We start from the raw sequence: 72,089 nt of genomic DNA on the forward strand, positions 1-72,089 counted from the left end.
GATGAGGATCATCTTTTATAGTAGTCTGCTCTGGGTTATAACTATAGGATAGGCTATAAGGAGAAAAATGTTTATTCGTGTCTCTCTTTCAAGGTGTTGGGATTTATGTGCTAGACTAGATTCATGCCTTTTTTGAATCCTGGCTTACATCTGAGTTCTGTATCCATGGTCACAAAATGGCTACTGCTGAGGTATGAGTAATAAAGCAATGGCACAGGTTTCTTTTTTCAAGCTTTATCCAGGTGGAGCCTATCAAAATTTTGCTTTATAACTTTCAACTTTGACAAAGAATTGGAGTTTCTGCAATATTTCACCACCTCTAAAGTGTCTACTGTATATGGAAGTGGTTTTAATATTTTTTTGCTCAGAAGTAAACTGAAAACCGACATTTTCAGTCAAAGATGATGTCACGAAGTGCAAGTGCTCTGAGTTGTATCACAAAACAGGTTTCTTTCCTCCTGAATTATTTTCTATGACCACATTTCTGGTTTAATTTGCAGATAAATTTTTGATATGCATAACAAAGAGCAATATCAGCCAGCTGACCTATACATGGACCTGGCACAATTCGGGAAATCAGTTTGGGAATCACTGCCTTGCCTAGACAGAGAAAAAAAATTAGAATTGTGATTTTATACCCCACCTGAGCAGCCCTGGGATGGCATAACCTCAGGACAGCAGGAGAGGCAATAGAGCCCTCCAGAACTCATCTCAAGGCTGCAAGGTCTTTTCTTTCTCCTGGACTCATTTTCATAAGCTTGATAAAGCTGTTAATAGTGATCTTGTGTCAACTGGCCATGGCTCTGTTTTGTCAGAGGAGGCATCCAAAGAACAAGATTTGTTCTTCCCATCTACAGTGACTGCAGAAGGGCCAAGACAATCCAAACTAACAGTGTCAGCTTAATTACAGAGAATATCAGACCTTCAGGTTCCTGAAACCCAACAGTTTTCATCCAGAGAGTTCTGAAGATGGGAAAGATGCTTAGAGAGGGAAAATCCACAGTGCATCACTGATTTTGACAGATCAATGTCAATTCATGTCAGCGAAGAATCTCGATCTTGTTCAGTGCTATCAGTACCAACATGGGCATACAGTAAGGACTGACAATTCAGAACACAAGGCAAACAGAGGGTCTGCTTATCTGCTAGGCAGTGCACACCTTGTAATTTATGCAGTGCAAAGCCCAGTAACAGAGCTGGGGAGCCAAGTACTTCCTGATAACCGCGCCTCCTGGAATTGTGCAGTGCCGCGGATAATAAATCTCAGTGATGGCACAAAGCTAAGCTGGGAAAAAATTAAACCAGCCACTCGGGCAGCTGAACAGCCGTCTCAACTGTGCTGATTCATCCAGAATGATGCACTCCACGGGGTTTTCACCGCCTAAACAGATGTTCCCCTAGTACAGGATGCTTTCCATTTTTGTATTGTTCATGCTGGATTTGTGTGTTGCAGATCAGACCTTCAGCTGCTGTAACCAGACCTGTCTAGTCAAAGGCTGTCAGGACAAGGCTGATGCTCCCAGACCCTGTCTCCTGCTTCCGTCTGCAGTGTGGGCTTCCCAGCTGCTGGGGCTCTGCCAGCTGCATGGCGGCCCCAAGCTGGAGCAGGGCCACGGCGCTGTGCAGCATGTGGCACTGTGTCTCCAGACAAGCTTTGCTGGGAGGCGTGTCCCAGGTGTCAGGAACATTTCCCCAGCTGCTGATACCCACCGCTGGTGACGGTGGGGTTGCACAGCTGATTCCATGTGGCCTTGGTGCCCTGAAAGTCAGTGTAGCCCTGGGGGTGGGACAGCGAGAAACACCCTTTGCAATACATCCATGCAGATATTGCTGCCTAAGCATCTGCTAGTTTTATTATTTTGGCTCTCCAACACCCAAGTTGATCATGCCCAGACAGTCTTTTGCCCTGCTTAGCTCTGCAAAGAAGACATAATCTTTTTTAATTTTTTTTTTTAACAAGTGGGCAAGCGGGGCATGCTGAAACAGAAGAGAATGAAAAGGGAGGGCAACAAAATTACTGGGCAGGTGATATTGCTATGGCTCATTGAATTTATCCTACATAATCTTTAACTTTCTCTTCATCTCATGAGAATGATTTTGTATTTCAAAATTTCACAGAACAGCCTGATATTTTCCCTTCACAGATACTATGTTGGATCATTACTGAGAGGTGGACGGAGTAGAAGAGGATCATGAAGTTTAAATTTTAATGCAAGTGTGAGACTACAATGCCAAGTATGCTGAAATACTAATTCCTGTGTGAGATTACCACTGCAATACAATAAATAGCATTAGTCTTTACTCAGTAGCAATTCCAGATTTCTGTCCATTTAGGAGCAATGGCTTTTAAATCAATAGTATAGTCTCTTCTTGCTTTGGACTGTTCTGCTAGATATTAGAGAGGTCTAGTCTGCTACACTAGAGATTAGAGAGAGTTAGGTCTGTTAGGTCCACCATAGCCCTATACAGAGCATGTGGGCAAATATAACCTTCTGTTAGTGGAAAGTGCCAGGCACAAATTCTGAACAGAATGTGAAAGTGCTGTTCTTAAACTTGGCAAAACATACTGGAAGGTATTATATGTGTGAAGCCAAATGAAGATCTATATGCTTAATTTTGGAAGTCAGCTGAAATGCAAGCTGAAGTCTCACCCCTGAGTTTCAGTGTCGTGAGAAGAAGGATATGCCACCTGTATCATATAGAAGAAAGGCTGAAGTCTACACTGAAGTGACACTATGAATAGTCAGTATTTAGTAGCGGCTATCATACAGTGAGAGATACTGGGATTTTCCCTAGTCTAGATATGGGAGCTAGGAGGACTTAAGAGAGAAGTAAGTGGAGCCTCTTAGAGCACCCTGATCACTGGCAGATGCTGCCTCAGCTGGTTGCCACTGTAGCACTAAATGCAAGCTGTCAGTGTCCTGTCCAGGGGACTGATGTGCCAGCATGGCATTTGTTATGAGGCCAAGGATTTTGCTAATGAGATCAAGGTATGAAGTTACTGTAAGATGAGGATTAGACCATTGACACCTCTGCTTCTGCTTTGACTATTAACCCATAGGGAGGGGAACTGTGGGGGAAATTTCTTGCACACAGTATCAGTGGAAAGTCTCTCTTCCCCCCTACTGCATTAGATACCTTTCTGGCTTCAATGAATCCTGAAACTCAAAGAAAGACTTGACCACAACTGCAAGGACACATCTGCTCTGTACTGGAAGCCAAGGAAAGCCATTAATCATTCAAGATTTGCTGAAGTGTTTATGAACTGAGCACTCCTGAACCAGAACAGACTTTCTAGAGAAAGGTAAGTTTTCTTTTGTTGCCTTCTTTATGGAAGTTTTTTTGCACTAACATCCAATTTATGTAAGTTCTTGATGCTCAGCCTTTCTGTAGCCATCTCCTACAGAAAATGGAACCTCCTCCTACTGTGTAGTGATAACAGTAAGGGTAGCACTTGATGGTACCTACAAGACTGATGAAACGAACAGTGAATAACAGTATCTATGAGTTTCCTTCATGTCCCTTATTGATGTGACTGGCATATAAAATGTTCAAAAGGGATATTGGTCTTTATAAAAGACAGCCTTTTTCTGTGAGAGTTCTTGTAGTCTCCTTTTGGTTTAAAGAAAAACATAGAACTTCTTTATTAGTTGGAGGAGAAAGTAAAAATCATCATAGTCCACTCAAGTGAATATTCTGGAGAACCAAAGTTTCCATGTTATTATAAGAAGATAAGCAATGTCTTTCTGCAGTGTGCAGCAGGACTCTTATTTAACTTACAATAATAGAACTAAAGCTCCTTAGAAGTTATTTTTAGCAGTGGATATTTAACAAGGTTCTTCTTACATAATTATATACCTAAGCTGTCCAACACTGACAGATGCTGACACGTAGGAAATTATATAGTAAAGCCAGTGACCATCTTCCATTAGAAAGGCAATTATAGCTACACGTTCAGAGATTTTTAAACCCAGGATAGGTTATGGTTATCCTCTAGTCCAACCTCCTGTGTGACACATCTACAAATTTTATTGCAGTACCTCATGAATTTTCCTGTCCATAATAAAGGACAGCTTTTAGTCTTTCTGTAACTACTGTGAGATAGACAATTCAGTTCATTGTATTCAATCCTTATGTCCTTCACAGTTTAGAGAAAATATATGCCCCAAACTTGAATTTTGTCCAGCTTTGGCTTCTACCTAGTGGATTTTATTATGCCTTTTACACTAGATATGACACCTACAGTTAAAATTTTCTTTCTCATAGTTGTAATAGTTACTCTACCATCTGGGTGCCTGTGAGCTGTGATCATATTACTTCTTAAACTTCTCTGGGATAAATCAGATTAAACTTCTTTAGTCTCAGTCTGATTTCCAGACCACAGATCATTCTTGTAGCTCTTTTCTGAATCCTTTCCAAATTTTGAATGCGTTTTGTAAAGTCTGGATGCCAGAACTGCATGTGGTATTTCAGCAATATTCTCACTAGAGCTATTCACTGACTCTTTCAAACTCCCCTGCTTATTTATCTAAGGATCAGAATTGCTCTGGAGGGTCATGTTCAACTGATTATCTAATGTGACCATGAAGTTTTTGCAAAGTTAATTGTATCTGAATCGCTGGTTGTAGCTTAAAGTGTGACATAAAGCTTTTGTTGCAAGATGTATGACTCACATTTGGTTCTGAAAATGCAATTAATAGAAATGACAAGGAATTAATCCTTATAACAAAGTTGTTCCCCCATCACTTTTATCATCCTACATCCCTTTGGTGTTGTCTCAAACTTCTACCACGGTTGTTTTGGTTTTGTCTACACTGTTGGTATGTGACAGAAGTAGCCGACATGAAGAATAGAACCCCCTCTAGACTCCAGATGGAACACCTCGCTGAATGAGAGTGATTCTGCTTAAAATACTTCTAGAAACACATTCATTAGACAGCTTTTAAGCCATTTAACACTAATGGATTGTGATGTGGGAGGGAGTTAAACACCTTATAAGATCTAAATATTTTTCCTTTTTGCATCTACTCCTGTCAGCCAAGCTGGCAATCTTCACCAAGACAGTAATCAAGTCCTGCAGGTTTACAAATGTTATTAACGACTGCTGTTTAACATCATCGCTAATTGCCAGTGGAACAGTAACTATCAAGTGAGACTGAATATATCGTCCTGCTTCCTTCTGAATCTAAACCAGAAACATTTGTCAAGTACTTCTCCATTTCCCACATTATGAATGATAATTTTGCTATTCTTTACTAGTATTGGATCTGTCCCATACAATCCAAAACCAGCTCTTCCACCTGAAAATGATGCTTCTCTGGAACTTGTTGAGAGAATGTATCTGTTTCAACTGTAACATTGGCAGAAAACCTTCCTAGTTTGGTAGGGGAATTGCAGGGAAGGAGAAAGCGAGTCCTACTCTGGAGATGCCTGATGTCAACTTCTCAGCTTTCTCCAATTCTGGTGGGAGACTGTCTGTGTGGGGGCTTCCATGGTGGGGTGAGGCGAACAGACATGCTTGTACATCGGTTCACATGATGATTCTAGCACATTGGCTGGATATGTGCCTTCCGATGGGTTTCCTTTCAGAGCAAAGGCCCCAGATGAGGCAGCTCCCCCAGAACTGGCTGAGTGCTTCAGCCTCCGTCCCAAGCCTGCGTCACATGCGAGAGCTGATCGATCTGCCAGTGCTTAGGAGGTTTCCCTGGGAAGTGCATCCCCAGGTTCAAGTCCTTGCTCTGATTTGGAGTGGTTCCCTGGCCGCCAAGCTGCACCGGCCATTTCTCTTTCTTCCAATGAATACTTAAATGAAATCAGCTTCAAATCAGACAGAGCAAGAACTTGAATCTGCAGCTCCCTTTTATCTCCCAGGAACTTCCTAACCACTGGACTGCATACTCTCATTCTCTGTAGCTTGGTTTATATGTAATTATTTACATGAAGTGGAGAGGTTCCAAGGAGATGGGGGCAGAAGTGAGAGAGAGTTAACTAAAGGAGTGTGGGGGGCAGGGAGAAAACCTGGCCATCCCTGGCCTTCTGGTGGAGGAGTCCAAGTTGCCGTCTCTCTCCTGTCTGGCAGTGCTTGGGAGCTGGGAGCCAAGTTTTCCCCTCCAGAGGGGAATCACCGAGGCACTGGCCTATTTGTTGCTTGGCCCCTATTGTCTTTCCTTTCTGGGCCTTACGTGTGAAAGTTTTGGAAATACAGTGGTTTTGTTCTGATATGTAATGAAAACAGATTTAAAAAACTTAAAATAAAAACCCTCTTTCTTATTTCTCCTTCTGAATTATGAAACAAAAATTCTTGTTTCATGGCCAGCCCCGAGTATCAAATCTGAGAGGCAGAACTTGCAGCAGAAAGACCTATGAAGTCTTCTCCCTAATAGACAGAGACTTTCTGGACTATGCTCATGCTTAGGTTGAGGTATATTCTTTCATTCATCCCCTTTAGTCGTGCTGTGGAAACACAGCTTCTATCATTTCAGCCCAGTCCACTTCCACACCTCCATGTTCCCAGCCTTGTGCCCAGTCTCTTGCTGAAGGATAGATCAGAATGTATCACAGAGAGTTGTTTAATGAAACACAAATCAAATCTGGCCCTTCTGTATGTTCACTATGCACCAACCATCTGGTTCAGACATGCACTTTCTATTTGGAAGTGCTACTTTTAGGAATCTCTCTGTAGGTTGTGGGGGACAATTCTGCAGGAGGAGACACAAGATGTGGAAGAGAAACAGCTTGAGGACACCATTCTTCCCATTGATGGGTGTTGGCAGGCCAGGCCTGTGGTGCATATTCACAGCTTTGATGCACTAAGGCAGGTCAGCTCGGCCCAAAGGTGAGCCACCAGCCCCAAAGCCACTGACTGGGATGCTGAGTAAGCACCCATGGTGCAGCACTTTTCACATCACCATTGCAGCTCTTGATGTAGTGAAGTTGGATTTGCACAGTGAAGAAAGAGTTCCTATTGCCAGAAACTTGAAACAGGATATTTGAGGGTCTCTCAAAGCAACACAAACCATCCTATGCAGTGGCTTCACTGACTTTTGGGACTTTTCATTGTAGGTTACAACTTTCATGTTTCACACTGCAGTAACCATTAAGGCTGCAAGTCTATTCCTGTCTCTCTGTATTTTGAAGAATACCAAAGGTTTTCAAAGGTATTCAGAGTGCTGACAGCACTGCTCTACCTTGCCTATAGCAGAGACTGAAACACTGTGCTGAAAAACTTATCATACAGAGGTGCCCAGCAGCAAATATCTGCAATAGGAGCTGCATCAGTTCTTTCGTTTTGATTTTTTCCCCCTGCTTTATTCCCTCCCCAGAGTCTCTACTCTCTTCCCAAATGCATTCTTCTTGCTTATCCTTGTTCTACTAAATTGACTTGTATTAGTCTATTTAACTGAATTTTCAGTACCACACACACCTTTTGAACACTTACTTTAAATATGTCAAAAGATATTTTTCTCACAAAAATACTTCTTTTATTTTACATGGCTGATAAGGGTATAGAAATAAAATTGCTGAGTCAACCTTGACAAGATGAGTTAAACAGAGTTTTGAGTCTACTGTGAAGAAGGTGCACTAAAAAGGAAAAGTTGTAAGATCATGTTTCTTAACTGCAGGGCCATTTTCACTCACTGAAAGAACTAGATGGAGTTTTCAGTTTGCACTAAATAAAGATGGTTACAGTGAACTCACTGTAACTCAGTATCATGGAGTAGGGAGGTTGCCATGGATGACCTACACTGTTAATCTTGAGGGACTCTTTTTCCTTCATAGTTATTGTAGCAATGCCATAAATCTGGCATTGCTTTGAATAAATGCTGGTATAATGCTCTGGGCACAGTAGGTGGTGTGCATGATCCTTGGTGACAGGGGTGATGTTATCATGAAATCCATCTTGTCCAGGCCTGTCTCACATCCCTAAACTTTCAGGACTGGTAGCAGGTTTTGCTTGGAGACAGTTATTTTAGCAGCAACATAGAAGGGTTGCCTTGTGAAAGCTGCCCTTATTCTCAATGTCTCCATGCACCTTCAGTATAGTGAGTGAGTTATGCTGCATCCAATGCAGAACGACTGGAAATCAAACCAAACAACTCAGACTTGGAGGCTGATGATTTGGTTCCAGGCATTGTTTTATTACAGAGGAAGAAGCAAATGAAAATTTCACTTTTGTGCTGAAGGCATCCTGTAGCCTGGTTAGTAGAAACCTTCAGTGCATAAATCAAAGCTTAGCTCAAGCAGAAGGTTAGCTTTGCTATTGAGTTTTAATATTTATAAATGCTTTTTGCAGCTTAAATTATGTCAGCCTCGATATTTATGGAACTGTGGAAGTGCTGAGTCAAAAGCATTCACATTAATAAGGAAGTGCTGGGAACCACTGGGCTGATGCCAGTGTCGACCAGTGTTATTAAGCTAAGAAGTTCTTTGGCATGGCTGAGCTAGGGAAGATATAACCAAATTTATCTCTTGTGGATAGTCATTTGATTCATGGCTTCTGATTCATGTCTTTGTCTTGGACTGAAACTACCAACTTTCTTATCAACCAGCTAAGAAAAATTGATTTTTTTAGAAAGGTTTGACCATATTTTCAAGAAGGGCCACTCATTTATCAGGAATGTATCTTAGTAGCAGCCAGTGCCTTACAGATACGTTACTGGTTTGCATCTTGCTGGACACACCTCCTCTGACTGGTGAGAGTTTAAATAGTGAGATTTATTTCTCTGAGGCCCTGCACAGATTAGTGAAGCACTACAGCTGCACTCTTGTACTAGGGGGTACCTGGTAGAGATTGAGTGGTCACAACTCTGCCTTTTTTCCATGTGGTGCTGCTGTGAAGATTTGGGATCCTGGGCAAGTACAACAGTTAATTTGCTTTGCATGTCCCCAGGTGGTGCACTAAGAGAAAGATGTCTCCCATGTATCTTTGGCATTTCCTCATCAGAAAAACATAAGAATATGAAGAGAAGTGGTTTCACCAGCGTAGCTTTATGTAAAATAAAAATTTTAAACATAAAAAGTGACCCTTTTTCATTGTTGCTGGTGATTAATATGGGATTTCTTCCTTGGCATGGGAGATGTCTATTTACTTATTAGGGTTGCTATAAAGCAGCTGCAGTTTCTGGGTGACAGGCAACTTACTGCTCCCTTTTGGATGCACCTCCATCGTTGCCCACATGTGTTTTTCAGCAGTCACAAAGCTTTGTGGCAGGATGCAGTAGAAGGTATTATTATTGCAATTTTGTAACGCAGCTATGGTCACACATGACTGGGGCAGATGGAAGCTCTCTGAGGTTTTTCTATTAGTGTTTTGAAGGTGGTATACTCCCTAACATACTCTGCATGTCTCAGCCAGAAACATCCAAATAAGAAATTAGGAATATCAGTTTTACCTAAGCTAACTGAACAACCATTTAAAGCAAGTCTTACTGGTCACCACATGGATATGTCTAGAAAACCACTTTCACAAGACGACCCTGAAAGGCTCACTAAAACCTCAGGGGTTTGTGTTTGTTTTCTTTTTCCCCAGTGGTACATAGCATTTGGCTGAAGAGGCTTGAAAACACTGTGGGTTTGGGCCTTCTTTACACTTAATACATCCTCGGGTCCCTCCACCCTGCCAGGAAGTTCCTGGGCAAATAGACTGTGTGTCAGATGAGCAGGGAAAGAGCATAAACTTTATTGTTATAACTTTTAAGCAGAGATTTGTTTGGGAAGGGAGGAAGCCCAGTGTTCTGGGGAGAACAAAAAAGAAGTTTTGGTGAAGTGGTATTTGCCACAATTACCAGGGAAGACTTCTGGGGTTGGATTCAGCTGTTGTGTGGATGGGTGCAAGTACAGGCTAACTGCTGATTACAGCAGAGTCGTGCCAGATGTGTATCAGCCTATGAGAATATGCAGTTTCACTTACAGCTTTTTTATTCCTGCTCATGGCAGGCTGCTTTTTCTCTTCTTTCAGCTTTCTCTTGCTAATGTTTGTGATGAACAGTCGTCTGCTCCTTGTAATTGGAAGGCCATTACAAGCCATGGATGCCATTGTTGCGGTAAACCACTTCCTTCTCATGGCTCTTACGTCCTTGCTTTGTAAGAACCGAAAAAGCTCTGTTTGGCATCTGAGAATAGGATAACATCAAGCTTCTGCATCTGTCCAACTGAGCATCTGCAGGGTTTAGTGTGCAGATGCATTTAACCTGGCCTGGCACATTATCTCTGTCCCTAGAATGGCCTGGGATGCAATTGGATGTCAAATCCCCATACATTACACAGACTCAAGCAGACTACTGCAGTTTGCCACAAGCTTGGATTGTCTACTCACTTTAAAAAGAAATGCTAGGATTTTGCTTTGTGAAACTCATCACACCCCTTACAATGCAAATCATACAACAGAAACATAGAACGGGCTGGGTTGGAAGGGACCTTAAAGATGATCTAGTTCCAACTCCCCTGCCATAGACAGGGACACCTTCCACTAGATGAGGTAGCTCAAAACCCCATTCAACCAGTGTTGCAGTGGCTAAGTCCACTTTACACCGCCCAAGTTACCCTAAAAGTGATCTCTCCCTACAACTCTGTGCTAGAAAGTTCTCCCTTTGTCTAGATTCTGCTGGTCACTGGCCCTCTCCCCCTGCCCATTCCTTCTCCCATTGGCCCTGTTATGTCACTCAACCTTGCCTCTGCCCCCTAGCCCTTAGACTATTGGTTTTGGATGCTCTGCCCGCCTTTGGGAGCTTTCGGGATAAAACTGGCACGGGCGTTCAGTTCTTGGTTCTTCTTGCCTCCGTTCCCTTGGGGGTGTTGCCATTAAACACCTCGGAACTGCACGCAGAGAACCCCTCTTGCCTCTCTGTCTCCAGTTCGTGCACAGACTGTGTGTGTGAGCGGCTGTTCGTGACCACCTGCGAAGGTGAGATTGTGTGCACACGTAGGTGCTGGCAGAGTGTTGCCTAAGCGGTCCACGAGGGACCCAGCAGGGACAAACATGCCCTCCAAACATGTCCACCAAAGCTCTCATTCAATAAACCAGGCCTTGAACACTTCCAGGGGTGTGGCATTCACCACTTCCCTGGACAGCCTGCTCCCGTGCTTGACAACCCTTTTGGCGAAGAAATTTTTCCTAATACCCAAACTGAATCTCCCCCAGTGTGACTTGAGGCCATTTTCTCTTATCCTATTTTCTGTTACTTGGCAGAAGAGACTGAACCTCACGTCACTAAAACCCCCTTTCAGGTCCTTGTAGATGAGCCATGCTGTGAGCTCTGTGCTGACAACCAAACAACCCAGTACACAAATGCATCAGGAGAGCGTCTGTAGGACATCTGCTCTGCTCCTGCCAACTCCCAGAGCACATTAGCTCCCTGGCCCTTCAAAGCATGGGCACAAGCCCTTGAACAGAGTTTGCAGTGACACAGGGACTCACCCAGCAATTATAAGCCCATTTTACTGAGTTGCTCAATAGAGCTTCAAAACATTAAACTGTCTTCTAAAGACTCTTTAAGAGCAGTTATGGGCTGCTCATGTGGTCCACAGATCACAGCACAAAAGCTGTGCTGCTAAGATAATATTTCAGTTCCCCAAAACACAAGTGACGGGGATACATCAACCTGCTGAAGGCTGGTCAAGCCTCAAAGACCATTCGAGTGAAATTAAATGACACTAACGCTTTGCTTTGGTTCTCGGCAGGGTTTATCTCACCTCCCTGATTTGTGGAAGGGTTGCATGAGTAAGGAAATGAGGCTGACATAAATGGAAGATCTGTCCCTGGGTCCCAGTCAGTGTTAACTATGTTGCCCGCACTTGAGTTTCTCCCTTCCGGTTCATCCATCTTGAGTGTCGCCTTAGGCCAGGCAGTGAGGTGTCCCTCTCCTTCATCACATGGCACCCCTGGGGCTCACTCTCTCTTTCTAAATCCTGGGAGAGCTGAATCACACTACTGATTCCCTGTAGAGCATGGAAAAGTGTTCCTGCTAGTGCTAGGCACACAGGGAGAGCCCTGGCAAGACAAGACAGGGCTGCTAGCACTGGAATGGCATTTGTGTGTGTGCACCTTCTGACAAGGGTATATTGTAAGGTGATGAGTGGCCCTTAAGTGAGCAGGACCCTGGACCAGTCATCCGTAGCTAAACCACAACTGATTATAACTTACAGAATGCAGTTTAGAGGTAGCACTTAATTTAATGGCATGTGCTAATTGTTAGTCATGTTGACTTTACAATGCAGGCAACATTTCATTGATGCTCTTAAAAAGAAGGGTAAATAAAAGGCAAGCATAAAGCCCAATGTAGCAAGACTAATTCTGCAGAATGGGTGCTGGCTTTTTCATTTCACCAGTGGAAGTCTCTAAAATAAACAGAACAACCAATTTAAAGCAGATGCATGGAAGAACAATCAGGTTTCGTCTCTGGTTTTAATCTTTTTAAACCACAGTGTTTGGTTCTCAGAGCTCAAAGGAACTGCAGACTGAATCAGAAGTTTGCTATAAGTTAGCAGCTTGGAGGAAGCAGATTTGTGGCTGTATAACAGGGAGAGATGAAACATCCCTGTTTAAATAGCTAAATTATAATAAAATATGCAAGTGATGGAATCTGGAGACAAATGAACATCCAGAGTTCCTGGTTGTGAACTTGTTATCAGCTACAGCTTGGGGACAATAGAGCAAAGCAGTAAATGGCGAGCTCAAGCACTGCTTCTTAAGTGATGAAACAGTAAATTCACAATTTTTTTTGGTAGTTCCTATCCTGTGTGCCACAAAAAATGAAATGTGGAGTAAATCAATGTTGTGTGAAAACAGGGTTTTATTACTGAGGAGTAGTATGATCGCATTTTTACTTCTCTTGGTGATTTTTGGGAGGGACTACATAACAAAGTAGCAGATACAAAAAAAGCCCTCTGGAAAGCCACATGGGTCTGATTTCCCATTTCCCTGCCCACTGTGTCATCATTTACCTCAGAGGCTTTGCATAACTGTGTGTGACTACCCACAGCTTCTGATCTCGTGAGACTGAAGTCATTCTTCAAACAGCAGTCAGCTTTTAAGGACTTGGTGGAGGGGGAAATGATGCTGGGCAGGACAGCTAAGCTAAGACAAAGAAATGTTTTTCAGACAGGGGAGAGAATGCTAGAAATTCTCTGGGGACCGGTCTTGTGACACTGCTGCAGACAAGTTTTCAAAGCTGTGGGTGAGGTGGGTGCCTCTTGCCAGCCTTGCTCAGACAAGCAAAGCAAAGCAATGCAGGGGTGCTTACCTGTGTGTGTTTGCACAGGGTTACCAGGACACTTGCTGATAGCATAAAAAACCCAAAATGGTGCTGGAGGGAAGTTTCGCAAACTTATTGCAACCTCGGTAGGGTCATCTGTTTTGGTTTGGTTTTCTTTCATGCAGCTTGAAGTGAAAACTTAGACATTTCCCCACTGGCAAGTGTGAGCTTCAAAATCTTTAAGACTAAATCACCCTTGGTCCCAGGCTGCATTGCAGAAGGGCTGTGACATCCCATTGCTTGGTGTGAGGGTGACCAACCACCTGTGCTGAGGAGAGCACCATGGGCAGAGGGGAGACAGAGATCAGGCTGTGCCCACAGGTGTTGCCCTCAGCAGCAGTGCCCGTATGGATTTGGAAAGGCAGGTTATTTTACCTCTCTTTGCCATGTTTTGTGTTGCTGATGCGGAATCTCCCAGATACAGGGGGAGATATGAACGAGAGAGGCGATGTTGTGGCTGCAGCAGGCAGGGAGGGATGCAGCTCAGGAGAACATGCCTAATGCAATGATAAGGACTGGAGTGCTTTGTTTTACGGTAGGGTCTAATCCATTACTTAGCAAAAGTGTTTTCTCTCATTTTGCAGTCTTCCTCATGTTTCTGCTTCCTTCTTTGCCTTTTTTTCCCATTATGAGTTATTTATCTTTAAGTAATTTCTCTTAAGGGCCCCTGTAAGTAGGCATTATGTAGCAGTAGAATCTGCAGGCATCTATGGCATGGTGCCTGGTGAACCACCACTAGAGCTCAGAAAAGACATCTACCTTGTCATGTTCACTGAAGGCTTGTATCCTAATGCAAAAGATCCGACTGATCTTTTTTCTCCTTGGATTTACAGTTCCAGACTGTGAGATCACAGGACAGCCTGATATTTGTTAAAATTTCCAAATGTGGAGAGAGTACCTCCCTCCCCCTCTTGCTACTCACATATGTGTAATTAATTTGTGTTCACAGCTTCCCATTCTGATCTCCAGCCATTTTTTACAACGGCCGTCCTCCTCCCCCTTCTCCACTCCTTATGTGTAGCTTCAGCATGCTTTGGTCTATTTCTGTGTAAAAACACTCAAAAACAGCACCAGAAATTATGAAACCACTTAAGCCTTCAGATAAAAAAAAATCCAGAACTGTTTATATTCACAAATGTTACCTATTTAAACAGTTTTTGCAACTATTGCTTCCTCTGGTAGCAAGTTTAATTTAAAAAATTTTGAATTTAATTCCAGAAGGATAAATAGGACAGCAGATATTTACAGAAGAATTGGATTGTTGTTATGAAAAGAGAATTTTCTCCACAGCCTTCCAAATGGGATCTAAACAACATCTTACAAAAGACTAAAACAAAATCTATCAGTCCAGCACAGAAAAAACAGAACCCCAAGCATTCTTGTAATAACAAAACACTACCGATAAACAGACTAAAGACTGCAGGGCCATTTTTCTACCCTCTATTTCTGCTGTATCCTATTAAGCTCTTTCTGCAGCACAATGAGAGTCAGTGTTATAAAATGGGCAACTAAATTCTGCATAATATATGTTTAAATGCATTAATTAAGAAAATACATGTGCTTTGCTGGTAGAAAAGAATCTTAGTCCCTAAGAAGCATAGAAGAAAGGTGAAAATGTGGGATGATGAGCAAGTTGTCCAGCCCAGAGCTTGCATGCTGCAAGCCTGTCCCTGTAGGCTCCCTTTGAAACAGCAGAAAATGCTCCAGTGCTGGCAGGAGGCAAGCAGCCATGTGGATGTTTGCATATTTTGATGGACGTGATGACAGCCTTGGCAAATGATAGGAGCTTTACCCTGAGTCCTGCTGAGAAATACCAGTAGTGAAGGACTGCAGTATTCAGATGCTACATGAATTCATTTCTCATCTTCTTTAGAAGCAATTAATGCAACTAAAGACAAGCCTGTCTTCCTGGTTAGGTAAAATTGGAAGGAGAGTAAAAGTCATCACAACTTCCAAAGCAATGGGGTGCAAAATCAGTTTGCACCTTTTCCTGGCTACAGCAAACTGCAATGATTTATTGATGGATTCCACCCCCATATTTCAATGTTAAATTCAGTTTTCTGCTTGTTTTCCTTCTCTAGGAACTGAAGTATCAGACTGATTAAAATATGAGAAAATATACAAGAGATGTTTTATTTAGGCAGCTCTTCTATCAGGAGAGAAATAAATGGAAAAGAAAAACAGTAAAAAGTCTGACAATTTATCATCACACAACTATGAGCACGATGATACATAAAAATAGTTTGACAAAAATTAAAATGCCCTTTTATCTCTGGTGATTTTGACCACTTGCAAAGTCTTTAGGCATCCATAAAGTGTGGCCTTGTCATTAACCCAATGTGCCTTTGACAGAGAGAGGAGTGTCTTCATTGTAAAGGCATTTGACCATCTTACACTCAGGGCTGATCCTTGTTGCACCTCATGACATCATTCCAAATGTTTTAGTGGTTACCAACTGTTTTGCTGGACAGTAAAGGAAGCTGATCAAAGCTCAGCTCCACAGACATGTTGATGATATCTACTTTTTGTAGAGCTTCCCCCTAACCAAGCCCTGCATTCTCCTCCAGAATCAACATGGGCATATGCGCCACAGGTCTGCAAAGGGAAATGGCTTTGGATTATTTTTTTTCCAAGGAACTACCTTGCTCTGAACATACCTTTGTCCTAAGCACAACAAGAACTAAGTGCTAAATATTGCAGCATGACACCCTGCTTCTGCTGGAACAGACTTCACAAAGGGAAAGGAGGGCCTTGGCATTCTGTGCATTCCTTGTTTGCAGTCAGGTCAGCTTAAAAAGATAAAGTGCAATCTGCTGCTTGCTATCCGTCATGAGAAATGAAGCCTGATAACTTCAGAGTGATGTTTAGCTTGTCATTCTTGGGGCATTACACTGAGTTAGGAGTGCTAGAAGAAGGGATTTATTTCCTTCTCTCTCTCTTACCGTAATAAGTCTCAGATTAATAATGCTGCAGGCTTCAAAGTCTGTTTTGTTCATGGCTGCTGGCTGGGGAACGGGCAAAAACAAAGATCAGATTTACAATGATCTGGGCATTAAATCCCTTCAAAAAGTGTCTTTTGGCACCATGGTGAAGAGCTATTAATGGCATTCCTGGATGACTGCAGAAAAATAACAAGTTTTTATAAATGGCTATAACATCTTGGATTAGCTACCTGACAAATAGGTGTTTTCAGTTGATTTAGGGCCCAGATCTCCCTTCTGCCATGGCCTTTTTCCATTGCTGCTTTATAGGAGCATAAAAGGGAATCAGGACCCAGTTTAAATGGGAATGAGGCTTTTGGGATGCAGCCGCCTTCTTGGAAAATAAGGCAGTGTGGATCAACCATGCCCAGAAATAAATGGGAACCAGCAGGTGCAACATTTGATTGCATCTGCAAATACAGCACATTAAAAAAAAGAAAACAAAAACAAAAAACAAAAAAATGCCAAAAAAGTTAAAAATTCTAGAGAAAAAAATAGTAGGTGAAGCTGGGGACTCTGGCTGGCTCAGAGTAAAAAATATCTCTCAGGTGTGAGTATCCGAAGTATAGGAGCAGACTGCTGTGTTAACCTCACCACTTGCTAATGGCTGACCTTCCTGGAAGAGGACCACTCGCTGCTTTTCCCAGATCAGTCAGACAGAGTTTTAAAAATCATCCTGGAGGTTTCATTTTCAAGCTTGCTTGAGTTCTTTTAACTTTAGAGACATCATTCCTTGTGTCTAAATATAGGGAAGTGTGTTGCAACATCAAGAACCGTTTGCTGAAGCTTTTCCTGTGACTCACACGTGTGCTGTTTAGGTTACTACATTCATTGCAAGTGCCTGCTCCAGACAGAAATGGCAACGAGGGTTGCTTAAACCAATTCAAACTTTTCAGCTTTGCAGAACATCATCCAGCGTGTTGCTGGGGTGTTAGGTGCTGACTCTGGGAAGCATCACTCCCTGCTAACAGGGCAGTGAGGGCAGTACTAGGTATGCCGGTAGTAGTTTTCTGAGTAGACAGATATTGAGAGCAAGCAAGAGAAGTGGGTAGGGAATGAGCTGTCTCAGAATTTAAACCTTTCCTTTTATGTTTTGCAGCATCCAGAGATTTCAAAGCCCTCGGGGATAACCAAAAAGGAAGAGGGAGCAATATCATGCAACTCCTTCCTTTTTTTTTTTTTTAAATTCCCAAATGATGCTGGCCAGGCAGAGCAACCTTTTCATTAGAGGAAAAACTGAATTTTTGAATGTGATCTGTGTACATGCAGTGAAACAATTTATTACCAAAAAGCACATGTGGTCCAACAAGCCAATTATTTCAGCAGAGGACACATAGCAGACCAGAGTAGTCACGGGAATTAGGAAATTAGGACACAGTTCAGAGGGGAAGTTCTGGTATTGCCCGTGGCTGAGTGACAGCAACTGGGAAGAGCAGCCTAAGGTCACAGAATGGTCAGTTTTCTAAAGAAGGACATGCCAGAAGCACAAAGCCGGGCAAGACTTACTGAGTGCACCCTCAAAAGATTCTCTGCTGCAGGAATTCTTAGTGGGGGGTAAGAAATTTCTTGCCTCGTCTTACTGGAAGAGGTGGGAAGCAAGGACGTTTGTGGGAATAAAATGCACTGCCTTGATCTGATCATTCCCTCATGTCACTTGTGGGTCCTGTCTAATCCTTTTCTCTGGCAATGTTGTTGTCCATCTGTGTTTATTTCTACTCTGAGTGTCCCATCGGCTTTTAAATTTGTGGATGTGCTCCAGATTCAGTGATGAATTTGGATTTTATGATATTTATATCTCCACCCTTCCTTGACTGTTGCATAAGATTTCATGCTGGAATTTTTAACCCCAGGTTTTTAAAGAGTTGTCATTGATTTAGGGGAGGAAAAAAAAAGAGAGCTTGCTTTCTTTTAAAAATGTAGAGAGGAATAAAGTTTAGGAGGTGATTAACTTTTAACTGTTTTCAAGAGAGCTCACAGACTGTGAGATCTGTGAAGTATGATGGGATGAAAACATTTTCCTATGAAAGTAAGTTGTTGCAATCAGGAAAAGAAGTGTGGAACAAACCCCAAAGGAACATGATCCTGAATTGGGGGAAGCAAATCTTTGACCCATTCCTAGCAAATAAAAATTCTGGAGCTGGTCTGTTGTTTGTATATTAGGTAGCAGAAGAGAAGAGAAAGTGAATGGAGATGGTGTTTTCCAGATGAAGTATGTCCATGTGCCAAGACAGTCTCTCTTCTGACCTCAGCTGCCCTGCAAGGAGACAAGCCGTCCCAAGCAATTTGTGCTACTGCCAGCCATGACTGCTCCAGGGCCCTTGGCAGCTTCCCTGAGATACAGGTGGAGTGGGGTTGCCCAAAAGGAGACTATCTCCCTTTCCTTGCAGCTCCCACTGCACCCTCTGTGCTCCTGGTCCTTTGGTGGCGTCCCACACCCCTGCAGTAGCAGCTGCACATCCTCCCCCCTACCACCCACCCCAGGGCTGCAGTCCCGGTTCTCCTCCCTGAGCAATCAGGGGAATGAGCTTTTACTCCTGCAGGACCATTAATCATTTCTTCCACTGAAGATAGATTTAAGAGATGAAACCATGACTAGCAGTTACAAACTTCTGACTGAATGTTTTCATTCTTAGGCTGTCACAGACCTCTATTTTTAGTCAGCTGGAATAGTGGCAGGATTATTAGCATCAGTAATTTCTGGTGTTTGTGATGCATTTTCAGAATCTTACCCAAAAGGAAGAATTCCCAAATGTTTTATTTAATCTATTAAAATAATTTAGTGAAGTTGACCTTTCATTTTTAATTTTTATGATGTTAAATTGCCAAAGCCAAGAAAACCACCAGCAATATTTATTTGGTTGCGCTTTTTTTGGTGGTTTTTTTTGGGTTTTTTTGTTATAGTAGAATATTGCAAGAATCAGACTGATCAACAGCAAAGAACAGGACTTTTTTTTTTTTAACAGTACTGAGCAAGTTGCACAATAGTTGGCATCCTTAAAGGGACTGAGCATACTTCATCTGTTAAAGAAATTAATGAAGTTTAGAGCTTAACAGTACTTTTGAGGATCAGACCTTGTATCTCTCTGCTTTAGTTTCCTTGAAGTTAGTTGCACTTTGATTAAACTCTGGGGTTTCTTGAACTTGACTACATCCTAGGGGCATTACAGGAATTCCTCTGGGATGCAAAACACCTGATTGCTTTTCCCTGAACAGGGGCTGACTGGCGAACAGGGGGTGAGGAGCAAAACAAGCAGCTCCACATGGCATCAGCTTTCCTACACAGGGTTTTTGTGATTACTCACCTTTGTGCAATACATGGTGTTTTACAAATGGCAAACACTCTGCAAGAAACAGATTTTTGTTGTTATCTATAAAGGCAGAAAGAGAAAAATGGCTACATAAGTAAGAATTAAGGATTGAATTATTGCAGCCAGATTTAATGAGAATTTGGGTCTCTATCCTCAAACATATTATTTAGTTGGATCTAATTCTTAGCTCCAGCTGGATGAAACTGTGTTTCTCCTATAAAGCTCCACATTAATTTAAACTCTGGTATAATCATACCATTTTTTGAACATTTGGTCTGGCCCAGTGGATAGTCAGTTGAAAACTCCCATTGAATCCTAAGAAATCTTGAAGAGATGGTAAGATTTGCAGTGAGAAAATGATGACTAATTGACACCCAAGTCAGGTAATCTGTTATTTACTAGAAAAATAACATAATTAAAAGGAAAAAGCACAAGAGAGCACAAGTGTGAACATGTGGACATGAGTCTGCACTTGATATTGGAGTGTTTGTAGCTTCCCCATCATTTTTCATATGATTTCCAAAGCAGAATAATTATACTTAGTGAACTGGACACAAGGAAAATATGATGCAAAACACAACAAGCAAATATTTTAAGTTAAAACTGCTTTTGCTTGATGTCTCATTTTGCTCTCAGTATGGCAAAATGTTAGACAAGGCAGCTGTCAGTAACAAAATCCTTGCTCATAAAATGGACCGGTTTTCCTCTGACTGATGACTGATGTGTATTTCATGCCATTAAAATTCCTTCTCTCTCACTTTTTACTTTTTTGTACTTTTTTGGCTGACTTTTTTTTTTTTTTTTTTAGATATTCTACCATGCTAGAATCTCTGCAGTTCATTCATTTCAGCTGCAAAGACACAATGTGATTGTCATGTGCACTCCTCTGTGGCTGGTTGCAGGTGCACAGCCTTTCTCCAGTAATTGTAAGCAAGGACATATTTATTACAAAGCAAGACTAAGTTATTCAAGGAACTCCAGTAAAAACATTAGTGACTAGCTCAAAACCACTTGAAAAGATATGTGATTATGAGTAGATGCCTTTTCTGGAACCACAACTTCAAGAACAGTTTTGACATAACTTGTGCCATGTGGCAGCATTTACTACAGGCAGAAGGCATTAGAGGCAACATTCTTGAAAGTAAATCCAGAAGTTCCTTCCAAAGAGTCCCCTTCCAACCCCACTGATTAGGGGGGGTAAATTCTCATCACACACTTTGCATTGACACCCCACACTGTTGCTTTCACTTAGATGTGCAGCCAGCGCTTTGCATTGATTGCATTTCTGCAAAGTGCTTTGCTGGGAATGGCAGAAGTAAAAACCCAGCAAATCTGGAGAAGGAGCCAGGCTATTGAAGAGTATGGGCTAATGTCAAAATTATTTTCTATGGCTGCCCCTCCCTCTTTGAGGGAAATATAAAGTAGCAGCAGTAAAATTCGAAGAATCAGCAGCAACACATAGGTGCATACCAGCAGCATGGATATTTGTCATCTATACATCAGGTGCTTAAAATACCACAAGAGACAATGCAGAAAACAATGCAGAGGGCTCACTGTTAATCCAGACTGTGGCTTCTTCACAGTTCACTGGCACTGAAAGGAGCAGCAGAAATGCCGAGGAAAATGTTGTCCACTAGAATCACAGCTTCTGTTTTACAGCCCAGGGTTTATGGGTTGCAAAACAGGCACAAAATTTCTAGCAGCAATTCAAATCACTTAGAAGTCGTTACAACATTCATACCAAAAATAATATGGGCTGGTCTACTTGGAATTTAGTTAAGCGAAATAGAGTTTTCATTCCACACAGATTTTTAACAGCGGTTTCAGAAGTCTTTCATCAGGCAGGTCCACCCCACAAAGCAGGGCACAGAGCCCTGGTCAACTTCTGAAACTCTGATCTGACTCCATAGAGCAGCATAGGGATGCATGAGGGTACTGGCTCCTGTCCCAGATGCAATATAGATGGCTGCACCCTTTTTTGAAGCAAGGCCAGTTACTAATTATATAGCATTCAGCTCTGGAAATAGGTGTCTCAGGGCTCTTTGCCTCAGTACTCCCTGCTGGGTGTAGACAAGTCTTAAATCACAGCAGAACACTGAAAAGGCACTGACTCTTGTGTTGTTTTTTTAAATTACCTTTGAAATCATGATGGGTGTGTGTATCCTTCAGTTTATTTAATTTTCCATTGAAATATATTGCTTGAGGTCCTTCATCTTATCACATTGTCCCTGTCCAACAGATGAGTCATCAAGGCTTCCTGTCTAGGAAGCAAATGGAACTATCCTGATTCACAGGCACCCTGATGTTGCAACGAGGCACATAGGCAGGTGAGCCATCACAATAGCAGATCCAAGAAGGAGCAAGGCCACCCAGGTAGGAGAGGAGAAGCAGGGCAATTTGCTCCCAGTTCCCTCTTTTCAAGGTTAGAGAAGGGACCAGTTCCTTTTGCTGCAAACCACCCTCATATAAAGCATGACCCAGTTTCAACTTTTGCTCTAGGCCTCTGCACGCTTTCCTTTTCTGTAGTTGTTTCCCCATTTTTATTTTTATTTCTTTTTCTGATTTCCCCAGGCCATCAGCACACCCACCTCAAGAAGGAGGTCTGTGGGCTGGCTGAGAGAAGCAGTGCTTGTTGCCAATGCTGCGTTAAGCTGTGCTGCAGGGCTGGGGAGGGTCCTGCCTCAGCCCCCAAAGGCTGGGAGCTGGCTCAGCTCTTGACATCTGTTCCTTTTCCGCAGTAATCACTGGGAGGGGCCTTTGCATGTCATGTCCCCTGTTACTGCTTGCAGTTTTGCAGTGTTCCCACACACATAAGCTATCTGATTATTTTAAGGGCATTCACACGTGCAGTTCCTACATTGTCTTTTATAGTGTGAACTTTTAGTCTAAGGGAATAATCTGTCTAAAATTGCTCTCAGCTTTTTACCAGTGGAGCTGAAAATACTCCTTGTGTAATTGACTGAAAGATGCTACATTTTCTGCCATTGTATTTTGCTTTCATTGGTAAAATGGCAAAATTATCTTGATTCTAGTTACACAGTTACTGCTGCCACAACATTGGCTTTGCTCCATTGATTTTACTTATTTATTCCTATGCCAATTGTTTTGGGATTCTGTTCAGTCAACAAATTTCTGACACTGAATTTCTGGTCATTTCTGCATAGTTTACTACCGAGTGTTCTTCACTAGCAGCTTTTGAAATTGCTGTTTCTATTGTTGAAGCTGTTTAGATGGGAGTTTTCTCCTTCCCAGCCAGTGTTCTCCCTCAGCTCAGTGATACAGGGAACTCCTAATCCCGTGTCTCTGTCTCTGACATCACAGCCCATTGCCATGGCAATGTCTGAGAGCTGTGCAGCCAACAACCTGGTTTTCTGCAGGAACTATGTATGTGAAAGGATGAAATCAGAGGGAGCATTAACGCTCATGGGCTGTGCACTCATGCAAATGTATGAAAAAAAAAAAGAACTGTGGAAGAATGCAAAAGCCAGAAACCCAAAAGTTACTTGGGTTTTGTGTTTAAGGTGTGGGCTTGAAGCCGAGAAAAATTCTACTTTGTGTCTATCCTAAATTCCTAGCTCTTGGTCTTGTGCTGGACCTGGGTAGCATGACTTTATCCAGCCAGCATACTGCCAGTGCCTTCTCTTCATGGATATTAAACTGGTGGTTGGCTTGGTTTGAGGTTGTTGTTATTCATGACTTTCCCGTGCTTTTCCCAGATTTAGATAGCTGAAAGCCAAGAGAACAAGGCTCAGAACAAGGCTCCTTGTCTTTTCCCCTCTAGATGTTCTGTGGCCTTAATTTTCTAGCAAACAGAAGAAATCACTAGCCTCTGGAATGGTTTGTTCAAATGATATTGCACTTTACCTTTCTTCAAGCTTTCTTCAGGTTCCCACTGAATTGAAAATATCCTGTAATGTACTCTGATTTTTAAGATAATTTATTTTACGCTGCACTTAAGTGTCCTTGTCTGAAAAGCACTATCTGTCATCTAAGGCAAAATGCTTTTGCTGAAACCTGCCCTGTTAGAACAGAATTTCCTTTGTTAAACTGCACTGATTTAATTGACTGTGCTTCAATGAAACCTATTGCAATTAGCAACATCTCATCCATAGTTAATTTATAGAAGGAAAGTCTTTAGTCACTTGTCATTTGGACATACATTATGATAGTGGAGCTGATTATGTATTACGGTTTCCTGATTCACAATACAAACTAATGTGCAATCTTTGAAAAAATTATACTTTATTTTTGCACTTGTGAAGAAGTCTTTGCCTCTAGGAAGCTATGGAAAAGGGGAAGAAAACACTCTATACTTTTAACTCTCTTATCATGACCAATGTGATCCTATTTGACACTGATATTTGAGTGAATCTCCTGAAAATGAAGGGTTGGAGTACATGACCTGATGAAAGACAGTTGCATAAAATACACCTGGACACAGCAAAACTGATTTCTCCTTAAATAAAAAGCCAACTTGCAAAATGTGCTTTCATCTGGTAGGGCAGCCTACTCTGCTGCAGGAATTAAATGCACAACTTCCTTGATGACAACATTTTGTTTAAGGTGGTGAATTACTCTCTGCTTTGCCAATTTATGACACTATTTCCCTCTGGGCATCCCTTTAGGCTTATCTGCTTCTGCCAAGATATGTGAATTGAATCATCTGGTAGTACTTGAGCTGCACATCTCACCCCAATAACTGGCCGATGGTCAAGCTGACTCAGCTGCTGCTGTGTGTTATACCCCTAAGCTTGTTACATTTACTTAATTAATTCATTCCTGCTTTCAGACTTTGGAAGCTGATAAGGGAAGGTTGGCCTTAGCTCAGTTCCTATTTCTTAACTTAAACATTTGATTAAATGTAATAATAAAATTACATTAGTCCTTTGAACTCATATCTACCCATGATTCAGAGGATTAGAAGAAGTTAATCCAATCCTTTAAGGAGGTTTTTGAAGTTTTGAGATTATCTTTTATCTCAGGGACACACATTGTTGTGTTAGCCCCCTTTCTTTGTCATTTTCTGAAGGTCACCGCTAGCTTTGCAAGGCTGGAGGGGAACGGCTGCAGCCACCTCATCTGCCAGCTGCCTGTCTCAGGTCCTTGAGCTGAGCTTGCCCGTGGGTTCCCACATTGGAGGGGCTCATTCTGCCTTTCTTTTTAAGGAGTCCTCCAACAAAGCCCCTGCAAAAGAGCTGTGCTGTGGAAGACAAATATATCATGTGCTTCTTCTTGCTTATGTGCTCTTTCACTCCAGTGGACTGACAACCGTCAATAAGCCCTGCACCTCCGTCCAGTCCACAGATGCCACCGAGGTCATATTGTGTTGGCGAAGCACAAGAGGTTGAATATCCCTAAATTCCTCAGATGCCTGATGAATTAACACAGACAATTGACAAAAGAGAGACCTTTCCCTTCTCCCACCAAAAGTCACTTCAAAACCTGCACCTGGCCTAATCTTTTCTACTTGAACTAATTGCTATTTGCAGTGGCATATGGTTAAAGGCTCCTTTGCCCAATAGTCATATTTCAGGCTACAAAGACATTTCATATTACTTGTTCATTTTGGGGACTGCCTACACATTGCAATGACTTTCCTTTGCAGGAACTGTGGTACTCAAAAAAAGAAAAGAGAACAAATAGCAAGTGACTCTGAGAAAGCAAGGGAATTTTCATATTTAAAGCTTCCTGAGAGAAGGACCAGAGAACATCACACTTTGCTCATCTTCTTGAGTAATTCACATATACTTGCACAAAAATCTGAAGGAGTTTCTAGTCTATGTGGGCAGTGTGTAAAAGTGGAAGCTTTATTTATTTTTAAGTAGACTTGTCAAATTGAATTTCCTTTTGATACACACAGTATGTGATGTTGTTAATATTTTACCAATAAGCTTTGAGAAGACATTTGACTGCTGTCATGGCCACTAGGCATCAATGCTATCAGCCTCTCAGAAGCCTGGTGTAGCATAAATTGTTAATCTGGAAAATTATGCAAAGAGGGAAGTAAAATTTCCAAAAATGTTCATACAGTGACTTATTATGCTTATGAATGGTTACGAAACCATTCAATCTTTCCATGAAGATACAAGGAAATCATGAATTTATCTTTATAATACCCTAAAAAGTGCTGTTTGTGGCTGTTGTAAAACAGAATTTACCATGCTTTCCTTACCCTAACATTCACCTGCTTTTTTTAGAGAAGCAGATTCCTGTCCTTGTTCATGAACAGCTTGGAGATAGCAGGTCTTAGCAAGGAACATCCAAGTCACTCCAGATGGTATTTGGCCCTGCAGCTCTCATCTCCTGGACAGAGACTCTAACCCGCATTTGAGCTGTAACAATCACAGTGTCCTTTGTGGATACATGACAGTGTGGGACATAAAAGTTCCACTTTGTGTAGACAAATTCAGGGGTTAGTGGATTAGAGGCAACCTCTCCTCCTCTCTAATGTGGCTTTGGTGTTTTTTTCAGGAATTGACTTGGGTGGGGGATTGGAAATCCCTCTTCTCCTCATCCATTGGAGCTATAAGACCATGGGGATATAGGGAGCCTCCTGCTGTGCCCAGCCACTGTTGAAATAGTTAAGGAAAATAAGACAGGTCTGAGAAAAGGGGTAGGCAGAGCCTCACATGCAATGGTTGCATGATGGGAGTGCTCACCCAGGGAGGTGGGTAGCATGCACGCTAATGTCCCCAGGCAGATGCTGGAGCTGTACCTGTTCCCTACAGGAACAGAGATTAGATGTGTGCCAGGGTCATGGTTAAAAAGCAAGCAGGATTTTTGCCTATCTTTTGAAAGACAAAAGCAGCTTTGTTTTGTGAAATCAAAGAGCCAAAGTCAGCAATCACTAGCAAAGATGGGCACTTCCCTGTGATTTGGTTCGAGCTGGCCAAACACAAACAGTGGGGCTTGCTTGTCAGGTCTTCGTTCCACACAGGCAAGAGAGGTTAGCATCATAGTGCTGCACTTTCTATAACTCCCTCTACAGGAGTGTGACTATAGGGGCATCTCTTGGAGTTGGTGGTTATGGTTTCCTCAGTGCAGAGCTCTTCACTTCTTCTCTGTATATGGTGTCTATCTACCCCAGGGAGAAAACACCGATTTGTGAGAAGCAAGCTTGCATGGTGAGCTATGCTGCTGGCACCACATCCTGCTGTGTAATGCACCCTGCCACTGGCTCACCCAAGAGGGACAGTGGCACAAGGGAACACAACAAACCATGCCATAATCCCTTTTTCTGCATTATGTGGTCTAAAAAGCCTCTTCCAAGTCAAATTGCTCTGAATAAACATGCACACAACCAAACCCTGCTGTTCATCCTGGGTGCATGCCTCTCCCACATGGAACACTGGACACCCATCTCATGGCATCCCACCAGATTGCCTTCTCTCTGCTGAGCTCTACATCTCTTACCTACCTCAAGTAAACTTTGACTGGCCAGCTCTCAGAGGCCTTTTTATACAGAGATAAGAAGGGAGAGAAGGGCAGAAAGTTTATCCCTCCAGCTTCACCCTGGATTCCCTCCCAAGCAGGATATCTGTCCCCTCTGCACATTGGAACAATTTGAGTTTAAAAGGCTGAAGTATCCCTTGTTGTGCAGCTAATGTCAAGGCTGACATTACATACAGTACAGTACGACATACAGTACGACTAATATGCCTTTTTGATGTAAAACAGATTAGTCTGATTTAATTTCCCACCTTCATTACAACGGCTGTCCAACCACCACACAGCACTCCTGCATGGCGCCTGAAATCCTTGCTGTAGTAATTACATACAGCAGTGACTGGATCAAATTTGCTATTCCTATGATTCACCTGTAACAATGATCTTTGCCAGTGCTTTCTTTTTGAGTAGATACATCATTTAAAGCATTACCTAGGCCATTTGACCTGCAGAGAAAGAATACTTGTCATCATTAAGTTACTATCAAAAGGGGAGGGCTGATAATATAAAGATTATAGATATATCTTTGTGGATTAGGGCTTAATAGAAAAAAGATCACAGAATTCCTCACTTGTTCCATCCCCAGTCACTAAGCAAAGGCACTAAGCAAGACCGTATCTTGTGGAAATTGCTCTGCACAGGAAAAACGGAGGACAATTTAGAAAGCTTTGGCACACAGCTCAGTTGAGTGTCTGAAAGGGAATGGGATAGGCTTAGTGGGGCTAAAGAAGCAGCAGAAGAATTCTGGTAAGCTCATGATCCACAAAGAGATGGGGAATTAACATGTTTTAGAGGTAGGTTTTTAAATCCCATTTGAGTATTACACCATGGGTGCTGTTTTTGTTCAATGCCCAGTGGATCAAAAGGAAAGGTTTTTACTGACCTCACTGGGCCTTTAATGAGGGGTATAACCATTGGATATCTTTGATGCCTTCTTTCCCTGCCTGAAAACTGTATTTATTAATGGCAGCTTCTTTTGCTCTCTTTTGTAAATATAAATGTGATGATTGAAATAGGTTCGTATATAACAGTGAGCCCAGAGGCCCAAAGACTGATAAAGAGAAAAAAGAAGGCGCTGTGAATCCTGCTACAAACCTGTTTTCTGAATGATTTACGTATCCTATGGCAGCTGTGGAAAGCTAAGACAATGTTAGAAACTCTGGTTTGATAAAGCATTTGTATGAAGAATAGTTCTTACAGTGTTTGTAGAAGATTGTCATGGCTTAAAAATGTAGTGGCAGCCCAAGAAGTAGATTTCAGTGTAAGCATGAGAATCCCTCTGTTTAAAACACCAATGGCTGTGCATGAGGAACAAAGCCAAAAAGCATCCAAAATAGTAATTTGAATAACAGCAGGTTAGAAATGAGATCAGATTAGAGATAAGGAGGAAATAAACACAGGGCGAAGAGTAAAAACAGAGGAATTCAGAGGAGGCATCCAGCAAAAGAAACTTCATTTTAGCAGGACGTCACCTTTTGGTCTGAGGGTTATCTGAGGTGAGTGCAGCCACTATGCACTGTGATTGCACGTGCATAACTTTCTACAAACTATGAAAATAATTCTTTGCATATTTCTTTCTAAATCTATTTCACTGGAAAAGTATTGTTTTCTGGGTTTCTTTCAAAAAAAAGTAAGACTGAGGACAGCAGTTTTATGTTGGAAGTTTAGTCTTGTGTCACCCAGTAGCTACATGCATCCTTCCACGGACCTTGGCTGATCAGACTGAAATAAGTAACAAAACAAGAGTACACAGCAGATACTGTGCAGGCAGACACCCAAAGGCCCCGGTCTCTATAGCATCCACAGATGTGCTGGTGTTGTCTTTCCTTCCAGCTCAGCAGCATTTCAAAATCACATGTTTCTGTCTGGTCAATTCCCTTTGAGGTAGCACTTTGGAATTCCTTTAAAATATCTCATTCAACATCAAGCTCCATGCAAAGACAAAAGATATTGCTTTTTGAAGGAAACAGTTTTTCACTAGGGGATTATATGACTGTTGTTATTACCTCTCCTCCTACAGCTCTTTCCCAACATCATATTTCTTGTAATGTTTTAAGGGGCCTGAAATGCTAGTTTCCACTTTGACATATTTGCAAAAAAAGTTGATGCTATAAATCTTTGTTCACGAATAATGAGATCATGAGACCTAGAGAGGTACTCCTATGAAAATGTCAGATAAGATCAAGGAGATCTACGGGACCTGATTTTGGAACATTTTTCTTCCTCTTTTTAACAAGGTTAAAACCAACAGAAGTTAAAATTTGACACAAACTGCGAGGAGTTAGTGTAAGGCATCAACTGGCAATAAAAAAAGAAAAATCTCTCTCTCTGGCAAAGACCTGGTATATATAAATTGGGTGAAATCAACAGACAATTGAAACCAAACGTGTTGTACATAGTTTCCACTGGGTTTTTATGACTGAACTAGCAGCACAGCTGAGTTCAGAAGTGAAAAAGCTTGAAAAACTTAGTATCTGCCCTCACAGATTCTTTTTAAAAGACATTGTGCAATCATCACAGTCTCCTATAGCATCTTTATGAAAGAATCGTTGACGGGGTTTGGAAAGAATTACCTGGCAAAATATTACTGCAAAATAATATCATTACACTCACTAAAAAAAGAGAACTTTATGTTCCACTAGAAAGTTCATGTTGTCTACTGAACATGTTAGCAGGACCCTTCTTGCTTTCATCATCATCCTGGTGCCTACAAAGCACCAGACCTTACCTCAGACCTGCTCAAAGAGTTCCTGCAGCCAGTTTCAGTGTTATCTGAACACAAAAATCCATCTTTCAACATTTCACTGTGATGCTTTGCGGATGGTAGGGAAGCATTGCAAGCCAGTTGATATCTAGCTGCTGAGAGATGGAATGGTCTTGCCACCAGAACAGGGCTGTGCTCTCAGAAGGAAATGTCATTCTGTTAAGCAGTTGGGTTTTCTGTGTTCTTTTAACAGAGTTAATGGGAATTGAACACCACCCCCTTTTCAATAGAAAGATAAATGGGCCAACAGCTCATGGCCACTGTCATGTGGGAGTGAGCATACATGAGGCAGACATTTACAAATGATATTTGTAAAAGTTATTACATGGGAAAAATATTTTTCTTCATAGTTCTAGACTGGTCAGTGTTGTTTCCTTCCCTTTCTTCCTCTCAACAAGGACTTTACTTCAAACACAGATGGCACATGTGTGTCTATATGGCTTTAGCAGTGACCTATCTTTCCATGTAAATCAGCAATGCTTTGAGTCAGATCACATAGTTACAGTTGGATTTTTTTACTCAAAACTAGTTATTCCTGGAAAAGCTGTTGGTAACCAATAATCAGGCATTCCTCTTTTTCAAGCCATAGAAGCTGAGAACTGCCATAAATCAGAGGCATCAGCTTTTATCTGAAACCGCCTCCACTCTGAAAAGCCATGATAGTTTATTCCAAATGTAGGCTTGTCACCATAGAGATAAGATGAATTCAAGGATTTAAGACTTGCCAGAAAATACCATGTACCATATTTAAGATAAAGCTTTGTTTGCTTAAATCAGCAGTGGAAGCTGAAACTGCAAACCAGCATCTAACAAAGACTGGCCAAAGCAAAGAAAGGATTCATATTCTTTAAATAAAAACTATCTGTTTCTAACTAAGAAGAGTGTAGGTATTGAAGCTATGTTTGTCCTCAGACCTCTTTAACAGCTATAGTTACTGTGTATTTTAGTGACTGAGACACGTAAGTATTTGATCTTTTGGGCATTTCTTTCTTCCTTTTTCTCCACCTTCAAAAATAAATGTTCATCTTTCTTTTATTTTAATTTATCCCTTAACATATTAAAATCTATCTGGCCTTTTTCTCAGGAGCAAATGAAACCTAATCAGTTCTTTCTGATGATATATAAGGTGTTGTTTGAGATGGTTTTTTGGATGTAACAGTCCCTCTGTTCCTAGAAATTACTTTACTGCACCCAGATTTGAGCTAAGTATCCCTAAATCATAGATATACTTCTCTCTCCCCTACTACCCATGAAAGAACAGCTAGAGTTTTCAGACATGCCTTGGGAACTGAGACACTGCTGTAACTGTGACTCATGTTTTTGAAGCCTATTCATGGCTAAAACATTTTTGAAAATGAGCTTTCTTTTTTAAATGATGCTTCTGAGGAAATTCGGTGCTCTGGAAAATGTTGCGTCATATTGTCATGAGGCATGCTGCCCCTCAAAGTTGAGAAGAAGCTTTAATGCAACATTCTCAAGGAGGATCTGGGAGAGAGAGAGACAGCACCATCTGTCCACCACAAGAAACCTCTGGTACCCCCCAAAAAGCCACTGCGCTCAGTGGGGATTGCTGCAGGCTGAGAAAAGGTCAGCTGCCCTTGCAGACGCTGCCTGTGGCCACACCAATTGCTGCTTGCCTACACACAGAAGAAAATTAGGGCGTCCTGGAGCCAGTCCCCTCTGTCCCGGGCTCTTGACACAGTATTTGGAGATTGCCCATCACCCCCAGCACCAACTGCTTGGCCAGAGTTATGGAGAAGGGCTGCAAAGTGAGCAGGCTCACAAGGGGGGCTTCTGGGCTCACAGGGCTTGCTTGCTTGGTGTTACTGTTACAAGTTAATAGTATCAAAATTAATAACAATAACAAAAGGAATTCAAATTTGTATTTTTAGCGGTTACTCATGCCACAGATACTATAGCACCCAACACCAAGTATGATGAAGTCCCCACATCAGAACTAGGGGCTCCCTTTTTAATCACAGTAAAGCCATTTTAACAACCTTTGGCAAGCTCAGCAGCAATGCAAATACTCCAAGTGGTGCAATATGTGTTTAGGAGAGGAGAGAAAGAGCTTAAAATTCATTTAAATTGAAAAACAGCAGTCATGCATTTCTCTAAATGATTGTTTTCAGTACCATAAGCCACATCCTTTCAAATTTCCTCTGCTTGGCCACATTATTGGAATGAAGTGTCATACTTGGTTAAGTCACTTTGACATCATCCTGATGATGTGTCAAGCACAGGAAATTTGAGAGGACAGGGCTCAGTAAGGTCTTACTCTAACTTGCCTTCTTTTGACAATTCCTCTCTCCAACCCCACACCCTCCCTGCTCCTTTTTTCAAATTCAGTGTTTCTGAGATTGGTTAACTCTTAAAATCCCTATGGTGAGGCTAATACTGTCAAAAGTGTGGAAACAGCACTCTGCAGGTCTCCCACCTTCCTTTCAAAGCCAGCATTTTCAAGGTGTTTCAAATACTTATGATGATGGGTCATAAAATGCATCAGTTACATTGAATTTGTCAGAAAAAAACTGCAAGTGAACCTCAGCTGTGAAGATGCGTGTGGCTGCAGCTCTAGAGAGTAGGAGTGGAAGAGATCCTGCAGGCTGTGAGCCTTCAGGCCAGTTACATCAGGCAGCTGGTGGAAGTAGAGTTAATTGCATAAACTGATTCATAACAAGCTAGTGAGGTTTTTTCCTTCAAATACAGCTAGTGGGAAACTGCTCCAAAAATTCACATTTCTGTGTAGGAAGCAGTGTACACAGCTCTTGTGCCAGAACTGTCCGTCAGCTCTAACAGCTCTGATGCTCTGGTTTCCTCTCCACACCCACAGTGTACTTAGGGGAAACAATCCCACCTCTTCTCCAGCTTCACCTTGATGACCTAAGTGAGCCTCGTTACATTTGCTCGGGAAGTAGTCTCTCCACCCTTTTGAGAAACCATTCATTTAATTATTATCAGTTTCAGTGCTTCTTTCTTGATAATAGATGAGCAGGAAAGAAAAGAGTATTCCCTGTTTCTGAAGGTTCAAACTAGCCAGACAGATGGAGGCAGACCTGTGTCTTTGCTCCCTCTGTGCAAGGGTGTTGCTCTCAGTTCTGTTACACATGATCTCACTTCTAGTGCACCAGTCCCCAAGGTTATCTATTTCTTTTTTTCCAATTCTTTTAATGCTTTCCAGTTTTATGTCATCAGTAAATATCTCTCATTTGCTACTTTTTTCCATGCCAAGGTCACTAATGAAACTATTAAGTGAATAGGTCTTAAGGTCAATCCATCAAACAATAGATTTCCTCCCACCTGATAATTTCCTTTTCAACAGAAGCTGTTGAGAGGTGCCCTTTAGGCAGTTCCCTGTTGACTTATAGTTATTATACTTATTCTCAGCTTCTGCACATAATGTAACCTTTTTCCCTACGGCTTCATATCAAATGTTTACCTGAAATTCAGATTAAATGCTGCATTTCCTTTGTCTACAAAAGCATTTTTATCATCTAAGAAATATACTTGCTTGTTCTTTCATGATTCAGTTTTGTTAAAGCCATGCTCCATTTTCTATTGATTTATATTTCTCTCGACTTATACTTCCTTTCAAATTCGTACCTATGTTTTGTACTCTACTGAAGTTGAGTTAGTTGTCAATGGGCTACTTCCATCTTTTCACAAAGATTGCATTAGCTATGCTCAACTGCAATGCACGATGCCAATCCAGTGTAACCAATACAAACATTAATACTCAACCCTCAGTTTCTTGTGCCAGGTCTTTCACAGTTACAGGAGAGAGATTGTCTGGTTTGGAGATTTCTGCTTCAACATCAGCTGTGTGTATTTTCAGCTTGAGGCTCTCACTTCCATTATCCACCCTACTCCATTTCACTGTTTTTCTTAAATTAAACAAGGCAGAGTTTGGAAACTTTACCTGAATTACCATTGATTTCTCTACCATCTTCACTCCAGTAGGGCTTTACTTTTTCTTCAATATTATACATGTAGTTAAACAGCTTTTTGCTTGTTGTCTCAAATTTTTTTCCCCAAGGTGTAATTCAGATTGAATTTCACTGATTCTCACTTCACCTGTGTGTTTCCTGACATCTAATGTAGCTCATTTTGCTGATCATTCAATTTCCCATCCTGAGAAGACTTTTTTAAAAACCTCAATATATTCTTCAAGGTGGATATTTACCACTTTCTGTCCAGAGTGCTTCCTCACAAATTTACAAAGATTTTTCCTTTGCTTATGATACAGAGTCTAGATAGGCTTCATCCCTTTGACTTTGAGTAATTCTATGTTTCCTCTGCATTCAGGTCCTTGATTTCTTTTGGATAGCTCACTAATGAGGTACCTTCATTTCTGAGCCTTTATCCATTTGAAATCTAAAACCTTAATTACAAAACTGCCTTTGTTTACAGTTAAATTGTATTTAAACTAAATCAACCCACGATCCACCTGAAACAAGTTTTTATTTCTTATCACTTATAAAAACAAAGTGTAATTAAGGGTGCCCTCTTGTTCAATGAAGTTTATCTTAATTGATAAAGAAAATTGTCTACTATCATACTGAGGAAAACATGGACCTTACCCTTAATATTAATATTTATTTTGCATCCTATATTTTGGCATAGCGTAACAGACTGTACATGTACTCCAAATAATTTTATCCATGCTTTGTGAATGCTTACTCCTTTCTGGTCTCTTACAGTATAGCATATAATGTTACTCCATCTCAGGTTTGTCTAAAAATATATTTTTTTATCACAAGCACTTCAATATCCCTGTTCTCTCATCCTTGACAAACCATCTTAGATTTTTGGTGAAAGGTGATTTACGATCCTCAGCTACATATTCTGTTTTCCTTTTTTTCAGGAACAACTTGGACATTTGAGTTATCCCTTAATTTTCACTGGTCTAGTAAGTGAGCGAGAAGCTGTCCTTTCTCTAACAGTGCCATCATTCATGTGATTGCTTTCAGTATGAACTTCCTAATTTTCCTCCTTTCCATTTTCTCCTTCGGAGGCTGGGGAAGGTTGCTGAGTATCTTTCCATTTTTACAACCATGGTCTTTAGGCCTGGGTGCTCAGAAACAATGGGCCTGTAGCACATACAGCATTTTTCTCTTGTTATCAGCACTCCTCAGCTCAGCTCCATGGCCACCTCAGGGTTTCAAACAAGTGACTCCCCCTGGGCTTGCTCTCATCCTGCACTGATCCACTGCTGCTGTGTTCTGCTCCAGACTGGCATTCACTGACCATGTATAATCCCATCCTTCTGGGTTTATATCCACGTACCAGCTGGCTTTTCTTCAATGGTTGACTGCATCTACCATCAGCTCAGCAGAGTACCCAAAACAGCCCTGACTCAAGGACCTTTCCAGACACAACCAAGTGGAAGATACCACCTACACCGCCTTCAATGCAAGAGATGGACAGTGGACCAAAAGATATCTTTTTTTTCCTACTATTTTCTACTCTTTACACCACTAGTTATTTGTAATTTTCACCAGTGTGAGAGGTTAGTCAGGGCCAGTGTTTTCAGACCTGACGAGAGACACTGCAGACTCTAGTTAGAAGTAAGAGATACCTCTAGTGTAGCTTACCTCTCTTTCTCTAATTATTACTAATTACACTGTTAAATAATTTTGTTAAGCAGGCTACATTCAGCTCCTATATTCAAAGTGCCCTCTGCCTGAACCCTTCAAACCTGGCACAGAAATTTCTAGTAAAGTTTACAATACAAATGGCTTATGGAAATAAAGTGGCACTAGGAATGTTTTGACTAACTGTGCCAGTTCAAACCCACATAAGTCATACAATGAATCGTTATGGTTTGAAAAGAGCTGTTTGCATTTTATTTTTTTAAAGCATTAATTAAATGATATATAAAGCTACCAACATCTTAGGTCAGGGAGAGTGCCAAAATGGACATTATAAAAATGTTCACTTTGGTATTAATTCTGTGTTTATGGGGCGTCTCATGTCTCTAAAACCTCCCTAGACCGCTATTAATCATAACATATCAAGTACATTCATCACATATTTTTCCTGTCACACACTAAAGAATGTCTTATTAATTAAAGGGGTGAAAAATTGGAAAGGTTCCTTTTCTCCCCTATTGTTTTGTAGAAGAGGAAATGATAAAGTTCAAACCGTAATTCTGCTCCTTTCCAGAAAAATGTTCTTATTGGGAACGCAGACTTTTGTCACATTAAAAGCAAAAGAGTTTTGCAAAGTTTGGCCCAAATCTGGCTTGGGTTGCTTGCTCATCTAGTTCTTCTGAACTCAACTCACTGCAAAAGCAGGATTTGGCCTTATAGCACTTGTGCTGCAAAACCCATGACTGTTATTAAAGGCATTTTAATTAAACCCAGCATTAAAACTACATTTTTCTTTCAAACCATCTATAACCAACAATTAGCAGCAAGGGGTTTTTCAAACCTCAAAAGAAATTGTTTGGGTGATATGCTACACATGGTTTATAGATTTAAAATCCCTGGGGTTTTGTTTTCTGGGAAAGAGAAGACAAATCTCCGTCTTAAATGGGTTGAGTTTTCTGTTCATTCCCTGCTGGACAGTTGTCCACGTCTCAAAAGCTGAATGTAACCTTAATTCATGACAGCTGTTTTCTTTACAATAGAATTGAATTTTATATAGCTTCATTCATATTTGAGGTGTCCCAAAGCATTCAACAATAAGAAGTCATTGCCAGCTTTCATGGCCACTACAGCATGTCAGAGATTTGCTTCAGGAAGGTCCCTGGGATTTGGGTCTTTAGCTGTGGGTGATGCTCTGGGCGTAGGGACCACCAGAGTAGAGGTTTTGCATTCAGCAGCCCCTTTCTCAGCCATGGGAGGTAACACTGACTGGACCCTGGGGTCAAGTCTGTACCAATTCAGAAAGTACAACAAAAATCCCCTTTCCTTTAATACATCTGGTGCAATGACACCCTTAGCCATTTCTACAAGCATCACTCCGCTAATTTCTGTGCTTTGTGTGCTTTTTGTCCAAAAAGTGAGCCAGCAGCCTTCTGCGTTAGATCTGCTGCAAAGGCTGTCTTGCATTAGTCTGATTGCATCAGATCTTTGCAGTAGAGCAGGCTGAGCAGAGCAAGGCAGGTAGGATCCTTCCACCCTGAACAGTGGGGATGCCATCATACCACAGAGAAATCCTGGGTTAGTCACTGGCTGCTTATCAGAGTCTGTCCATGCATATCTGCTAAGCATATCTGGGTCTCCAAGATGAAGCATCCATCTAAATCCTTGACAATAGATAACAACCTGAAAGCTGCTGTTCTACATCTCACATGCTTCATTTTAAGCACTGCCTTAAAATGGGAACAGCAGAAACATGTATGTAAGTCTTAAGGTTTGAAGGCAAAATAACTCAGATAACAGGTTCAAAGAAATTTCTCTTAGATGCATGTTTACTTCTAATTAGGAATTCATTGTAGTATAATAGTTCTGTGGTCACACAAGGGAATATTCCACAAAAGAAATACCTGAGAACACAGGTAATGAGTTGCTTCTGAGCTCACCACCAGGCCCTTGTTATTGCAGACAGTCACATTACAAATCAATTGTGCAAGTAAGGGAGACAATAAATACCTTCAGAAAGAATAAACCAACCTATCTGCCATCTACCTACACACTGCTTTCTAAAACAGAGGATTGCCCCAAACCATCTTTGGTTGCTGTCAGCTTATTCAAATCATAATGATAAAACTGAATTAGTCTAGAAAGACGTTTTCCTACGAAAATGTCACTAATGACTTTTGCCTTTGAAACAATGAGCTTTTCTAGACACTCAGAGTGGGGTAGGGCAAACTCTTTCAAGATAAATGCATGAAGTACGGACTCACAAATTACATCAGAGGGTTTCAAAATAATAAATGAGTTATGCCAAGCTGTGGTCTGGAGTAGCATAAACCCAGGGGATCTAAATTCTTCCCTGCTGTAATTCTGTGAAATCAGTGAAGTTGCACTAAGGCTTTGTAATACCAGTTTTATTGCATAGGAATAGGTTCATCTTCTTTAGAGGCCACAGATGAATTTGAGCTAACATGAAAAAAGTAATTTTCAAGAATGGATATCCAAAGGGAGCTTTCTGCAAAAGACCTGAAGAGAAGCTTGCATCATCATTACATGTTCAAAATAAATCAACATGATAAGGAGCATGATTAAGGGTAAGTGCAGACCTCATGGTGCCAAAAAAGATTTGGAGACCAAAGTCACATGTGAGCATGAGATCATGAGAAGGAGGGAAGAAGAAAAAGAACATACAATGAACAGACACCAAGTAGTTTCATGGCTGGAAGAATCATAATCTTATTACCTGACCTCCAACACAACCCACTGCAAGAATACAGTGGGGAAAAGCAGAAGTGAGAATGAGCTGGGATAAAAAGAAGAGGAAAGCTCTGAGTAAATATGGTAAGAAGAAAGCAAGGTCTCAGCAAAGGCATATGCTAGAGCACCTTCCAAATACACATATTGCCCAAGGCTGATGCTGTTTTCTAAAAACCTTTCTAAAAACATATTTCCTGTGTTAAGCTGAAGGGTGCAAAATGCACTTTTAATCTTAAAAGGAGCCACTTTTGCTTCCAGGAACAGAGTAGTCCAAGCTTGGCTCAAAGACTGTGAATTCTTTTTACTCGTCCTGTTGTAGGTAGGTTTTAGGGGGTGATGACATTCATCTGTTGTAGCAAAGGATAAGTAAGATTGTCCATTCCTATTTTTCTCACAGGAAGGAATCCAGATGTGCATTCTTAGTATTATCTTTACCCTTATTCCAAAAAATTCCCATTCACCTCAAAAGCTTGCTCAGCCAACACGGGGTAAGGATCCAGGCTGTGTCTTAACAGCAGTTTAATGCTGCAGACAAGCAAATGAATGGGGAGATAGATGGAAGTGAGCTGTCACGTCACTTACTGCAAGGCTCTGCTCTCCTTTGCAGTTTCCTACTCACTTTAATCACTGACTTGTTCTTTAGGACTCATAGTTTTGGTCTCTTTGGGTGGGGTTTGTCACACTAACTGAAATATGGTCATCCCAGGCTCTTTAAAATCTCTCCCCAGAAATCCTCCCCGTCTGTGGAGGGTGAGTCACCCCATTCCACTGGAGATAGCTGGGATACAGCTAAGATAGCCTTCTGGGGGTACTTATTTTTCTCTACTGCTAAGGGAAACTTGCATAATTCTTAGATATACAAAGCTGGACGAGATTAATCCCAAACTTTGTAAGCACATATATTAATACAATCAAGTGAAAAGTAAAAAAAAGTTTTGCAGCTCTGCTATACATACATTTCTGTCTTTTCCTGCCCTTTCCTTGGCTTCTCATCTCTTTGGTGCTTACGTTGTAGATCTCAACAGCTCCTGTGGGAGAAAGGAAGAAGTGCTGATGGTCTCCTAAACAATAATGAAATTCACAGCCAAGCACCTAGTTTGTTAAGTATCCATTAAAAATGACAGTTCACTACAACTTCTCTGTTGTACGTAGAAATAAGTGGCCATCTTTTCATGTTGTTTGAGACCTTATCCATGTACATGAAGTTTTCTAGTCTCGTCAGAGTTGCTCACAGGTTTTAAGGCATTCAAGGACTAGGGTAATGACCACCACAGGCCGCTGAATGTGGAAATACCCAGTCCCACAGCTTCGTGGCCTTTTAAGCTAAGATCATAACCTTATTAATTAAGATTAATCTTAAACCCCTGGAGGAAATGGCAGAGGGCAAAGCAGCAGAAGTCTCCCTGTTTGCATTTGCTCTGCCCATGCACTCTACACTGGCCCTTCAGTTCCCTGGCATCTAGGTCATAAATAAGCCTTTCCTCAATCTGAAGTCCCACTGAAACCAGCTGGCAGGGATGTCCCCAAGCATCTGCTACTGAGTGTTCTCATGGGCATTGCAGGGGATGGCTTGGACTTCAGGTCTGACTCAGCATCAATGCTCTTTCTCTCTGCTTTGGATGAATTTTGTTGATTTAGATCTTAAGGGTGCATATCATGATTTACCAGCAGCCAGTGAGGGATGTGTTCTTCTTTCACAGTGAGTAATTAAAGTAATTTTTCTAGCGTAAAGCTAAAGTTCTGGATTAAACCCAAGTGGCAGCCAGCATCATGTGATGTAACTTAATTATCTTACTGCCAGCTGTGCTTTGCTAAGCATCTGGCCTTTGGTCTTTCAGGTTGAAGCTCCAATTACAAATACCATCAGGACCGAGATGTAGCCTAATTGCACTTACCTCCTAAACATTGTTTAATTTGTTTGGAAACACTAATCTATACACCATAAAGTTTATGTTAAAGTCATGTTAATCGGCTAAATCCGTCATTGGAAAGATGGAGGGAGCTGGCTAATTTAACTAGACAATAGAATTTAAAAATCCAATGGCCTGATAATCCTGTTGTTGATGTCATAAAGCTCTATTTTACCCTTTTCCTTTTAAAAACATCTTTACAATTAAGATTTTTTTACAATTAAGGCTGATTACTGTAAGGCTGATTACTTTCAGTGTTGCAGAGAAAGGTTTTCCTCTCTCCCTCTCTTCTTCCACTGAAGTGTGGCAGAGGCAACATGAAATGCATTTGTGGATTCAGAAATGTTTATAGTAGGCAGAGCCTTCAGATTAGCATGACACATGGAATTTGTGAGCTTTTAGATTTGATTTCAAAGCATTAGGCTAGGATTTCACATTTTGTTTTTATAAAATGCAAATAGACTGCAGTTGCTTTGTTATTAAGATGGATTTGAAATGCTAGTCAGGGAGCAGATACGGAATTCATATCCCTTACGCAAGTCTTGCTTCCTGGAATGGATTTTTTTTTCCTTTTTTCTTTAGAACTTCTCCCAGATGCTAAGTAAACTGCTACTGTGAGACAGGCCAACTAAAAAGCCATTCCCAAAAAGGAAAGAAAGAGGTAAGGAATGAATGAATGAATGAATGAACTCAGAATGAGGGCACACAAGTTATTTTCCAAGAACTTGCATGAAGGAAGAAAAATCCAGCACACACTGGCTGCAGAGCAGTCACTGGTATATGGAGAACTCCACTGCATTAGAGCTTAAGGCAAATGAGATGCCCTGTCTGGCAGCAGAGATCCTTCTCACTCCTGGTGCTCACACCATGACTCCCAGAGCTACGTGCAGGAGCCATTGCTGGTGTAGGTAAAGAGTAGAATCCTGGTGTCCACGGCACAGGGAAGCCAGGGAGCTCCAAAGCACAGTGCCAGCATTATTGACTGTCCTGAACATTATGGTATTCCTCTGGCTATGAGGAAAGGACCTAATGGTAAGTGTGCCTGACACCTGAAGGTCTCCCCAAGGCCAGGCTGTGTGTGTCCTGAGAGCAGGCATCCCCATGGATGCACTGCAGGAAGGCATTCTCCAGAGGACAGGCAGTCACAGGAGTGAGCACACCCAACAGCTCCTTATCCTGTCACACACATCCAAAGAGATTTGCAGAAGTCTCCCACAAGCAAATGACAGACTGTCAAACAGCTGCAAGGACAAGAGGTGGGGAGGTCCCATTAGCTCCTAGATTGAGCTGGAAGATGGTGGAGTGGCCTTTACAGTTACTTAGTGCTGTCATCATATTTCCAGCCATCAAACTGCAAGCAACATCTCAAATGTCATTTAGGACTTCAAGTTAGCTTCTAACTGGAATCTCCGAGGCAAAAAATATCTCAATCTGACAAATAATTACATAACCCAGTCTTCTAACAAAAAAAGACTAACATCTGCTATAAAGAGCCTTTCCATGGTTGAAACTTTTAGTCCTAGCTTTAGTCAAATATTATGGGAATGCATGCACACATCTGTGGATTGCCAGGAATTTCAGAGAGCTTTCAGCACCCCAGGTTACCCATTGTAATATGTGATAAACAGGAAAGGTAGAATGATCAATTGAATTTCTTGATAATTGTGCCTATAAATAAAACAACAAACACTTTAAAAAAAAAATCCTCCCTGCATATTTCAGACATAGTGTTGTCTAAAAAATCCTGGACCAGCCAGTAAGGCTTGCTGGTGCATGCTGACATGCCTGCAGTGGGTTAGGAAGGAAGCATGACTGAGCGTTTCTATGGAGATTAGAAAGAACAGGCCTTGTTTCCTTGGCATAGCCTTAATTAGCAAATGCTTAAAGTTAGGAAGATGTGTTGTTTCTACAAGGACATTTTGTTCCAGCAGAGGTTGTGTTTTCCTCCATTTGCTCAGTCTGTGAGAGGCTGAGAGGGCAAAGGAATCCAGAGTAAACAAGAGCTTTCTGTCTTTCACATCCACAACACCTGCCGAGAGGTGCCATACTGCAACAAGACCTGGAGTCTGAGAATGCTGCTTTGGCACAGCAGAATCAGGAGAGATTACCCCAGAACAAAGCACATCCTTTCTAAATCAAGTGTGATTTCTCAAAGTAGAAATTAAGTTTTCAAGATATATTTCTTTGGCCTGAAATTACCAAAAGGAGAGATAAAGGCTAAATGAAATTGAGTCTGATGCATCTATATATTTATAGATACTTTTGGAAAGATGCATAGATCTATATGCAGATACAGCCTGTAAAATTAAGACCATAACCCTGTAACTTATTTCCCTGGCAACATCAACCAACATTTTGTTATCTGTTTTTAACTGTTAGTCTTGTTAGCATGAGCTGTGCTGGGCTGGAGCAAGTGATCTGAGGAAGGGGTGTCCCTTGAAACCTTGATGCAAATCTCCTGAGCCTCATGGAATGGTGACAGCATGTCCTTAAACCTGAAAAATTCTGCTTCCCACTTCAGCTGTGGTTTATTAAACCACTTTCTGATGCTGGGTCAGGATGGAATTGGTTATGTTGGAATGAGACCCGTTTTCAGACAAAACTTTTAGTTTCTCCATTTTCCCTTTCACAGCAGATTTACATCCCCAGCCTTTAGCTTGATAAAATCATTTCTGCCCTCTTGCTTGTGCCTATAAGGAGGCACTTTCTCAAAATTCAAGTCCTGACTACTTTTTATAGCTTCAAAATGCAATACAGATTCTACTCCTGAGCACTGAAGTAATATTTTAGCAGAGTGGGGCAAAATTCCAGTACTCAAGTGAATTAGAGGGATGTATGTGTAGATCCAAGCTGTTTGTATGCTCTCTTTGAAGCGTGCTGAGACCAAGCCAGCCTCTCCTAGCTGTCCTGTCATTTCTCTTACACTTTATACCCAAGCTGAGGTATGGAAAATATTGATATTAAAAGTCTATAATGGCTCTCATTGTTACTTCAAAAGTCCTACCTTTCCAAAGTCTTCATGTTCAGCCAAGCTTGAAAGATATAGATGTCTTAAAGAAAAAAACTATCCTATCCTTTCCTTCCGCTTCTTGGCTGCATTTTCTAACTGCTTTTCAGAGAAATATAGTATTTCAAATATTCACAGAAAAAATATGACTCCTCCCAGACTCCTGAGGCTGCTCTCACAGGTTGTCTGTGGATGCTACTGCTCCTTGAAGGGAGCTGAGCAGTGGGACCACGCTGACTGACCCAGCATGAAGCAGTATCAGTTAAGCCTCAGTTGCTTTTATAAGGGGGTGGTTTTGGACTTCATGGCAGACCACTCAGACAATGGAGCAAGTAAGCTTGTCTAGCCACATCCTTTGGCACTGACAGTCATCAAGGGACAAGAATGTTTTTGGCTTCAGTCTCTCAGCCTAGCTCGTATCCCTGTACTGCTTTTGCTGTCCTCTAATGGACAGAAGTCTATGAAGTTCTGCACAGGCAGGATCTGGATCTCTGCCCATGTCCCATTCCCAATATCCTTTAGCCAGGGCATCAGTGCTCTGTTGTGATCTAACAGTTGTTGGCCCTGGAATGCAAGGAACTTCCTGCTGTTTTTTATGGGACTCTGAAGAGAAGCCCTGCTGCAGGATGATAACATTAAAGTGGGATTCCCCAGGGACATTGCAGTCACAAGTGCCAAGTAAATGACCCACCACACTCCTACTTGTGCGATAAAATACTTTACCTGTGAACTTTTCAGACTGCTTTAATATTTCCTCTTTCATCTCCCCCTGCTTTTTCAAAGCTATGTGGTTTACCTTCACAGGACATCTGTGGCTGGTGGGTGGCCTATAAAGGGCAGGAGAAAATGCCTAAGGATTACAGGACTCAATTCCACTGCCAGCACAGATTTCATCAGCTGCAGAGCCAAAGCAGCAAAGGTATAAAACCTTGCTTTCTTACCAGTGTTCAGGCATAGGTGGGATCTGCTGCAACTTTACGTGATTCATATTTACCTTTCAGAGGTGCACAGGACCATTGCCTCCTGGTCTTGTGTCCAATAGACATAAACCCACATAAGAGAGGAGGAAGTTTATTCACATTCACTGCCCTGAGGTGCAGAGGATTTTATCCTGGCTGTATTCTGGGCCACAGCTGGGAGGAGGTGGTGAAGGGGAAATCACTTGCCACGTGGCAGAGGATGTGTGCAGCACTGATTCATGGACATTTTCCATATTCTCTTTCTCATGCAGCACTTCTGCTTTTCTTTTCTTTGTCACAGGTGCAGGACCCTAACAGCACTTCTGCAAATACAACTGTTATGTGTATTGAATGCCAAATTCAAAGAAAAAAGGCAGAAAACTTTGGTAAACTTCACTGGTATTAGTATGACATTGAGGACATGTAGCTCCAGTATTGCATCAATATGTGCAGTATGTTTAAGGAGAGAGCTCAGGGCAAAGGCTTGAATGCAGCGCCTCAGTCTGTGGTGTACTGTGAGCTGGATTATGTCTTGCAGGAAACTGTCCTTCACGGAAGATACTGCTATAGACTGCTAAGCACATGTTTCCACCCAAAACAAAGGCAGCTCAGGAATTTGAATATTGTGGGATGACTGGCTTTGTCTGGGTATTATTTTGGGAAAGAAATATGTGTGGGTAGATGAGAGACAGTTCAGGTGGGAAAGGAAGGAGAGAGCATGCGGAAAACAGGCAGTGAGGCGGAGCTGCAGCACAGCCAAGTTGCGTGGATGCCTGTCCTGGGAGAAGCCCGAGAGGCTGGAGAGCTGGCTGGCAAAGATCTGCTGCTGTGAGAAGAAAAGTTGCCTCCAGTGGTTTGTGTCCTACTGTGTTTATGAGAGCAGACTCTATATTGTTCTACATAAAAAGAGTTGCATCAAAAATGCTGGTCTTTGCTATTAATATCTTTACTTAGAAAAAAACTTGAGGGCCTGAATTTTGTGCAGCTGGAATGGTGTGGGATTCTGTTTAATTTAATGTGGCATGTTTTCTCCTTTTCCCTGCCAGTTCTTACTTGTGGTTCCTGTTGTCTCTGCTTCTTGGGAAAGGCAATAGGTCTCAGGGTGGGCACACCATCACATTGAGGAATCCTCTTCTATGTAGCACAAACAGTGGAGTCCTGCCTGAGGGCAAAAGTTGGTCCTGCCCTGGGGCTCAGCTCTTTTGTGCTGAGCTGGTGTTGACACCTACAGAAGACGCCGAGCTTCAGATGCTTAATTCTCATCCATCCAAATCAATGTAAGAAGTCTATCTGACCAGCTGTGCTACTCGTGGATTGCTTTGTCTCAGATAAATGATGTTTAGAGGGGGGATGTCAAAACAAAGTTTAGTCACAGGGCTTATGAGCAAGGATCACCCTGCAGCTCATAATGACAGTCTCTTAGATGAAGCATACTTAGACTGGAAAAGTAATTTATATAGAAAAATTCTTCCCACCTCTCTGAGTCCTGATAATGTTCTGGGAAGTGTCACGGTGTTTTCTGCTGAGATTTTTTGCTGTTTTAAAGCAAACTTAGTAGCAAGAGAGGTCACCTACTAATGGGGATGCCACCTCACTGGGCTTCTCTAATTGCAACCAGCAGTCAATTTGTTGCCATCCTGCTGAGTCTCTAGCTGCAACTGGCCGGGAAAATAAAGCAGCAGCCACTGAGATTCCAAGAGCTGTGAGGGATCTGGATTGTGCATCTAGACAGTGTTTATTTAAAAAAGCTATTATCTACCAGCTGTTCATAAACTATGTTATGCCATGCAAGGGTCTTTGTACTATGTAATTGTCCCGCCTCTCTCTAAATGCATATTCCTCTGGTTTGAATTAGCTGCCAGCTCATGGTGATTATGGTCGTCATTCATTTAGAACAACTCAAATCAGATTTGGAAGTGGTGACATCATTCATGTACAAGTAGTGTCTACACAGTAGGGGCATATTGTCCTCAACCTAGGCCAAACCTGTCTTCTGTTCTCCTTCAAGTGTCTTACAAGAACTTATGCTGGAAAGTCTTTCCCCCTTCCACTGTGAGTAACATGTATTGCAGTTAGTGTTACTTGGGACCTTAGCTGCCATTCTAAAACCCGTGACCTTGTGCACACACACCGAAGTAGGTTTGGTGTTTAACCCTGTGCATTTACAGAGAGCGTGCATCGAATCTGTTACATCTGTGGACATCTCCTTCTTAACATCTGGGACACATTATGTAATGTGTCTTCTGGCTCTCCAGTAAATAGGAACCATATGAAGGTTCAGTGCTGATGTTCCCTCAAACCTGCCTAATACTGGTCCTGATGTTAAGGTTGGAGAACTCCCAATGAACAATGGAAGTAAATAAATTATTGATACAACTTGCACATAGAAGATCTCTAAGTTCATTTAAAGAGCAACGGGCATAGCTGACTTTTTGGTAAGATGCTATATACTTTTTGGTAAGATGCTATATAAGACAGCTATATACTAGTAGGAAAATTGGTAGAAATCTGCAAGAAATGTTGGCAGACCTTCATAGGATTTTGATTTAACTTTATTAGCACATAGATGGGAAAGTGTTCTAATTACTATTCTGTTTCTTAGTATGTTGGCTGTGTTCTGACAATTCGGATGTTAAAAAACTCAGCAAGATCAGGAAAAGATCTTTTCTGAAAAACGTGTTCCCTCATCATGCAGCAACACAAGTCGTTGCTGAATCAATGGCACCTATTTGCAGTACAGCAAAAGGATGTGTTTGTAGAATATCTCACACCTTGCAGAAATGTAACCCATAATGAAAAGCCGTCTTCTGGAAGGTCAGCATAGTAAGGAAAACTTCTGGTAATGGGGGAGAAGTTCAGAGTGAACTGAATCCAGTCATAAAAACAGTAGGCAGGAAGAAAACAGGGAATACTAACGGATGTTAATGCAATGGTGCAGGTAATGGATTTGGAAGGATAAAAGCTATCTTAAAAGGCTTTAGCAGTATATTTTTAACACTCACTAGTATGCAGAGACACTTGAAACTCTTTTCTAGAAGCCTGCTTATTTGGAAAGTGCATTTGAAAAAATTTTAACACCTTTCCAGCAATGAAGTGAAAATATGGTATCTTTATCTAAATATCCAAAGAGTAGAGCCTTTCCACATATGTGTATATCAATGTTGAAGGTCCCGCTGAACAAAATTATGTTAGTCAGTGTCTGCAAAGTAAAAATCAAAATAAGGACCAAGTTTTTCCTCCAACTGAGTCAAGTTTAGCTTGAGTACTTCTGGAGAAAAGTTTCCCAGTGTCAAAGAAATAAAAAGCTGGATGTCCAGCTTCTGCTCATTTGGCTTGCCACAATCTACTCACGTAATTAGACAGGCTCATTTCTCATTTGTGCAATGAATTTGTACAGAGCAAAATGAAAGCAACCAACAGAGGTTTAAAGTTCCAGCTGTGAATTTTCTCTTTTTTGTTGGCTTCTATCGGAGCCAGGAATATATATTCCACAGCTTTTGGTGATTTACAAGAGTGATATTCACCTCCTGCAGAAGGCCTCACCTAAGTCTGTTTACATGTCTGGGTTTACTCAGGTAATTCAAACAAGGCAAGTCTTGTTTTCCATTCAAAGCCATTCTCCCAGGAAGCAGAAGCAAAGCCACCCGACCAAGCTCTTATCAGTGAAATGTTGTCATACAGCATCAACCAGAGAATAGTCAGCCATACAGCACTGTAATAAAAAATGTATCTGGCATTTCCTGGTCTATTTACCATTTTATTGAATACCACGCTCCCCTGAGTGGCGACTGCAAATTCCAGGGGACAATTCAGCCCCCTCTCTCTTCAAGACTGGAATTTTAATGGGTCCGATAAGAAATGGCCCATCTTTCATCAGATACTGTGGTGTCTATTTTAGCTTTTTGCCTCTTCTGTGGCAACTTTGTATGCACACAGACCTGGGGTATCAACTGATGACAGTCAGTCCTTTCAGAAGCCTCACCAAGGTACTTGAACCATCCATTATGCAGGGCAGTGTGAGATAAATTTATCAGAAACATTTGCACAGGCCTTCAGCAAAGGAAGTGGTGTTCTCTGTGTATTTTCTGCAGGCTTGGTTGGGAGCACAAACAGGGTCAAATGATGGAAAGATTTGGTTTGCAAGAAGAGGTCATTCCCTCATTCAGGTTTGCTTGAAGTTTCATCAGTGCAAAATCAGTCTATTGTGAACTTGGTGCCTCTGCATGCACGTGGATGTGGGCATGAAATGAGTGAAAACTCAGCTGTGTTTAACTTTGCTTTACTTGCTATATTTCTTGTCTCTCAGCTTCCTGGAGTTTAACCCCAAAAAGGTTAATGTGGTTGCCTAAGCTGCCATTCCACTTGTAGCCCAGTTCAGGACACTGAGACGGAAAGAACAATGTGTACAGATCTTATTTTTACAAACATTGGTCATTTGATCAAAGGTTATACTATTTGCAACTTCTCATATTTCCAGCCCAAGAGCCGAACTGTCACATATCAATGTGTGTTTTCTTCTTCCATAAACAGACACCAGTTTACTATGGAAACAAGTTTTCTCTTATTCTTTAAAGAAGACAGAAATACTGTAATGGGCAACCCAGGATGTGCTGATGGATTTGTCATGAATTTTCTTCAGCACATCTACCAGTGCTTCCCAGACAATTGGCTACAGCTTCAACAGTTGGATGTGACTGTCACTTAGACATCCAGTGCTCTGAAGCAAGTGCTTACCTTTGATCAAAAATATGTATATACTCATGATTTTTGTGTTACAATTTGTGTGTCTGACTCTAGAAAAAAGGTGGAGCCAGTGTCCATGGCAGGTAAGTTGTTTGTTGGGAAAAGCCTTCTCCCAAACTGCTGGTGGGAATTGATCTTCTGGTTTTTGGTGAATGGTATCTTATTGCACTAGAGTTGTTCTTCCTCTGCACATAATAAATTCAAACCTGCTCAGAACAGTAAATTGGCCCCTTTTTAAAATGCCACTGTGCTGAAACAAATGCAAAGCTTCCCACAGCCCCAGAGGGATTTTCTTGAAGTCTACAAGTCTACTCATGGCCAAGATGCAGGACGCAAAGATGGGAGTCAGCTGGGGTCTGGACAGATGTTCTCAGAGGTTGGGTGCTTTGCCTCTGGGAGCATCTATTGGCCTGTCATTAGGGCCTTTAAAGATTATGATGATTATATCCTTCTGGGACACTTCTACCAAGTTGCACGGCGGAAGCTCTGGCAGGGTCGAAGTGCCTGCTTTGGCTGAAAGTGGCCTCTCCCCAGCATTCCTGAGAGCCCTCCATGACCACCACAGGTTGGAAGAGCCCCCTGCTGACCCCGGCCAGAAGCTGACCCCTGAAGAGTGTGCACTCACAGCCCCAGCAGCCAGGGATTTGGGTCTCCTTAGTGTTATTAGTAATAGTTTGCTAAGTCCTCAGGAAAATACTAGAGAGCAGAACCAGAGGCTGGACACCTCATTTCCATTGACTTTTAACTGCAATACTTGTCCTAGCTGTTTCTTTGGAAAGTTCAGCTCATAAAAACTAGAATTTCCCAGTGACCCTAAGCAAACGCAGAACTTGTACAAAGAGCTACATTTCTGTGGTCCCCTGGAAATCCTCTGTTTGTTTTGCTAACAATTTTTGTGATAATTTATGTTTTCCAAACACTGGCATAGAAATCTTAAGAAAAACACAATCTGCTTGATTTTCCAGGTGGATTTAAGCATTGAGTGTGTGAGCCATGAACTCTGGAGAACACTCCCTGAAGGTCAGCAGCACCGGGTCAGGCTCTGCAGAGCTCACCGTGGGATGTGGGATGCACGTCAGGTTAATGACTTGCAATTGCACGCAGCCTTCCCTAAAGCTGCACATGTAGTTAATGTATATCAGAACTCAGCAAGACTATTCAAATTACCTCAATTTCCCAATGATTTATGATGTAGGTTTCTGACATCGTTGGTTATTTATCTGTCCTCCTAGTGTTGCGAGCCAAAGCAAAGAGGGGAGAAACAGATGCAGTAAAATTATGTTTGAGCAAAGGGTCAGATGTGTTCAGAGACAGTAATGTTGGATAGAAGGGTAGTGAAGGACTCAAAAGTCAAAAACCTAGACAAGACATCAGTCCAGTCCAGAGTCAAAGAAAGTGAAAGGGCCTTTCCTCATTCTTTTTCTACAAAGGATCATTTCCTGACTCTGGAACATGGATTCGGTTCATTTAAGTAGTTTTCCAGGGTGTATTTTATATTGCAGACTGGAAGTTTTTTACGATATGCCACTTATAACTTTTCACAGCCCTAAAAAGTTAGGCTTTTTAGTAGGAGAAAACCCACTTCAGACACAGCACTTACAATAAATGGGCCAAATTCTGTTCTTAGTTACAGCTGTGCAACCCTCATCCTTAGTGCAAGAAGTATTTGAGCTTAGTAGAGGTTGCAGATTAAAGACCTGGGGTTCCAAAACACACCCTCAGATGCATGTGTGTGGCTAGGACTGAAACCAGTGGGACTCCCATGTGTACATCTAGGGTAGACTTTGGCTTGTGATTTTTATTGTTTGCGCTTTGGATAAAATTGATTCCAGCGTTACATTTCTCAGTCAGAGTTATTTCTACATCATCATGCATCAAAATGTTGGCTCTGATCTCTTCTTCTTGATGGTAGCTTTGAGGAGTATTTGTTTTCTGATTAGTTTGGGCCCAGCATTAATCATTCTCAGGCTTCCTCTAACCCTTTTTTTTTTATTATTTTACTGATGGCAGATTTAACTGTTGGCTCACCTTTATTTCCAAAACAGATGAGTTTTATTAGTCTCTAATATTAGCCAGATCCAAAGAGTTGATAAAGTTAGACCAATGTGGGCCAGATGCTCAGCTGGGAACTGCAGCCCTGTTGATTTGGGTATCCTGTCTGGGAGAGTCTGACAGGGTGCCTGGGCAGGAGGAGAGCCCCAGCTCACGCATGCAACCACATAGAGATGAAGGTCTGGCTCCTGGGCTCCTTCAGATGCTCTCAATCAACAAAGAGACCTATTAAATTCACTGCTTTGCAACCAGAAGGAAGATGACCTTTCAGGGGGTATGTTTTAATAGTTGGAGAGATGTATTCCATAGAATTGTTAGGGTTGAAAGGGACCTTTAAAAGTCATCTAGTCCAACTCCACCCTGCAGTGAGCAGGGACATCTTCAACTAGATCAGGTTGCTCAGGACCCTGTATTTCTTTATGTTGGTAGAAGAATGATTCTGAACAAGACAATAAAATCTTTGGCAAGGAGCTGTTCTTGGATCAGGAGCTACATCTCCTAACATTTTCTATCTTTGAAACTTGTGTCAGTCTCTCATCTAAAAGCCAGGTATCAGATTCAGAAACACATGTAATTTCATGAAGGGTGTTTCTTCTTTCTTGTTTTGTTTTTACTACTTCTGCTTTTCCTTCTGTTAGGGAATGAGAGTCGCAGTTTGTGCATGGCTCTACGTCCGCAGGAAGTGTTCAGCTGTGCCGTTTGCAAGGATTGTGTAAAGGCTCATAAATGAAAGGGGAAATGGGTGCCAAGAGGAATTTCATGTTGCCACGAGGAGGGCTTATGGAGGCTCTTCTGAGAGGATGAAATATGTGAATATTTAGGAACACCTTCTCTAGCAGCTTCAAATGCAGCAAAAGAAGGGGTGCTACCTCTTTCAGTGCCTCTTTATGTCAGTAGCTGTTACAGGTGCAGCCTACTGCTGAGCATTCATTTGAGCACTTTGAAGAAGGACAGACAGACCTGAATGCTTTTAAAGTAGACATGATGCTTATTCAAACTAATTAAGCTGGATTTATGAATTCCCAGTTCTCAAGTAATTCTTAATTACAGGATCACAGGAGGATTCAAGTCGGAGAAGACTTCAGGAGGTCTCTGAGCAGGAACCTCCTGCACAAAGCAGGGTCAACTATTGTCTGGGTATTTGGAAAAAGTAAAGATGACTGAAAATACTATCTATCAAATTTAAGTTTTAAGTCTGACTTGTCTCAGAGCTCATATAGCCTTTAAGAGAAAGCCTAGAACTCAATCTAACGAATTTATTTGTATTTCCATTCCTAGAAGTTGTTTTTTAGAACAATTTGCAGCAGAATTGCACATCTTTCACCAGGTATGAATTCAGCATCAGGCCCTCAGTGTAGGACAACAGCATTCCATGGCTGAGAGCTGACAGGACAGACAACAGGCTTCAAATTAAACAGCAGCATGGCATTGGTTCTTATATATTTTATGCACTTGTTACCTTCACTCAGGAAGCCCAAGGCACGGCAGAAGGACACATTTGTCCTGGAGTGCTGGATCTGCAGGTTGCCAAGGTAGTGACAGGTTCTGTAGCCATACACAGCAGTAATTTTGTTATCTGTAGATTTTCCTTGATGTTTACTGGTAGTGAAAATATTTGTGATGTGGAGATTAATTCCTGCAGAATTAATCATAAAGACATCTGCAGAGAATGGTTTCTCTCAAAGTGGTTTTGTCTGTAGTGCACATAACCATTTCCATTTTTCCTGAGAAAGACAATCGGCTCTTTTCATTTCCCCAGTTTATTATGGGTTCTTTGCTCTGTGCCTCGTTCTGTTTGTGTAAAGTCTTACAGATCTTTGTCCATGGCTTCTGAACTGAGCTATGAGGTCAGATCATAGACTTCTGGGGAGAACAAAAGGTGCTTTACATGGAAGAGCCCTATGTTGGACTGTTTTCCTTGTGAACGTGGTAGCGATGTGCTGTACAAGTGAGCTTGGTACTTGTGTGTCAAAATGCCATCAGGCATGGAGAGATCTACTATAATATGAAGAAAAGACCTAGGGAAAAAAGATCAAGTTCTTTTTGGTCTGGTAGAACTGTTGAATTGGGTATACAAACTTGGCCACAAAATTATCAAAAACTGTAGCCTTAGCTCAAAACTTTACCTTCTCAACAGGTGTTATTAAGCTCTGTTTCAAATGGCACTGCTTGCCTGTGACACCCATCATTGTTAAAGAAGGATTGTGGCAGGAACAGGAACCAGTTGTGAGACATTTCAGGAGCAGCAGCTACCAGCATATCTACACTGTGCTGGCCAGATGCTCAGGGTAACACCACGGTGCCTTCAGGGTGCACACCAGAGCTGTCCTTGCACTGGGGCTCCTGTTATGCCTAATTATTTATTCAGGACACTTGCTGACTGCATACAGAATGTTTACAATGCTCATGAGGGTTTTATCTATAAATGCAAAACCCAGAGAGGTTTTTTTTTAATTTTATCAGGGGAATGCTATGAGACTAACTTGTTTCCAACCTCAGGTACTTCTAGAGCCCAGTATTCCAAGCATTGTAGCTGCCACTGTACTTGAATGACCAGCTTGGACATTTTAATATATCCTTCTCCACAAGCATATCAATGGAGAAGAGTTTTGCATGCCTTTACTTATCTCAAAAGATTTAATCTAAAAACACTTACAACTGAGCAATATCTTAATGTTTATGTGCTTTAAAATCTACCAAAAAATAATAATTAAAAAAAAGCAGGCTAATAATTATACGCAAGAACTATGCATGAAGTTATCCTCAAAAAATATGCATTAGCTGAGCAAAAATGACCTTGTCATTCAGCTTAGCTTGGTGCCAGCATTACTCAAGCAATGATAGATCATATGGACCTTGATTGTATCTTAGAGAATTAGGTTGCCCAAAGATTATCTTTATCCTCTGTCAATAGGGAATGAGAACTCAGGCTGTATAAATAGTGCAAAGGGAGTGCTGCATTGGACAGTGTAATTTGGAAATAAGACTTGGAAATAAGTTGTGCACACATGGATAACCAGGCCTTTTCAAAATCCCATGGATGAGCATCATTGTTCTCTCATTGCATATCCTGCACTGTCCCTGGTAGGCATATGGAGAGAAGAATACAGTAGCACATACCATGTGCGTGAGCAGGCTTCCCTGCTGCAGTGTAATTCTGTCATTGTCGGCCTCCTTTCAGTTCTCTTCAGAAGAATTCCAGAAAATCAGATGGATTTTAAGCCAGTGGACTGATTACACAGCCGCCAAGTCGTAAGGGTAAAGCACTCCATAACTATCCTCAAGAATCCATTAAAGCCCTGCTGAAACATGATCTACCACTGATTAAAGGCGATTAAAAGGGGGAGGGAGAGGTTTTTGAATTGTAACGCACTGAATGAAAGAGATCAATAAATGAAGTGGGGTGATCTGAGAACCAGCCTGTTGTTGCAAATGTTTTAGTTCAACTTCACTGGGAGAAACTGCACCTGGACTATTCCCATCAGCTCCATGGGAATCAGATCAATTTAATGGGTTTGCAGGGAGGGTGGGGAGGTTAGCACTGTTAATGGAAAAATACTGTCAACTGTATCAAATGCTGCTGTTAATTTGAAACACTAGCAAAGTCTTCCGAAGTAATGTTTCACCTTAATTGCCTTAGGGAATAATTTAGCTGTAATTGGAGAGTAGCTTAAAGTTATGTGCATTTCTGAAACTCAAGAAGGAAAAGGAACGCAGCAAGGAAGAAATGCCCATCTATTCAGTCTATAAGGAAAGCATTAACTTGGCAAAAACACAGGTGAAAATTCAGTGATTGAGCAAGCTGGCAGCATGGAGTCAGAGAGTAGGGGAATGGAGAAGGGGGCAGTGAACCAGCCTGGTCTTCAGAGACAGGGTTTACACTGAAATTAGTGTTCTACTGGTGAAGCACAGCAGAAGCACTTGTCAGACAAGACAAAAAAGAGCGATGAATGGGAGTAACAAAGAGGCCCCTCAGAACATCCAATGAATTGTGAGAGCTCACAAAAGACACGAAGGGCTGAATGAGGATACTGAAGGAAAGTTATCCTAAGTCATGTGTGCTGTTCTTGCAAGGTACAATCAGCCCACCAGGACATCAGCTCTTGCTGCCTGGGAGATTGCTTCCTTGCTGAAGTTTTCATTTTGTTTTGTGCCCAAGCTGGGAATCCTGCAGGGAGCCTGTTACCCAGGGAGCTCAGTGCTTCCTAGCTGTGGACAGTATCTGTGAGGTTTCTGATTTGGGGTACCCAAACCCATTAGATTCTGCTGGAAAGTAGCTACGTCCTTTCTTGTAGCTCAGAAAGGAAAAAGGACAATTCAAACCAGTATTGCCCAATTGCTTAAAGTCATCAGTTGGGCTTGACCTGTTTGATAATAGTGCTGGCACCACAATCAAGGAGGACTTATTACTGCAACGGCCTATTTGTTGATGTAGAAAATGTGAAGGAAGCTAAGAATGACAGAATGTAATTTTTGATGGGGCATTCGGTAATCTGGGTGCTTCTCCTACTTTTATTTTTCCCTCTTAAGTACTGATGCTGGTCACTCTTAATGAGCAAGACATTAATAAGATACAACAGCACTGGAAAAAAGCACTGGGCTTTGCAAACACACATGCAGTCTTTAACCTAAAAATATAAGTGTTAAAGTTATGAAGCTGGCCTTGCAGTATACCAGATGAATTTGATTATACATATTTTATTATACACAATGTCTTTTAAAAGTGGTGTTTTCTACAAGCTCAAAAAGAGAATCAACAGCAATTTTACATGGAATAACTAGAGTAATAACTACTTAGCAGTTATCCTAAAGATTATGCCAGATGAGAAAGTGATGAGATGGCATAGGTTTCTTAATATTCTGAAAAAATCCTGAAAAGAGAGATCAGTGTACAACAGTGTGCTGCTGGGATTATTCATCATTCAGCCTTCTACGAGAGATAAAAATTGCTTTGAGAACATCTTATCAAAGAGATGTCATGTCATTTCTATTCTTCTCATGTTCTTTTAGTGATAACTGCAACTGCTTTGAAAATAACTACTCTTAAATGGGTAAGATTTTACATAATTATGTAACTTTTTAAAATCCAAAATGAGGGAAAACACTGCAGAATGACTCCTCGTTATTTTAGACCCTCTAGGCCCAAAAGCCACTGCCAGAGGATGTGCTGTTGCACTTCATTGGTTACAGCATCAGCAGCGACCATCCCAGCACTGGGGACACAAACCCAGTGTCACAAGCTGAAATCTGTTCAGACTTTTCTCTCAGGACTGTGCAGACTCTTTGAAATTATGAGATATGGAAGTCAGCACATCTTTCTAATTAATTCAAAGATCAAATTGAATGAATTAACCAGCATATTAATGAAGATATCCTTTCTTCTCCATTCTCATATGGCAACTAGAGGATTAGGGTGAATGTGTACTGAAAGCATTTGACTTTGTACACACACAGCAAAATGAAATGATGGGTAGGGTTCCTGTTCTCTGTTACCCTGCCAGCTTCTATGAACTATCTTCTTTTTTTGTTCGAGCCCAAACCCCACAAAAAGACAAATAAGGCTGCATTGCACAAACTTGTTTGAAAGATACAGCACAAGCCAGGAAAGCATGCAGTAAAATAAGCTTAATTTCAGGTTTAGCTTTAAATTTCTAAACCTCCTGACAACATTGCACAATCTGAATTAATTTCCCAGTTGGAAAAAGACGTCCTTAGTCAGATCCAAGCCAGGAACCACGCAGATTTGACAGCTGCACAGGAGCCAACAGAGAGTGTGCCTGAAAGTAGTCTGAGGCATTGAAATTGTCAAATTCTTCCAACAGTCCTATAGCCTGGTCTGACTTCAGGTAAGTGCCAACTTGTTTCACATCTAAGTGGCTGTCAAGGAGGTGGAAATTTGGCAGTTTTGTTTCAACATGTGCTACTTTTTTGCATCCTTTGGCAGTCTGGGAGAAGCCCCATAGCAAACAGAGATTAAGATGGCATCTTAAGTCTAACTGACTTGGAAAATTTTACTAATGGGACCAACCCAGGAGACACTCAGCAGTTTGATATAAAAAATCAAGCTCATAGTGTTCTTTTCTTTCTCAGCCTTTTCATCAGACCTCTAATTGATTTAAATATGTTAAAACTTTTGTAAATTTGGACTACTACTTAATATGAAAAATGCCTGAGACACCCAGGAATGGGAAGTGATTTGTGATTACCATGCCAGGATTCTCTGCAGCATGTGCTCTTCCAGTGGCACAGGGCTTGTGTAATGAGAAATCTTCCAAGGAGTAGGAATGGGTGAATGGATCACCCAGAACCACAGCCTGTAACCAGTTCTGATTTTCTCTTCAAGGGTTTTGGTTTTGTTGTTGTTTTGGGGGTTTTTTTTAGGAAAAAAAAAAAAAGAAAAATCTTGGCCTCAGACTTGTCTCCCCAAGAACATATTAGTTAATCTAAAATACCAGCTGATGACACAAATCCAATTCACAACAGGATGCATTTTCAGTCAGTCAGCAGCACAAGAACAACTCAGGTATGGTACACACCATTATATCACAGCCAGTAAACAAATGCAGAAAACCATAAACAAGCCTTAGGCAGGTGAGTATCAACCACTTTACAGAGCAAGCACTGTCCCACGGTGTGACACCCTCCACGGCATGGTGTGGATCAACCCCATTTACTGGGAAAGAGTTACGCTGCCCTGCACCAGCTGAGGACTGGGCAGTGCAACCTGCCCAACAGCTGCTAGAAACAAAAGGAGAATTGACCACATTTCCAGAAGATGAAGTGAAAAATCTGTTGAAAACACAGATACTTACATGACCAAATTCAGACAAGAATAATTTCAGTCTTTGAGAGAGAATTGCAAATAATGGTGATTTCAGAGTAGGAGTAATCACCTAGGAGACAGCTTCCTCATGGGTTTGGAAACCAGCAGTGGCAATGGCAGCAGTAGCAAGAGTTTCAGGCCTCTGGTCCTTGATGTTTGCAAGCACTAGAGGACACATCCTTCTTTTTGCTGGCCATTTACATCCCACTAACTTAGTGGTGCGCCTTTTGTCTGTCAGTCTGCAAACCTCTGGGTAGCGTGCTAGTTGTATTATTTCCCAGAGATCACTGCAAGATGAGCTATACAAATACAAATCCCAAGGAGAAATAATCGTAGCTGCACAGAAGAGAGCACATTTCAGAATTATTTAAGGACTTTTAGTTGCAGAGGGGTAGTACTTGTGGGTTTCTTATTTTCACTGTCAATCAATTTGATACCCAAATGGACTACTTTTTTGAGTAAATCTCTATATCTCTTCCACAAAGGAGAGAAACAGACTCCTGAAATGCCCTGAAATGATACATGCAAGGATGTAGTACCTCTAACTTAGTAACTGCTATCCCCTCTGTGTAGATTTGAAACTGTAATGAACAGTTACAACGAGGGAAATGCATGCCAAGTAATGTTGGGAAAGAGCATCTGTGGGATTCTCAGGACAGTTTGGCATTGCCTGGACACAGTTTCAATGAACAGAGAAGCAGATGAACCAGTGTCAGAGGGTGCATATTTCTTATGGGGAGTGTAAATTCTGTGTTGAAAAGGGTAAGCACAATCGAAAAACAGCAGTCTGCAGTCAACACAGATGAGAAAGGAAATCGTGACTGCTTGGGATTCCAGACATTTAAACAAATGAGAATAACATTTCTAAGCAATAGAGAGCTAGAAGAACGAAAAGCATGAGGAAATGGCATACTGTGATTTAAAAATAGCCTGGCGCAAGGCAGGACAGCCATGCTGAGCATGGAGGGAGCTGTGCAGCTGCAGGATCACTTCTGCCTTACATGACTTGGGGCATGCGCCAGAACTCCGGAGCTCTTCCTCCATCCCGAATCTGGGAACTTTAATGGAGCGTTACCGATGAGGATAGAGGGCCAAGTTATGTAGTTAGAGTCAAGACACATGTAACTTCAGGCTCTCCAGGATGGAAGGGGAAGAGGGTGCAATTTCAAAGGAATCACTAGTGTGGAAAGAATATGTGGAAATTCCTAGTTCACAACTGGAGCTATGTAAAACTTGGCCCTTGTTCTTTTCAGAGATTTGCTGTTTTCTCTTTTATGTCAGCTCATGCAGGCTTGCACCCTCTGGCTTTTCTTTTGTGTTCTGGGAACTGAATAAACCCTGGAAGTAGTGAGAATCATCAGGTCTCACAACCTAACCATGCAAAATCCCCTGGCTGGAGTGGTTTTGATGTGAAATCATAAATCAGTCCGGGTCCACACAAAGGGCTTCTGAGCTGCAGTAAACTTTAGACAAATGTGAATTTGGTTTGCTAGTACTTTTATTTAAGTTTTCCTCTTAATTTCATCCCTTCTATGTTTTTTTCATTAACAAATACCTGGAAATTGCATAAGCTATATTAATGGATGATTATCTTCTCCCTCTCTCCCCTCTCTTGGTGTATAATTAACTTTTCTTTCTGCTCCCTCCTTTTCTGTTCCACACACAAATGCACTTGAAAAAAGCCTCAAGGAAGATTGTTGTAAGAAGAACTACAGCAGCTTTAGGACTCAGAAAAGAATGTATTCACAGGTCACACCAAGTAAGGAGCTGGAGTACCCCTCTCTGTGAGGTCTAATTTTGGTATGTTTGAACTGTCAACTGATCTTATCATGAAAAAATAAATACTTATATTACAGTTTTGCATGAAGGTCATAAGGAATAAATATATTCTTTTAGGTAAACCATTGACCAGTCATTAATTTTATTTGTGCTTTTCTTATTGCCACAATTCCATCAAACTCAAAGCTCAGATGCTTATTTTGCACATTCAAAGAGCCAAAAGGAATAATGTGGTAGATCCAATCTAGCCATACTTTTAAAAAGCTTTTAACAGAGACCTCCACAGAACACTAGAGATGCTTAGAGAGCTTGAGGTCTGTGAGAAAACACAGCATCAGCAATACTGTTCCAGTGGATTTAGAAGTGATCTGGTAATGAATTGTGTGGGGAGAGAGTGCAGGGAGGTGAAAGTGGGTGGGGAAAAGGCAGACACTAAACTGCCAGTGGCTCAGTGCTGGGCCCAAGCTTTCTGTTGCCTTTCCAAATGCTGAGTCATATAAACAAAATATTTTTGTTGACTTTCTGTGTGTTTTTAAGCACCTGTTATAGATTTTATAAAAATAAGTAACATAGAAAAATTTATAGCTGTGAAAACATATTTTTAATGCAAAATTTCGGTATACCAAGACCTCTTCAGACAATTCAGTGTGTTTTATAGCCATTATGTTTCTATTAGTTGGACATACAAGGCTGGTGCTGAGATATAAAGAGGAAGAAGAGTAGATTCCTGTGAAGAGCAGCCCAGAGCCAAAGTCCTACAGATAGTGAGTGGTGATAATTTTTAGGACTGTGACAGGTGTCAGTCATTTGCAAAAAGCACTACAAATCTCCCTTCTAAGAAACCCTTTCCACATCTGTATCTGTAATGGTTGTAGGTTCTGTAATTTTTTAATGAATCTATTTCATCATGTTTGAGCAGTTTTCTCTCTCTCTTTTCCTATTTGAAAGGACAGGAGCAGAAATGTGTCTGGCAAAGGAGGATGATACTTTAACACAAAAACCAAATGATGCTTTGAAGCTTTGTGGCTTAGCACAGATTTTTCATTTTATAAGGAGATGCTATTTTTGTATTACTGGTCAGGCTTATATTCCTGGTTGTTGGGCAGGGCAATTCAAATTCCCTTTGATTTTGTATTACTTGATCTTTAACTACCAGTTTTGAAAGACTGTTGGGTCCTGTAATTTTTTCTCTTTTTTTGCATTCACTATTATTTCTTAGCCATTGTGCATTATGCTGTGAGGCACAATCTTCCTCCACGTGTCCCCCCCACACTTCAACAATGCAAGGACAATAATCAGGATAATATCTTCCTTCTTGCAGTAGACTATGTCAAAGGTGATTTTCTAACCTTTCCAAGTCTGGCGGGGTGAAAGAGTAAAGAAAAAAGCTGTTTGGGGTAAGACAAGCCCTACAGCCAACCTTATATCTGTGTGCAGCAATGGGACCAAATCAGGAAGAAATGGCTTGGAAATGCTGGCACAGAGAAGCCCTTCTCTGTATAATTCATCCTGCTTCACCAGCAGCTTTCAGCTCATGTTTGTTGTGGCTTGTCCTAAGTCCTCCCTGCTTTCTTCTCGCCTGCTAGAAAAAAAGTAAGCCACTGGTGGCCACAGAGCTCTGCTATGCTGAAGTGTAACAGCAACAGAAGCATTCGGGAGCCTGTTGCCTACTGTTGTTTTGGAGGTTTTTTAGCAGGGGTGGAAGGAAAGATTGCACACAGTCTGGGAGTTAAACTGGGCTCTTTGTGTTGCTAAAGCATTTTGAACCTTCTCATTATTCACTGGAGGAAGACACAAGACTATACCTCCAATAAAGGCATTTATAACACATATCAGACTGCCCAGGGAGAGTCCTTCACTTTTCTCTTTGTAATTCAAAACAGCATTTGCATCCTTGCTGGAAGTGGAGCCCTCCTCAACTTTCCCTCACTCTGGGGAAAGGAAGTGCTGAAGGATGGAACAGTTAAGCATACATGAACCCAAGCATCTCCTGTGCTGGGAAATTTCACAGAAGAAAGGCATCTGTTGTGCTGAAATAGTTGCTCTCCAGACCTGATATTTAAAGCTGCAGGCTGTCTGTCACTCGTTTGAGATCTTGTTTTTCCTCTGAAGGAGCTAACACCATCCTATAACCCAGATAACAAAGATCTATGTGGGGTTTACCATATATTAAGTGCTATGCAAAGCTGTTTGCAAAACTCTTCATATGCATATTGATTTTATTAGAGTAAAAAAATCCTTTTACAGCAGGTTTGATTTGTTCCAGTTGTTTGCTTGTGAGCTGGTCCTTACTAATGCCTTAGTACATGAGCAGAAAGAGAAATACATTTTTTTTATTTATCTTGGACTCAGACCTCAAGCTCAGTAATATTAATATTACTTCATAATGGTAATATTGCTTAATTGGCCCAAGTACACCTGGATCAGGGGTGCATAATATCAAAGAAAAACATCACTTGCAAGTAGGTATGAGAGTAAGAAGCTCTCTGAGCTTGTCCTACCTGTGCTTACATGTCCAGTCCAGTCCACCACCAGAAGTGCATTGGTCAAGCATTTCCCACTGACTAGGGCAATGCAAAGAGCAGTTATGTCTCTCACTTAAAAAATCACCCACATTTCCTCTATCAGTACTGATGGAATTTAGGTTAAGATTAGTGCAACTTGTAATGAATTAGGAAAATCTATTCTCTCTGCCCTGTCAGACAGGGTATAAAGGGTTGCCACACCTTCCCAGCGCTGAGAGTTACCTGTTTATATCCTCCTGTGTCCTGCATTATCAGATTTGACTTGCCCTAGTCATCTCTGCAGCAAAAGTTATTACAGTTCAAAATTATCCATTTCTTCTTTAACCTCAGATGCAACATTTAGTTCAATGACTGATTCAATTTACCACTCAATTTCTCAGAATGGTTTAATAACAAACTGCATGAAGAAGCAATCCACTTTTGTTGGGGCTCATTTGTACTGATCTAATTACGTCAATATTCTCCTTTGCAGACTCAGGAGAAAATCATGTAAAGGAATTCATGCTTCTTGTTTTCAACCTCTGATCATTTAGAATGTGCTAGTCAACCTTCCTTTTCTTTCTGAACAAATCACTTATATTTTGCATCCTAATATGATGGCTCGAACCATGCATTTACTTTTGACTTCATTGCCATTTCACTATAGTATCTAGCCTCTTTTATGGTTTGGTTTTTGGGGTTTTTTTCAGTTTAAATAACCAAGACCCAATTAACGCATCTTTTAAACTTTAAAGTTATTAAAAAAAAAAAAAAGTAATATAGTCAGTGAAGATAATAAGGTCCCATGAAAAGGCACTCAGATGACAGTCAAGAAATTTAGACTTAGTTTATCATCTTCTATTGACCACTCAGCTACCGTATCTTTTTGTGCTTGTTTCTTATTCCACTCTGAAGAGAAACTGAGGCATGGTTGTGGTTTCTTTCATTTTCCCTACACTAAGTGTGAGGGAACACAAACCTTTTCTGTGGTTTTGCAACGCAAAAGAGCAAAATGTGATAGTCCAGTGTCAAAATAGTCACTTTTCTCTATTGGGAAAAACAGTGAAGAGCCAATTATGTTGTACATATCACTGTACATGTGTGATTAACAGGACCAGTACAAGCATTCCTGGAATAACATTTTTCATGTCAGTAACTCACAAGCCTCTCAATTTTTAATCAGACAGTCACAAACTTCCTTGCAGTAAATTCCACCTGGTCTTGCTTGGCCTGGGTCTCACCATGGACCTCAGAAAAGCTATAGCATGAGCAATGAGCTGAGAAACAGACAGAAGGTGCAAGTGAGCCCAGAGGAGCTTGGACCCCAGGGCTGTCTGCCTGGCAGCTCACAAAATAAGAGTGTTCCCTGCCAGCAGCACTGCAGAGAAGAGCACCTGAGAGCAGGTCTACTGGTGGCTGATAAATGTGGGGATTTGGGTTACCGCCCCATCCTTCCTTCCCAGAGTTAAGCATTGTCTCTCTGCTTTGGCTCAGTTCATTGCACTGAACCAAAGGGACCATTTTTACCATAGAATAATCAGTTAGTAGCAGCCACAAAAAGTCCTTAGAAATCACTGTTTGCCACCTGTCATGGCTGGCCCTTCTCAGGAGGGCACATGGGCTGGGCTGGAGTTACAGGGAACCTCCTGAGCTTCACACAGGTTTGTGCCCTGCAGTCCTCCCCTCCAAACGTGATGCTCTGTCAAAGCCAGGGTGAGGCCGAGGGCTTCCTGCCCTCACATCCTCTTCTGAGCCTGCAGGTTGGGGGCTGACCTCTAGGTCACTGCTCTTGCAAGCTTCAGGAAGCCTCGCTACCCTGAGCAACCCCCTGTTGCCCAAATCCCAGCTGGTGACCTGTAAGAGAGAGGTGCTGCAGGGGGGAGCTGGGGAGTCGTCTACTGCCGCTCTGGAAAGGGGATCTCCTCTGACCAGATTAATCTCCACAATCTGGGAAAACATGGTTTCAGTTTTCTCTTTTGTAACAGTAATCCATGTTGTCAACTTAGATTATAGACCTGAATGGCCAGATTATGCTGTCAAATGCTTATTTCTTAGAGACTGTGTTGAACGGGCCAGGTGTCACACCTCCTCTTGTTCTTTCCATAGCTCTTCTAGATGATATTTTACACCCTGCTAAGACTGAAGATGCCCTGAACCAGACTTGAGCAGCAGAGAGAAGGACTAACATGCCTCCCAGAGTGAAGGATTGCTGCTGACTGGAGCTGAGGTTTTCCCACCAAAAGCAAATTTACAGAGATATATCTCTGAACCACATGCTGGGCTTGGGACCAAGCAACAGAAATAGCACCACTGAGGTTTTTCTCCATTTGGCCATTGAATTGAGATACCTCGAACTTCAGGAAAATTTGAGTTTGGATTTTAAACACCTTGGGATCTGAAGCACCCTGGACTACTGGGAAATTATGTGGTGAGTCCAGCAGAGAAGTGTGCAGTCACAATGAGCAGGACTTGTGGTTTCCAACAGGTCCACCTCCAACCTTTATGTTGACGCCTAATGAATTCAGCTGTAGACAATATCTGCTCTGTCCTATACCATTTCATAGAGCATTGCACTGTTCCAAGGCTCATTTGAGCCTACAGTAATATTTTACCCGTTGGAATGGGTTTTTGCTCTAGCTAGTTTAAAGGCATGTTGTGGCAATGAGTAGGCGAGGGTGTATTTAGCTGTAACGAAAATATTACCATTCATGATCTGAGCAGCTGAAACAAGAGGAACCAGAGAGAGAGAAAACCATCAAATGGGGCAAGGAGGGGGGCAGATGAGGGGGAAGAACAAGCGTTTCCCTGATGAAGGCATAATGAGTTTACGATTCCAAAAGAAAAGCACTTGTGGAAAGACAATACACGGATGAAAGGGCATGGACCCCTAAGCAGGATGACTCTATACAGCTGCCACATTGCTTACTAAATAATCACGACAGAAAGGTTACCTAGAGGATTGGACAATGGCTGCTGCCCAGTGCTTCCTTTGCTGGGTCCTAGCAAAGGAAGCACCAGCATGTAACTGGGCTTGTTGAGTCGGGAGGTTCTAGGACCCTCAGAACAAAAGTGGACATTGCCCATTGCCAGGCAACACAGCCAAAAGATTTCAGATTCCCAGGTATCTCATTTTTTTATTTTCCAAAATAAGTTGCCAGGCTGTTACACTCAAAGGTTTTATTATAATCTGTGGTATTTAGCAGGGAGTATGTCAGATTCACTGTGAAGAAACTGTTTCAGAGGTCTACTGTCCACTGTATAATTTTAAAGCTTTTACCTTTCATCTCACAGCTGGAAAATGTTTCCAGTGAATGCCAAGAGCCAAGGGCTTATTCAAAGAAGGACACAGCTGGTTCCACTGCAAAACATGTGAAGCAGAGTTTCCTTTCCTACAAAAGGAAAAAGAAAAACCAGTGGGTTAAACATTAACTAGTTAGTGCTTATAAAATAATTTTCATTTCTAAGTGCTTTGGAGAGGAGTATCTATATGAAATGCCGTGGCTGAAGGAGAGACACAGGAGACATGCTGGCATCTGAGACAACTCTCATCAAATGCTGACCATGAGAAACCCCACTTCCAGCTTGCTGTGTGCAATCACCCACTTGTAAGTGCCACAGCTCCATGCAGCAGGGCATGCAGGGCACGAGGCTGTACATCTGCTTCACAGGGAGGTTTTGTGTGCCTTGGACTTGGGAATCTCAGCATTGCTGTGCCTCTTGTGTAACAGCTGCTCTCTCTGAGCAAGCAGAGCCCTCCCTCTCTCCCATATGTTTGGTTGCTAATTGCAAACATGAAGGACAGACGTATTGATGCCTGCTTTTTCAACTTCCTCAAGTTCATACTTTCAGGCAGTTTGCTTCCAAGCTGAACTGCCTTCTTTTCATGGATGTTTCCATGTGAGTAGTTTAGATTATTTCACCTAGCAGCTTTGATAGATTTCGATGCTATGGAGACCCATCATAGATCTTTTTTAGCCATTTATTTAGAATGATTAGGTCCACACTCATTTTGGAGTGAGCAAGAAGCAGAGAACATACAGTGTGCTGGACACTTAGCTGTCTTTGCCTAGAAGCATGCTAGGAGACCTCACATCTACTGAGGGCTAAGACCACACATATTTACAGTAGGCTAATCAAGTGCTATAATGCCAAAGAGCAGATTTTCCTCCGGGAAACTTGTTATTTTGCCATGCTCTACTCATCCAGCATAAAGCATTGGCAGTTTGCCCATAGAGGGTACTGATATTAGTTCTGTTTGTTGCTTTCTTTGTGAGAATTACTTGGCTTTAAAAGGATGCAGTTGTTTGCCCACTTCTGCTTCCCTCCCCATATTAACAGTAAGTGCAGAATAAGCCAACTATGGCAAAGCATTGCCTCTGCAGCCCACAGGCTAGCAAGAAAAACATGTTTCTTTTTGTGGCAGCTGGAGAAGAGACCCCCAAACAAGAAGTTTTTGTTCCTGATTCTTCCAACTCTCCTGCCTTTCTAAAGCTAGGTCACATCTAGTCCCTGACATGTTTGTCACTCCCTCCACCACATCAACCTGTTGTGAACATCCCTTGTCCTAGTCAGTTAAGGGTCTCTAATTAGTGACATAATAGTTAGGCAATGAATGAACCAAACCTGCATCATAATGAAGGATAAACATCGCTAGTGAGTCACTCTGCAGCAGGGATCCAGCACTGCTGGAGTGGTTTTTCCCCAGCAAGCTGCAGCTGGTTGTAACTGGGGTGTATCTTTTATATGTTCTGCCTCAGGGGCAAATTGCTTCAAACAGGACTTTGCTGCATGGCTGGAGAAAAACAATCACTTGTTTGTAGTTTTCCTTTCAAAGGGATGAGTCTAAAATACCCTTTTCTGACTGAAGCAAAGTAGTACCTTCAAGGCCAACCCCTTTCTTGCAGTGGTAATTTTCAAAGGAAAATCTCTACTGGATTTTTCCATGCAGGGCACTCACTGAAAGGGTTGTGTCTGTGCCCCAGCCTGCAGGCAGCTGTGTGCCCACAGAGTGTGCAGGGAGCGGTGACAGGCACTCCCATGGCACCCACCATAGCCCATTTTGCCATTACTAGTGGAAGGCACAATGTGTATTAACACCTCTCTGATTGCTGGATAAAGCTTTTCTAGGGTGAGGCTCAAACCAGTAACACTGTACACAATTGACTTGGGTTAGTGGTTTACCTCAAAAAATGGAGGAAATCACTTAGCTCTTTAACCAGAAGATTACCACAGCCATAGTGGTTTTGCAGCAGCATGTGTTTGGTGGATATTACTTAGACATGGAGAAAAGGGAAAGTCCTGTGGCAGAACTCAGGGATTTTCCATCATGGCCTTGAGTGGGCAGCAATGTTTGCTGGGTAGTGGGGATGCCAACATCCACAACCAGGGCATCCCAGTAGCAATTGCAGGAGAAACCAGTATCTTACCCACCTACATGTTTTTTCAGCAGATGTATTTATAGCCTGAAGCTGTCTGTCATCCAAACTTCCTACCATTCAAGATGCAATTTGAATGAGATCAGTCAGGTTTGGTGCTCTGGGGATTGCACTAGACACCCCCACAGAGGGTGGAGGGGCTGCATGGCAGCAAGATGCAGCGGGTAGAAAGTGAAACACTGTCCTGTTTCCCACCTTGGGAGACTCACTTGAGCAACAAGCAGATGCCTACCAGTCCTGGCAGAACACCACCACCCTGCAGATTTTGAGCGTGTGAGAGCCTGCAGGTCAGGGAGAAACGGGACTCACAACAGATATCTTTGTCTCGGTGACAGGTATCTTTGTCTCTTTGTCTTCTCCTCTAGTTGGCAGAGAGTTAGTGTTCTCTGTGGAGAGATGCAAAGCAGCTAAGTCAGGTGCTTACTCTGAACCTTCATGTAAAGGGTGCCTGTTTTCTTCATTAAACTTGAGGAAACTAATCTCGCAGGGTTTTCTGGCTTCCATTTACATCCCTACTATCACCTGAGTTTCAGGCTGTACATGCTTCATGTATCCTCTTGCACGTGCTCCAGGAGCAGGCTGGAATTTCTTGGGATTTGAAAGGTTTTACTGTGTTTTCACTTAGCCAAAAAAGCTGAGTGTTGCCTAAATCAAAGGGTCCGCAGACACGAAGGAAATAAGCTTCCACATAATGCTGTGGAGACATGGATTGTGCTCCACACTGACATGGAAACCAATTACAGGGTTTGTAAACAATGTGGAAGTAGATTATGGCACTTTTTATGCCTGATGATAGTGTTTTAGGGAGGCTGTGACAAAGTGGCCTGTCCCTTTACGAGTCCATACAATTGGCATACACATGGCTGGCCCTGCAAATGGGATCTCTACACAGAGGGTGGAGAGAAGGGCCTTATGCAATTTGGAACACAGAGTAAGAGACACTAGTGAGCCTATAAACTCCTTAAGTATCTCTCCATCTTCAGGCCATAAGCCTGATTACACATTGCAAGGAAATGGCTGAATCATTCCTAGAGGCCTGCAAGGACAAACCTGAAGGAGGAAGTAAACCACTGCAGCAGCCCTGACTTACACAAGAGAAAGGAAGGGATCTCCAGATACCTGCTGCACGCAGAAGCAAGGTCCACCTCCTATGATAGAGAATAGCACCCCTGAAAGAGACTCTTGGGTCTGGCAAAGACAACAGTTTCCATATGGGGAGAGCAGCAAGAGCTCGCTGGGGCTTCAGGGGATCCTCAGTGATTGAGAAAGGAGGACACTGTAAGCCCACAGAGCATGCTTACAGTCCAGTTCAGTAGAGACACAGAAAGCAGATCCCATGGCTGTATGTGGCTTAAACACTGCCGAGATTTTGTCTGTCTGTCACTGAAAATCTTTGCAGAATGAAGAAAAACTGAGACATTTAGTCAAAAGAAAATTACCTCCAAAAGGTAGGCAGGACACATAAGGTATGTTCCCCATAGTACCAGCTCCTGTCACAGTTGGTTCTCATCCAAACTAAAAGTGGTCTAGTATTTTACAGGAGGAAAAAAAAAGGAATTTCCAGGGAAGTGAGAAGATCCTTTAAGAGTCCCTCTGGAACAAACATTAGTTGTCTCAGCCATATGTGGTGAAAAGGATCCTACCTTGTCCACCTCTGCTGTATCATGTACCCCGCTCTAAAAATAGCTTCCCATCACTGAAAGAACTCCACTTCTGTTGTCAATCCATATGGTTTTCCTGCCTTGAATTTGTGCAGTGCTGTCACCTGTGTCAGATGTGCAGGCAGAGTGAAACAGCCATCTGTACTGACTGGCAGAGGGAATTAACTCTTAAACAAAAAACGCTGCCTTCCTTTTCTCGGATTTCCATTTTGGTCTTGAGTTAAGCTGGGTAACTTTACTGCTTACCCAACTTACCAAGCTTTGCAGGTAAAAAAATATTTGCTCTGTCAGAGCAGAGAGCAGCCACTGTTTGCCACAGCCTCAATTCCTTGAAAATGTTTTCTTGTGTCTTCATATTCTCATCTCCTTCAGCTGAACTCCATCACAATAAGCCTTTGTACTGCAAACACCTTGGTATGACATGTTAGGATCTGTTCCACAGAGCCAGTTTAGACAGAAAGCATGCTTGTAACTGTGTAATTGAACTGCGCTGATATGCATGTGCTAGGGAACATTAACTTCTTCTAAACTCTCAATAGGTTCACATTCATGGTATATTTCCAGATGGATTGTAGCTGAAACTGTATCTTTAATGTCCTTAAGATCTAGCACAGCAACCCATAAACTTATTGAGCTCCACAGAGCATTGGGTGGAAAAGCATTTCCTGTGCCAGATTTCTCCACTAAGTATTTCTCCTGACAGTGGCATGTTGAAAAACCATGTAACTGTGAGATCTGATAGTTACAGAGCTTTCAGAAAGAAGAAAACTGAACAAAGGTTAACCTACAGTGATTGATTTACTTAAGTTTTAAGCAGTCACATTGAACCTTTGGATAAATGTTTATTTAACATTGAAAACATGTTGTTTATTTTCATGACACAACAAACATAGTTTCTGTACTTGCTGGGACATAGCAAGGCTAGCTAAGTTCTTTGCCTTCAAAAACAGAGCCCTAGTACTAGGGAAGAATATGAAAAACTACTTTGCCATTGAGTGGGATAACACTTCAGGTTAGTCTCCCACTTATGGGTTTGTTTGAGAGGCTGAGGAAAGGAATTGTCCCAAACAAGATGAGAGATACAAAAAAGTATTCACCAGAAAAGTCTAGTACTTTATAGGCCGGGTCTAACATCCCCATCTTAGTTGAATGTCAGTGTAATTAATCAACGTGTTAATTTTGGAAGGGAGAGGTTTGAGCGTTATCTGTGTCCCTTCTACTTCTGTCTGTCCAATCTCCAAGCTGGGTAACTGAGATGATCCCCTTGATGCCATCAACAGGGAAGGGTGCTCAGCACCTTCACACACCAAGGATGCAGCAGAAACAGCCTGTCAGAAGGATTAGAGGGTGTCCTGTGCTGTGAAGGCACCAGGGAGGATTGAGTGGCCTCTCAGCATTGACTTGCTGTGGAATGGGAAGTTCTGTGGCACTGGAAAACAGAGGCAGCGAATTTAATGCTGCTACAGTTGCCATTGAGTGCTTCTTGTATCTTCACAGCTTTTTGGTGCTGTTTGTTTGTTCCTTTTTTTGTTTTAAGGCAAAGAAAAGCCTTGTCAAGGTAGAATGACATACAGCTGTCAGGATGTTGACACCTGTCAGGATGAATACTAAAACATCTACCAGCCCACAAGAATTTTAGGAACCTGACCTAGGGAACTAGAACACCATTTTCCAGGATCAGTGGGGCCAGAGTCCCTCACGAAGTCAAGCGCTCCTGATATAATCTAGTGTGGGCACATGCCATGGTCAGACTATAAAGTATCCTTTTGACTTCACACTTTCACCACCTCCTTCAGGATGGCTGGAAACTGTCTCTGAAAAAAAACATCATGCCTGGGAAATTAGAAATCTTACTCTCCTCCAGCTGCTAGCAAATTGCAAGGTTATCGGTAGTTCTGAGGGGGAAAGGAGGAGAATTCTCTTCCGCAGAAGTGTGTTCTCCTTCTGTTGTCCATGTTCTTCAGTTTGAGATCAACTGGGAAGGAAGGATAGGTGTCAGGGCTGGATCCTGATTCTTGTCCAGCAGGACAATTCCTACTGGACAATTATGGAGCAAGAACTTTGCCCACAAGGCCCCAGAGTTGGCCGGTGACTGCACTGGATCCAAATGCTCCCCCCTCAAATGTTTGTGTCTTTGCCTATGGAATCCAACCCAAGTATCTGCAGTTGTTGCCTCTTTAGAAAAAGTCAGCCTCTTACAGAGCTGATTTTAAATCAAGGGTCAGTGGGTAAGCAACTTTCAAAAGGTGCATGAAAAATAATGAAGAAAACTCTTTCAACTGACTGTACCTTAGCAGATCTGCACTTCCCTTGGAAGTTGTCTTGAGCTCTCCACATCAAGAAAAAAGTTGAAAAATCACAGTTCTTGAGTGATTTTCTGTAACATCTGGATTACAGGTGTTCTTGTTCCTGCTCTTTTTAGAGTCCTCTGCTGAGGGAAAAAAAAAGGTAACCTAAATTAAGGTATCTGCAATAAATCCAGTAAATCCTTTTTAACTTTATATAAGACCCATATTTCCATTTAGGCCATTTTACATTCATGAGAGTCTACATGGGATTTACCTAATGAGTAAGTAGAGAAGAGCACAGATAATCCCTCTGGGCCTTATTCTGAAGTTCTTATTCAGGCAAAACTCCAGTGACGTCAATGAGTCATTTCACCATGTAAGGATTTCAGTAGTGGGCCCTATCAGATTAAATAAAACTTTGCCCAAGATTTTACTCTATGAAATTATAGTAATCTCAGGCCCTGGATCTTCTGACTACAACTAGGGTGTAGAACCCTGCCAGTTTAAAAGCATAATCATACAAAATCTCATTGGACCTGCATGCGATATGCTTGTCTTAGTGTCTTAGTATGGTACCAAGCTGGCTGCCAAAATGTTCATGGTTTTGGCCACGTGTCTTCTTTAGTCAGAACGTTGCAATTATGGTAAGTTTTGGACTAGTTCACCATTAATTATGAATATTTCATACTCCACTTAAATAACAACAGCTATGAGTCCTCTATTTTTTAATTTAGCCAACTCTATAGGTAATCTGGAGTGGTCTGGACCATTTATTTCTTTATAAATGTGCCACTTGTGGGCTTGGAGTTTCAAGAGGAAAGGGAGAAGATTAATTAC

General features: G+C 41.7%; 2 long non-coding RNA genes across 2 annotated transcripts in view; one reads left to right on the top strand and one right to left on the bottom strand.

Annotated features, from left to right (window-relative positions):
* Positions 1-2,887: 2,887 nt before the first annotated feature.
* Positions 2,888-46,390, top strand: LOC116443543. The gene is made up of 4 exons (XR_004239959.1): positions 2,888-3,304; positions 40,584-40,662; positions 43,813-43,927; positions 44,269-46,390. It is a non-coding gene; the product is annotated as an uncharacterized LOC116443543 (long non-coding RNA).
* Positions 46,391-69,799: 23,409 nt separating this feature from the next.
* Positions 69,800-72,089, bottom strand: part of LOC116443055 — a 4,161-nt gene continuing 1,871 nt past the window's right edge. Inside the window, exons 2-3 of the long non-coding RNA XR_004239742.1 lie at positions 71,254-71,395; positions 69,800-70,939 (exon numbers count right to left, since the gene is read on the bottom strand). This is a non-coding gene — a long non-coding RNA (uncharacterized LOC116443055). The remainder of the gene's footprint in view (positions 70,940-71,253; positions 71,396-72,089) is intronic.

The sequence above is a fragment of the Corvus moneduloides genome, chromosome 4, assembly GCF_009650955.1.
Source record: "Corvus moneduloides isolate bCorMon1 chromosome 4, bCorMon1.pri, whole genome shotgun sequence".
Lineage (NCBI taxonomy): Eukaryota > Metazoa > Chordata > Aves > Passeriformes > Corvidae > Corvus > Corvus moneduloides.